This window comes from Elaeis guineensis, chromosome 1 (genome assembly GCF_000442705.2).
Source record: "Elaeis guineensis isolate ETL-2024a chromosome 1, EG11, whole genome shotgun sequence".
In the NCBI taxonomy this organism is placed as follows: domain Eukaryota; kingdom Viridiplantae; phylum Streptophyta; class Magnoliopsida; order Arecales; family Arecaceae; genus Elaeis; species Elaeis guineensis.
In genome coordinates, this window is record NC_025993.2 from 4018931 (window position 1) to 4091019 (window position 72089).

The following is a 72089-nucleotide window of genomic DNA, read 5'->3' on the forward strand; positions in this document are numbered from 1 at the left end:
AATGACTGATATTTTTTACTTATTGCATTAATATAGATTGTATAATTTTTTTTATTTTTAGATAAATTGTAAGTTCGGTCATTTTTATCCTACAATGGACAAAAATTGGATAAATAAATCAAGGAATAGTAAAGAATATTTAGATGGAGTTCATGACTTCATTAAATTTGGTATGAAGAAAAGTAGTTTGAATGGAAAGATTTTATGTCCATGTCGAAAATGTGTAAATAGTTCTTCTTTAGATCCACAAATTGTTGAAGAATATTTGGTATGGAATGGTTTTTTAAGAGGTTATACCGACTGAATTTTTCATGGAGAATCTATGTTGCCATCATCATGTAACCAACCCCTGACTCATTTTGGATCCACTAGCCTACAAGACAATTCTGCAAGAGATGATGATATAAGGAATTTGATCACAGATGCTTTTGGACTTGGTGTTCAAAATTTAGGAGAATCTAGTAGTATACAAGAAACAGTTGGGATGTTTGATGCATGTACGCATACGGAACGTATACATGTTGAGGAGTCTATACATACATCTAATGATGAGACAGCTCGTTATCACACCTTAATGAAAGATACAGATGAAGAATTATATCTGGGTTGTACGAAATTTTCTAAGATTTCTTTTCTTGTATATTTATTTCATTTAAAATATTTGAATGGATGGTCTGAAAAGAGTTTTACCATGCTGCTCAAGTTATTAAAGGATGTATTTTCAGAAAGCACTCGTTTACCACCATCGTATTATGAAGCCAAAAAAGTAGTAAAGGAATTGGATCTTGGATATGAAAAGATTCATAGTTGTCCGAAAGAATAGCGGTGTTATGGTGGAAGCGGATGAAAAATCCTATTATGATGCACTTAAAGATATCTATGAGTTGGATTATTATGAAAAATTTAAAGTAGTATTATTTAGATGTGATTGGATAGACATAAACTCACCAAGGGATTTGAAACAAGATGCAAATGGATTTACATTTATAAATTTTTCAAGGTTGATACACACTGGTGTGTTATTGAAGGATGACCCATTCATTTTTTCATCTCAAGCTCGTCAAGTATTTTATGTACAAGACGCAAAAGATAAAGATTGGTTTACTGTCATCAAAACAAAACCTAGAGACTTATATGATATGGGAAACCAAGTGGAGGATGATGACGATGACACTTATACACAATGTATGCCCGACAATTTTGTGCCAGCTGATGATTTAAATGCTACGACGACGTTGGTTAGGACAGAATTTGAAGGAAACACTACTACTTGATTGTTACTGGTAATAATTATTTATGATGTATATATTTTGCATTAATTATTGTGTTATTTTACTCCATATATTAACTGATTCTACCTTTTATTTATATAAATGCTAGGTGACATCATGCGTCGCAGGGGACGATATGCTGGTGTGTAGTTCCAGTTTTCACAGACAGAGGCCGGTACGTCTTCTTCAGCATAGCAGCCTGAGGCCAGTTCAGCTGCACAACATTCTGAGCCCTGTCTTTCATCATCAGCACAGCACGATCCTCCTGTTCATCAGTCAGATGATGAGATACACGTGCAGGGTATATATTGTCTTTCATGTAATTTTATTTTTATTTTATTTTATGTATATTTATGATATAGTTATTTTTATGTATTTTTTGCAGACGGATTCGGGAGAGTACGCCCCAGACGTGGATCCACAGTAGTACGAGATATGTGGCAGATGCGTGAGGGCGAGAGAATTATTGTGGAGTGCAATCAGCTAGGTCAGCCAATTAAGAAAGCTGCCTGCTTATTGACTTCATTTTTGGGGACTGTTGCTCGGAGGCCTCAGCTATGTCCGTTGGGCTATGCAAAATGGAATGACATGCTTCCAACGTACAAAGTTGAGCTCCTCCGAGTTATAGAGGTAATGAATTGATGTTCATACTGTATATTAATTGTTAATCACTTATATAATTTATTTTATTTAACTTTTTTTTTATAGAGCAAGTTTGTTCTCCCTCCATCCACTCATGATTTTGTAATGAAGTCTCTCAACCGCAAATGGAAAGAATATAGAGCACAATTAAAGAGGGACTATATGAGACGAGGTATGACAGAGGAGGAGGTTGCTAGGAATTGTCCTCCTGATGTACCCCCTCATCAGTGGATGGAGTTGGTTCATTATTGGTTCTCCGAGAGGGCATAGGTATATTATCTGCTTATTATCTTTTCTTTTAAATATTTTATAAAAATATTGATTTATATTATATATTATATATATAACAAGTTCTTTACTTTATTTTACAGACTTATTCTGCTATTGGTAGAGCTGCACGAGCAGCTCAGTCTGTTCCTCATACATCGGGGTCGAAGAGTTATGCACGACTCCGACAGGAGTTTGTATGTTCCTTAAACTTTCATAATTAATTTTTAATTTTTATGTTGAAATATTTATATAACTAATATCATTATATATCATGGACCATGTCTGTATCATGATACTCATATATTTTTTAAAATTATTATAACTATTTGCTTAAAATTAAAATTATTTGTGTAGGTGGATGAGCATGGGAGGGAACCCGGTAAAGTGGAGTTTTACCGGATGACTCATACTCATCAGGATGGTACTTTTGTTCGAGATGAGTCGAGAGATTTATATGTACGATATTATTAATATTCTATTTTTTACAATGATTTTAATTTAATTTTATTTGCTATTAATGTATAATTCTTGTTTTCAAAATAAATACAGGAGAGGGCTACATCTCTCATTGCGGAGTGTGACGACGAGTCCACAGCATCTACGCAGCAGAGCCGTATCGAGGCCGAGGTATTCACAGAGTTGATGGGACCAGAGCGCTACGGCCGAGTGAGGGGTTATGGAGTAGGAGTCACCCCCACTCAGTTATCTGAGATTAGTAGATATACGCAGCATGCTGCAGCAGATGCTCAGGATTCACGCGTCCGCAGAGTCGAGGTGGAGATACAGGAGATTAGACAGAGTCGTGCCACTGAGATGGAGGAGATGCGATAGAGCCGTGCCGAGATGCAGGCCATGAGGGGACAGATTGATCGGCTTACATCTTTATTAGAGATGTATGGCCCATCTCAGGTAAACACATATTATTAAATATATATTTTTATATTAATTTAATGATCTATATATTTTTATTTATAGATATGCAAATCATGCTTTTGATATGTTTTTTGTAGGCTCCTGGCACATCAGGCACCCGTCGAGACAGCGGCACGTCACGTGGAGACAGCGACGACCATCCGCCTGCAGATTGATATTATTTTATTTTTATTGTATTCTTATATTTATTTATATTACTCTTGATTGTAATGGACGATTAGTACTTTATTTTTATTTATATAAAATAATATCTTTTGGTTTGGTTAAATTTGCTATTGAAGTTTACTTTTGGTGTGAATGGTGGTGATTGTACGGTTTATGTTTGAATAATTGATATAATTTTGTACAGGAATGTATGTTTTTTTTTTTGTATATAAAATCTATATATATATTTTTTTTTTGTTACAAAATTTAACGACGCTTATAAGCGTCGTTAATACACTGTTTAACGATGCTTATAAGCATCGCTAATGACTTAACTGTCGACGCTTCGAAAAGCGTCTTGGTAGAGAGGAGGATGCGTTGTTTTTAACGACGCTAAAAAGTGCCGTTAGAAGATACTTTTACAACGCTTTAAAGCGTCGTGAAAAATTATTGCGATGCTTTTAAAAAGCGTCAGCGCTTTTTGTCTCCACTCTTGCATAGACGACGCTTTCGCGACGCTTTTTGAAGCATCGTAAAGCTTATTAACGACGCTTATTAACGTCGTAAAATGCCTTTTATAGTGTCGCCTTTCACCATTTTCACTGTAGTGAAACTCAATTTTGATAATAATAAAGCATTTCCAAATTTACTTATATTGTTGATTCTTCTTCTTTATTGTATATAAAATTAACACATTTGAATTTTAAGTCCTTGGAATATACATATAAGCATAGATATATTTATTACAAGCATGAAGGCAATAATAAGTAAAAAAATTATATTCAATCAAAAATCACTAAGAAGCCTTTTTCCAAGGCATAAAGAGATACACAAATATCAGAATTAGTATATTTTGATATTTATAAATTGAATAGAATTTTAACCACAGACAGTAAATGATACTTTATAACACTTCTAGATACATATATGTATACTAAATAAAAAGCAGATGAAGCTTTTGAATTCTTTAAATGTTAAAAGGCAGAAGTAAAAAATCAAAAGAAAATTAAAATTAAAATTACAAAAATTAAAATTAAAATTTTTTGTAATGATAAGGGTGGAGAATATTTTTCTCATGAATTTTCAACTCATTGCGGAGAATGTAATATTATATACAAAAAAAAAAACATGATATACATCTCAACAAAATAGTGATAGGGCTGAAAGGAAAAAAGGATTTTGGCCGACATGGTTAATACAATGATTTTAAATATTAAACTACTTTTAAATTCATAGGGTGAAGCACTTGTTACTGCATGCAATGTTTATAATAGAATTCATCTAGGAAAATGCACATTTCGTCTTAAGTATTATGGAAGTAAAGAACCAAATATTGATTATCTTAAAACATGGATGTGTTTGACCTTCTATAGATTCATGATCCAAAGGGAACTAAATTAGGACTTAGAGCAATAAAAAAAATATTTATGGGATACATTCAAAATTCTCAAAGACTTACAAATTACTAAAGTCTAACGTTATAGTAGAAGCAAGAGATGTAAACTTCATTGAAGATACATTTTGTTTTGATTGTGCTTGAGTCTATTCCCATAATTGATAATCCACAAAACCCACAATTTGAACTGCTAGTGCATCTAACAATACGAGAAATAAGAGGAAAAAAATAATATTTCTTCTTACTTTAGGAGAAGTCAAAATAGATAAGAAAGAAGAAAAATAGGCCATGATTTAATTTCTTCCTAATATATAGTCCTCCTTGTTGAAGGTAATGGAACCATTATACTCACCAAAATACTAATTTTATTAAATGAAGATGATCCTAAGACCTAGAGACAATGGCTTCAAGTGATGTAGCTTTTTGTAAAGAAACCATAAATAATGAAATAGACTCAATATTATATAACAATGCTTGGATTCTTGTAGATTTGCCTCCAGAATCAAAATGTATAAAAATGTGCATATTTAGATAAAAAAATATAATACAAAAGAATCCATACAAACTTTTAAGACTAGATTAATAGTTAAAGAGCATAGATTACTGATATTATATACATACACACATATACATACATACATAAATACATTCATACATACATACATACATATAGTTTTAGATTAGAAGATTATATTGTGTCATTTATACTCATTCAACCGCTATCAAAGCGGTTTGGAATCCCAAATTTGATGTGAGTGCAAACCACTATAGTCCTCCAGTTTGTCATTGACTGTTTAATTATAAATTTTGGATTTATTAGTAGGTTGATTATAGGTGTGGCCTAAGAAAGAGTTTCATGATATTAGAATAGAATATTCTTTAATGGTTCATGAACTAGTACGTGGGATTGAATGAAACAAGTATATATAAGAGAATATATTTGTGATGCTGCAAAAACATGTAATTATCTATCGGTAGATTAGATATTGTTGTGAAGACATGGGACTTTCATCTTAATGAAATTTTTGATAATTTAAATTATTATCTTTGAATCGAACTACTTGATTTTTTCAATATTTATTGGAGAATTGTTGGATATGTTATATTTCAAGCTAAAGTTTAGTTCTTGAGTATATCTAAGATATCTAGCTACTGTTGTCGAATTGAGGAAAGAAATTGATTTATTATGGAAGGGATAAAATTTGTCAATGTATGCAAAGGGTTATAGTGAAAGAAGCCTTATAAAAAATAATCGGATTAATTCTACTTATCGGGATCTTTTAATTTATTAGAGCTTGGAGTATATTCTTTTACAAAAAAAGAAGGTTAGTTTGGAATCGTTACATTAATTGTCAGAAAAATTCAGGATTAACTCACTTCAAATTAATTCTATATCTATTGAATTCTAGATGAAGGATGAAATTTATATAATAATTTTAAATATAAAAAATAATTTAAAATTTAATTTTAATGTATTATGATCAAGACATAGTAAAGATAAAAAAAGCTAAAGTTTTGCTCTAGTTAAAGCGGATCCAGTCTGTCCATTATCGGGTGATGAACGTGATGTCATTACTAGCGGACGGGAGTTGTGATCTCTGGACGTCCAACCAATTAAATTAACGGTTCGATGATTCCCCATCTTACTGCAGCGTCCTCCCGAGTTAAAACCTTCGAGCACCTCAAACAGCTCCATGCTCAGCTTATCCTCCACTCCCTCCATGGCGACAACCACTGGCTCACCCTCCTCCTCACCCGCTGCGCCCTTATCCACGCCCCTCTCCCCTATGCCCGCCTCCTGTTTGAGTCTATGCCACACCCGACCGCCCGCTCATTCGCCGCTATGTTCAAACTCTACTCCCAACTGGGGACATACCGAGACATGGCCGCCCTCTTCGCTCGTCTGTCTAGTCTTGCCGTGAGGCCTGACGCTTCCGTTTATTCCATTTTAATTAAATTGTTGGGTCGCGATGCGATTTCACTCCACGCCCATAGTTTGAAGCTGGGACATGCATCCGATCGCTACGTCCGGAATGCGATCATGAATCTCTATGCCCAACATGGTCCTATTGAGACTGCCGAAAGGTTGTTTGATGAAATGCCCGAGAGAATGGTCGTTGATTGGAATTCCATGCTGTCGGCATATTGGAAGTGGGATCGCAAAAAGGAGGCGTTGCGAATGTTTGATTCCATGCCAGACCGCAATGTAATTTCTTGGACCGTGATGGTCAGTGGGCTCTCAAGGGCTGGGGAATTCGAGGTGGCACGGAGGTTCTTTGATGAAATGCCTGAGAGGAGCATTGTCTCATGGAATGCGATGCTTTCGGGTTACGCACAGAATGGGCAGGCAGAGGAAGCATTGAGATTGTTCGATCGAATGATGGGTGTGGGAATTCAGCCCAACGAGACGACGTGGGTCACGGTCATCACAGCGTGCTCGATGAAGGGTGACCTTAGATGTGCCGAATCCTTGGTCGGCTCTCTCACAGAGAGAAATGTGAATATGAATTGTTTCATTAAGACGGCACTCATAGATATGTATGCAAACTGCCAGAGTCTGGCAAAGGCAAGGAAGATTTTTGAAGAGATGGAGGATCGGAATTTGGTGTCTTGGAATGCTATGATTGCTGCATACACAAGGGAAGGTGATCTCTCAGCAGCAAAGGAGCTCTTTGACATAATGCCTGCAAGGGATGTAGTCTCATGGAACTCCATGATCTCTGGGTATGCACAGAATGGACAGTGGATTCTGGCGATCGAGCTCTTTAAAGAGATGGCGATTGCGAAGGGCTTGAAACCGGATGAAGTCACAATGTCTAGCATCATTGCAGCTTGCGGGCATTTGGGGGCTCTTGAGTTTGGAAGATGGCTAGTTTGTTATATCAACGAAAACCAGATTAGATTAAACATCTCAGGGTATAATGCTCTTATCTTCATGCACTCGAGGTGTGGAAGCATAGAGGATGCTCGGAGAGTTTTTCGAGAAATGTCCAAGAGGGATGTATTTTCTTACAATTCATTGATTTCAGGCTTGGCATCCATTGGCAAATGTCTCGAGGTTCTTAAATTGCTGAAGAATATGGGGGAAGAAGGCATCAAACCGGATGATATAACGTATCTTGGTGTCTTAATTGGTTGTAGCCATGCAGGGCTACTAGTTGAAGGCTGCAGGGTGTTCGAGATGATCGAAAGCCCAACTGTGGATCACTATGCTTGTAAGGTGGATCTATTAGGTCGAGCTGGCCGATTAGATGAAGCAAAGAGAGTGATAGATGGCATGCCAGTAAAGCCACATGCAGGAGTCTATGGTGCTCTTCTCAATGCATGCCGAATCCATAAAAGGGTTGAACTGGCAGAGTTTGCAGCTCAAGAGCTCTTCAAGCTCGAACCAGAGAATTCAGGCAATTATGTATTGCTCTCTAATATCTATGCATCAGCAGGGAGATGGGGAGATGTGGAGAGTGTTAGGGGAATTATGCGAAAAAGAGGTGTTGATAAAATGATAGGGTGTAGCTGGGTAGAATTTGGTGGTAAAGTGCACCAGTTTGTAGCTGGTGATAGGTCACATTGTCGGTCGGAGGAGATACACAAGATGTTGAAAGAGGTAGGAAGGAAGATGAGGGCATCTGGGTACATAGCTGATAAGAGTTGTGCCCTGAGGGATGTTGAAGAGGAGGAGAAGGAAGAAATTGTGGGGACCCACAGTGAGAAGCTGGCACTTGGTTTTGCACTGCTTGTTTTTGATGCTAAGGCAGTGATCAGGATAGTGAAGAACCTAAGGATATGTGAGGACTGTCATGTTGCCATCAAGATGATTTCAAAGATTGAGGAGAGGGAGATTGTGGTTAGAGACAACAACAGGTTTCATGTCTTTGAGGATGGGAGGTGCTCTTGCGAGGACTACTGGTAAAGCCTCAGCGCGGGTTTTTCTCCCGCTCAGCAGTCGGTGGAGAATCGCCGCCGCCGCCGCCGGACATGCAAGCAGCTCATAAGGCTCTCATCGACAAAGTCTGAGCGGCCCTCCGACAATCCTTGGTGATGGGCGGAGGTGGGGTTCGTGCCAGCCCCACGGACGCTCGCCATCTCTGGACTTGCTCGAATGCATCTGAACGGTGCACGGCATCCTTATATTTGGGGCAGCCCTCAGTCGCCTCTTCTTAAATTCCCCTTGTTTTGGCTGCTCCATTCCATTAATGTTCCCACCATGCATGGTGAAGCCCTGCATGAGTGCACTGCATGCAGTGAGCCATTACAGAGATGGGCGCGTAATGAATGGAACCCATACTACTGCTTTTGCTGATTGGTGGCATATACCAGCACGATCTTGCATGCAGTATCCGGGATAATTTCTCGTTCTCAACCCATGTCCAATTTTTGCTTTGTATTGAGTCTACAAAAATCTTAAAGTAGATTGTATCATTGTGCATACACACTATGTTGATTAAAAAAAAAAAAAAACGAGGAACATGGATCCTCTGTAGTGCATACGCAGTATAAAAAAATGGACAACCATCAAAGAAGGCAGTCCATGAGCAAATACCATGTTATACGCGACATATGTTGTTTGATGGCCACCTATCTCTTGTTGGTACAACAGAGTTTTCTGCAGTGCATGGACAACACCGCTGGGAATCCTCTTTGAAGTATGCGACATGCCTCACTTCTACAAATAAATAAATAAAGAAATAAATAAATAACAAAATAAAAAAAAAGGACAAAAAAACAAGAAATAACAGTTGTCAATACGTGTTGATTAGGCAATCCCATCCATCCAAGGTTTCACGAAGCTCCTGAAAATGAATATCGCGTATTACAAACTTCCACCCTGTAAATAGAACATAATGATACTTCTGTGAGAGGCAAAAACATCAAGTGTGCAAAAACTCTTGTCCAGATGCGACAACCATCGTCTAGAGACCAGAAAGGCTGTCCAAACTTTGCCCAGACCTCTTTACCAAAAGAAAAAAAAAAAAAAAAAACTTTGCCCAGACCTAATAAAAAGATGCCGGTTGCTAGGACCCAATCTATACATATATACACACAGAGAGAGAGAGAGAGAGAGAGAACCGTTGTCCAGAAGAAATTATGCACATATTTCCAACCTTCGGATTTGACAAGACAGCATAATTCTTTGCACAACCAAAATCACCAGGATTGTTGAATTGCTTTCCTCAAAATACGGGGAAAACAAAAATTGAACCGCAAACCGCTGCTTCTTCACAACAGATCAAATACGCAGGTATTTGGCAAAACATTAACCACAATGGCGTTGGTACTCGGATCAGCTGCAGAGTAGAGAACTGAAATCAAATAGCTCGATGCAGGTGCGCCTGAGACCGGGAAGTAATGCGCCAAATTATGGCTGAGAACGATTTATCCAGCAGAAATAAGCAGAAGAAAAAGAGATTAATTAATACATCAAGTGCAATCAAATGCGCGAAAAGAAAACAAAAAAGACTTCAATTGCAAAGGTTCACTCCACAACTCACACCTAACTCTGTTTCTTCCAACAATGTAGTTTAGAACATTAGATATCACTCATGACACCCGAATTCTTACCCAAAGAGACGACAGTAACTAACAGTAACATACCGAACGAGAAATTAATTAAATTACGCCTGAAACCTAGAAAAGCCTGACTTGGGCATGCAGGTCCAATGATTGTTGCATCCCGAAATGGTTTTCCTATTCTAATGCATCTGCAATGATACTTGTCTATGCTTTCATGCTCTAGCCCTTTTGTTGCTGCATCCTGGGCATTTGTACTGCTTGATGTGCTCAGCCCTAGCAGGTGTGATCCTGACGCACTTACCATGGAACCATCGCTCGCACACATCACAGCATATCCAGAATTCATCATTTGCATAATTGTCCCCACATGCACCGCACAACGTGTTCCCATGCTCCTCATCATCCTCTTCCTCATCCTCTTCTCCACTCTCGTCGTCTTCTTTCGGGGGAGGTATCTTTAAGGTCTTTGACTCTGCCTGCCGTGACTGCTGGGAAGCGAAGATGAGGCGGTAGGGGCAGCAAAAATTAGACTCAAGGTGTCAGACGAGAAAGAAGAAAACAAGACATTCAATATAAGGAACTCATATATACCATCTTTGAGCTTGATTTGTTGCTCTTGCTACTGCTGTTAGGGGTTTTGTCTTTCGATTGCTTCTTAGCAGTTCCAGTCACAACCTCATATATGGTGGGGAGATTATTGATCATGTTGAAAAGCCGCCTCCTGTAAAGTTATGTGATAAGATAAACCATGCCAGGCATTAACAATTTTCATCTAGTAAGTCAGAAAAGACCAAATTTCAATAAAGAGATGTGGTTCCTCAGAGAAAGCTGCAAACTGGAATATCATATACATGAGTAATGACAGAAGATATCTTCAGCAGTCTACCAATTAAACAGGGAAAGTAAATACAAAGTAATAACTGTAAATACAACCACAACATAGGGCAAATATTTGTGCAAAGGTAAAAATCTTCAGGTTTGAAAGCTGCAGTTCACCACAAGAACATAGATCATAAGGTGCAAGCAGCTTTCAAGTTTGATCAACATTCAGCTATATATTAGCAGTTTCATCCATAAATAGGCGTTGTCTAAAATAAGCAGTCTAGACGACCACCACCCACCCCAAAACAACAAAAACAAAAAAACAAAAAAAAGGAAAAACAGAAAGCAGCAAAAAAAAGAAATGGGGAAAAGGCTATGCAAAGAATCTATTACCTGTACAAGCAGGTCAGACATCATTATAAAGGAAAAATACAAAATCAAAAAAAGCTTGCATATAGAAAATGAACTTAGTCTCTGATCCATGATCGAGAATTAAACCATCATGATATGAAGTAAACAAGGAGATAAATTAAGCTACCCAAATAACATGAGAATTAAAGACACAAGAATTAATGATGCCTGAATATCTAATTATTGAACTTGACTCATTTGTACGGAACTATGATCCTCTTCAGTGTATATCCATAAAATAAGTCTAAGTAATACCTTTGTCTGCAAGTCACTTTCAAACTAGGTCATTGCACACCAGCCGTTCCAAGAACCATTTTGTAGGCACACAAGGAGATCAAATTAGTATAGATTTTGCCCCAGGTATAGAACAATTTGTATTATTATAGTAAGAAATATAAAATTTGACACCATCACAAATATTAACCGTGCAATGTGTTCTCTTTCTTCGCAGTACTATCAAGTCATATTTGCAATTTATAATAGTGAATCTTCATGACCTAACCAAGTCACCTACGAACTACAACAGCCTCTCCAGAAGCCCAACAACACTATCTTACTCGAGAAAACATTGATATTGGTTCATGCATATGATTATTTAAGACAAGAAAGGAATAATCCTGGGAAATCATTGAGCATCTTTATGCAGCTAGGTCCACATTATGTTTAACTCTTTATCGGCATCGAGACATTCAAAATGCTTCAAATAATTAGTCTCTGGGTGCAAATTTTGCCTCTAGTGCTTTCTGCAAAAGCTACTTATCCACGTGTATCATGTGCTTTCAGATTTTAATAGTTTTCTAACAGTCAAATATGTTTGTATACAGAGAAGTTTGTTTCAAGTATATTTCCACCTAATCAACTGTGTTTTGATAACTACGTAACTGCACCCCTATTCCCTAATTCTCTATGGACGATGCTCCAAGTTCAAAACTAGTTAGTGCTCCTCAAGTATTTGGACCTAGGTAATTTGATCAGCTGGATCTTTCCTCCCTTTTTCTCAAACAAGAATTACTCTACAAGTGTTTGCTGCTAAATCCTTACATAATTTCAAATCCTATACTGGCATCAGTGAAAGGTTAAGGTGTCTTTTCATTGTAATTGAACAGAAAACAGTGACATGCATGGCAACCAAGTACAGTAATCATAACCATAACAAAACACATCATCATAATTGCGTGTCTTTTTTCTAAAACCAATCCCACTAAAGGAAACCACCTTTGTCAACAACAATTGCTTTAAAGAACTTTTCTCGCAAATGTCATCAAGATTTTTGTAGGTCCTCCCATCATATTTCCACATCCTTTTACCAAATTCCAATCCCAGTTCCTTACCCATCAGATCTTTAACACACATGACACTACCAGCTCTTTTTCCTTACTTGCATTACTTTAAGGCTTCGCCACTATCTAAAAGAAAGTTCCCCTCAATCTCAAAGGTATAAAGTAAGTACAGAACACCCCAGAACTATCAACCGCCACCCTTTCATCCACCTAAATATGTGAAAGATATTTTCTTCTAAATCTCCATTGTTTCATATAACAAATGTAGATAGCAAAATATAATATTCATGTATTTTTGGGCCATAACATCAGCCTTCCTTTGACTTTATTGCCGCTAAATTACATTCCACATGTTAAATTCTGGTTCACATGATTAAATTGACCATCATTCTCCAGAGTTTTCCTCCACCATTTTAAATTTCACACTCACCCCTATTAAATTTTTAATTGTCTCAACACATTTGCAGATAATATACAAATTGGCACATCTCTTCAATTAACCGCAACCAGTTGATCAACTATGGATTCACCATGCTTAAAAAACTCCCTCACCTCATCACACCAAATTCTAGTTCTTGGAAGGCATTCCTTCCTATGCCCTTAAAGATATCAACATAAATCTAGATTGGTTTCTTTCTTTAGCACCAACAAACCAGCTTATTCTACCATTCTCTCTTTTCTGAAAAAATCAAGTAACAACAAGGAGTACATTCATCCTTTTCATAACTCTTTCTATCAATGACCAAGAATAAATATAGCAACCCCCCAATTTACCTTCTTAGTGCAAAGTCAAATTAGATCAAATCATTCTACTCAACATGGTGTTATCATTCTTACTAGTTCCTTCCCAATGTGTATCTTAAATCTACGTCCACAGAAATTAATGCAATTCATCTCTATTTATTTTGACATCACCATGATCACTCATCTTCCATTATATGGGATTTGTCGTATCTTCATTAACCTGTATAAGATTGTCAATCGAATAAATCCACATCCTCAGATACCTTTATATACCACATTTGGTATTCTAAACAGTCCCATACTCAGCTCTCTTACTTTTTTTCTTTTCCAACCTTGTTACAAGCAATTATATAAATTATAATTTATGCTATGATAATCATGTATACTTCCACCTCATCTACAAGGCTTCCATCAACAAATATGGAAATAACTTCTTGATCACCATTTGCACGCTCAAAAGCACAGAGTTGCAAGGAGATGAGAGACCAGGCACAATTGAAAAAAAGTTGAAGTGGTATCATAAATATAAGTCATAACAGCTGTAATATCAAGATACAAAGAGATATACATTGACTAAAATGACATGAATTTACTAATTACAAATTAAGCTCCCCTCCATGATCAAATGAAATGGTGTATCAGACATGCATCTCATCACTAGTAGCATCAGGGGAAGAGGGTTGATGACTGTGCGGGTTGCATAGAATTTATGATACACAAGTTTTCTATACAAAGGAAAAGAGGGAAGTGGGGGCGTTGGGGTGTCGTACCGCCCAAGAAAAAAGAAATCTAAACAAGATTTCTTTTGGATAACATATTTTAAATGGGCTGTTTTGTTACATGGCTATTTACTTTACCACTATAAAGGTCTACATAATGTTCATTATTGATGCCCAATGACTCTACTGTTAGATGTATGTCCTAAAAGCCAGATTGGTTGAAACATGCACACACTCTAGCGACATAATTTTATAATTATAAATTTGAAATAAATAAAATCTGGATTATTTTTTCATTCATGTTGTGTTTAAATTGTGTCCATGAATCGTCCGAGGAATTAACGGATGATAACACGTATTCTCAAAAATTGAGAATTTGAGGCACGTGTCATTAGTGGTTAATTTCTAAATGCTCTCGTTCGATAGAACGTCATGGGGACGATGATTGATCCGGACAGATCGATGCATGGATCACTTCCCTTCGTGAATAGATGAGTCTCGAGTCAAGTGTGGGGATACTTGAGCGAAAGTCCAGGTGCTTAATAGAGATTAAGAGTACTGAGCGTGACCAACACGAGAAGTCACTAGAATGGCTGCCCACTCGTCGGTGACTTGCTCAAAGTTGCAGTGGTGTAGATAGTTCTTTAACCTGCGATGCCTCAGCTGCTTACAGCAAGGTTGCTATAGTTTGACTGCATAATAACTTGATCTTCTAGCCATTTGGAGCCTTGAGATGTATGTTGGCTACAGTAGATCCATTGTAGGAATAGGATGAGCATCAAAATGAAATTTGTCGACCCCGATAGATAGAGAGAGATCCAATGTAGTTCATAAAACTGAGTCCTAAAATCCATGGTCATGGTAGATGAATGATGAAAAAAAATTTCATAAGATTTCACATGGACTCGAGTCAATTGAATCTGACATATGACGAACGAACAAGTTTGACGAGTTATCCTTAACCAGCATCTTATCGGGACTCACGATAGAAGAATCGAACTGCACCTAGAGGTTCATTATTCAGTTCTAATGGATTGCCACTACATACTGCTAGGTGTCACTGGTGGATTGTGAGACTAATTAAGAATCGTTTTGATAATCAATGATTCTTAATTGATTGAATTGGAAAGAGTTCCAATCCTTCGAAAAGAGTTTCCATGATATTGTTGATAGAGATCACAATATATCTTACTATCGGATGGAATTAGACCTATGGGGTCACACAAACAAGAATTTTGATCTAAGATTGCACAATTGGGCTAAGTGTAGTCTGATTGAGTTAGAATTAATTAAAGTCCTAGCTTTGGGTTTAAGAAAACCCTGCTAGCATATGGTTAAACCCATTTTTTCCTACTTAATTTGGGTTCCCTATCGGATAAGACTCAACCAAATTGAAGCAAGCTCATTTAGACACCAAGAGTTGGAGTCCTTAAAGCAAGCCACCCATGTAAGAATTAAATGATGGGAGGGGGTGCCAACACATGTTTTCTTCGACTAGATAAGAGGCACACGCCGGCATGGATAAGATCCATGTGTGTGCCGCTTACTTGGAGATAAGGGAGGGAGAAAGAGGGATAAAACCCATCCTCTTGCAGATAAGGACAAGAATGAGGAGGTTACATCTGAATTCAAATTTGAATTTGAATATGGATTCGAATTTGAAATATTTGAATTCGAATCTGGGAGGATTGAGTTGAGCGACAACTAGCCTATCCTTGGTGTACGCCAATCTGAATTTTTCCTTGGTTTTGTGCAATAAAATGAGGTGAAAAATCAGGGTAGGCGGCAGCCTAGCAAAGTCCTGCTTTAAGGCATTTGATCCGATCAAATGTCTATAAAAGGGCCCCAATCAAATGGTTTGACAACTTTTCTCATTAGAAGAAAAATCCCAAAGCCCTTCTCTCATATCCACGCCTCCTCTCCCTCTTCTCTTTGATCTCTCATCCTCTCCCACGTCCAAAGGTGTTGGGCGGCCCATCTGGTGGTATCGAGGTGTCGAGTTCCATCGATATACGCGAAGGAACAAGAAGACAGCGATCAGGCCTTGATCAGAACCCTATCGAAGATCTGATTGAAGGCTAATCTAGGAGCTTGCAGATCCATCTAAGAGTAGACGGATCGAAAACGGAGAGAGTATCCTAATCCGAATCCAAACGGATACCTGTAGAGGCCGGACACGTGCACGGCTTAACAGCGAACCTCAAATCCACGATCATCGGTTTGCGGAGTTCATCTACCCGCACAAGGTGATGATATGATCATCATTAATCTCATTTAAAATTGTTTTAAATTTCTGATTTTCTTAATCTAGATGCATGATCGATCTTGCTACGATCGAGATCTGATCTTGATCGGATCGCATGTCGGATCGAAAAATTTTTGAATTCCACTGTACCCTAATCAAATCGATCGGACGTGCGATCATTCCTTCAACTGATATCAGAGCCAGGTTGTACAGATCATGCATCTTAAATTAAGATCAGATCTAAATCAAATTAGATCTGAGTTGTGTTTAGATTTGAATTAAAAACGATTAGATCTAATTTAGTACATGAATCTGAAATTGCATTAGATCTAGATTTCAGCTTTTCAAAATGATCAGCGTGTTTAAATTAGATCTGAATTTTTTGCTCTTATTAGGACTGATTTTTATGCTGAATCTAAAGGTTATGATTAAATCTGAAACTTAAGATTAGAGAATTAAAAATCAGAAACCTAATTAAGTGCATAAATCTTAACATAAGTGTTATGTTGCATGAGGTGTATTTTGCAAAGGATCATGTCTAGATCTATTTTGCATGAGATGTAATTAGATCTGAATTACATGTTTATAATCTGATTTTTATTTGATACATGAGATGTATGTTAAATCTATGTTGCATAAGATGTATGATTAAATCTAAAATCAAATTTAATAATTAGATTAAATCTAATTTAAAACATGTAATAATGATCCTATTTATACATGAGATGTATGATATCTTTATCCTTTATGCATATATGATATGTGTAGATGTAGTGTCATTTCTAAGTAGCTTAGTACTCCTCAAAGTCCATGGTAAAAGCCGTCCTGCCATAGAGGACTATGATGGAAGGGATGCCGCATGAATTGAAAGGAAGAACTGCGAAATGAAGAAACTTAATTTTCTACAAAACCCTAGATCCAAAAACCCTAGGATCTGTTTGTATATGTTGCATTTAAGTTGTTTAGAATTGAAAATTATTTCCACATCTAAACTAGAACTTTTAATGATGCACATATAATCCGAAACATTGAAACTTGTGGCTGACACGCCTGTCGAGTCAACTCAATTTTTGTTTGAGTCGACTCGATACTCTGATGAGTCGGCTCAATTGGCAAATGAGTCGACTCAGTTGTGCAGACAGAGGCTTACAGGATTTCTGTTCGTCACAGGTGAGTCGACTAAGTCTCAGAGTTGAGTCGATTTACTGTGATGAGTCGACTCAAATCCAGAGTGAGTCAACTCAATTCTGAGGACAAAAATTTGGTATGAGATACAATGTAATGTAGTTTAGAACTAAAATTATTTCGACATCTAAACTATATCCATGTTCATAATGCACTTAATTAAGAATTAAGACATGAATCTAAGAGATCTAAAATTGAGAATTTAAGATCTGAAGTCTGCATAAAACATGGGGTTTTGGGTATGTATAGCTCAATAAGATCTAGTTTTGAGCGATTGATCAAACCGAATCAAAAATTGATTAGGATTAAGTCAAGCGTGCTCATGACTAATCCAATAGTTGTAGATTGGTTAGATCGATTAATAGCCATATATCATCGATCAACTCAAAGACCTAATTTGGCTCAATGGTTCAAGCCCGAGTCTAGGCTGACCTATTCGATTCTAATTGATCAATTGATGTCTAAGGCAAGTCTCGATTGTGATTTTTAATTGAGATCATGCTTACCTGGCCATGCATAAATTGTGTCTAAGACAAGCATCTATATCCCTCCCAATGATCACACTTATCTGACCAACTTGATCGATTAAGTTTTGAATTAGGTTGCTTGATGATTCGAGCTAGTCCATGCCACTAGATTAATCATAACTGTTATGATTAATTAAGGATGAGACCTAAATCAAAATCTCCTCAATAATATTAAGTCGAGGGGTCTTCCACCATTATAGAGTGCCGTGCCCTCTTCCATGTTGACTGTTCTGGACTGGATACAGTGATTCAGTTGCATCAGAGGAGAAGCAACTACTTTATTTGTAGTAGGATGAAGATAGGGTTGGACCTAAGATCTGTCAGATGAAGATCCAATGACGGTTTCACTCGCGCTCAATGGTGGGTCTGACTTAACCAAAAAATGAAATCAAAATCTATCAGATGAGATCTCAGAACTTAGAGACCAAATCTGCTGCTGCAATTTACTTGAGAAGCATTGGCAAGAGTTGACCACCCATTGGTTGACATATTCACCAAGACCTGTCAGGTGAGGTGGTGTGCCAATTGGTGGGACCGCAGTACCCACTAGGAACCCTAACTTGCGAAGGAGTTTCCGCTTCCTAACCCGAGGAGTGTTAGAATCCAAAGAAATAGTGGGAGCTCCGCAGAAATAATGAGAACTAAGTTTGTTTCTAAAATAAATTCTCTAGAATAAACTAAAATTAATTACAAAAGTCTAACTAAAAATTTCCTCTCTGTAGAATTTTGTCTCCTTCTAATAGTCTAGCCTGCATCTTAAAAATCAACCAATTGTCAAGTTCCAACTATAAGGATTGGCTAAGGGACTTGAAAAGCATTTTGAGTTCCAAGAAGCTAGATTATGTCTTAAACCAAAAATGTTTATTGGGACCATGAAGTGTTCAAAAGACACCTTTAGAAGGTATGTCGGACTTGCTCGTGATTGAGACTAACCTAGCGATTTCTTCTACTACCAGTATACACTTGTGCACTTCAATGCAAGGTCTTAAGAAATGTAGAAGGTTGAAACAAGGAGAGATGACCCTATGAGTAAGCAACAGAGCAAAGATTACTGTTGTTGTCGTAGGGACCTATCTTCTTCGATTACCGTCTGATTTCTATCTAGAACTGAGAGATTGTTACTGTGTACCTAATACAAGCAAAAATTTGATTTTTATTTCATACTTAGCACAGAATGATTATGAAATTAGTTTCAATAAGGACCATTGTACTATTTATTTTGAAAATAAAATGATTGCACATGGTCACTTAATCAACAGTTTCTATCATTTGCATGTTGCTGCAGATGAATCAATTAATTTATCCGAGCAAACAGTGAGTGACGTTGGATCTAAAATATTCAGAGATGAAGTTAACCTAAAGTACATGTGGCACCTTAGGCTAACTCATATCGGAGAAGAAAAATTGACAGATCGGTGAAAAATGATCTTTTAGACTCGTTCTCGGATGAGTCGATTTCGGTCTGAGTCCTGCCTTCAGAGAAAGATGACCAGACTACCCTTTGTAGGACACGAAAAAAAGACCACTGAAGTACTAGGTCTGGTACATAGTGATACATGCGGCCTATTTGATGTGCCGGCCAGAGGAGGTTCTCTACTTCACCTTTACCGATGATTTTTCACGGTACGGATATGTGTTTCTTATGAGACACAAATCTGAAGCCTTTGAAAGGTTCAAGAAATTCAGATTTAAGGTAGAGAAGCAAACTGAGAAATCACTTAAGGTACTTCGATCAGATCGAGGGAAATACCTAAGTGAAAAATTTCTCAGTTATCTCAAAAAAAATGATAGTCTCTCAATGGACTCCACCTGGAACGCCTCAGCTCAACGGGATTTCAAAACAGAGAAATCAGACCCTATTAAATATAGTTCGATCCATGATGAGCTTCACCGACTTCCCTTTATTTCTTTGGGGACACACTCTAATGACAATCAATTATTTAATTAATAAGATTCTCTCTAAATCCATTCCTACCACACCATATGAAATGTCGCATGGTAAGAAGCCGAATTTTGGTTATCTCAAAATTTGAAAATATCCGACCAATGTCAAACGACAACGACGGATAAATTAGAGACTAGGTCTATGAGAGCTCGTTTTGTAGGATACCTGAAAAAATCTTTAGGATACTATTTTTACCTCCCGAAGGATCATAATGTGATTGTGAACCAGCATGCCAAATTCTTAAAAAAAGATTTTATCAAGATGGAGATAGTGGGAGGAAAATTTAGCTCGAAAAGAATGTCTCTGAAGAACGGCGAGTCATAAAACCTAAGGAACCCATTCCATCTCGTAGATCCAGTAGGATCACACGTCCTCCTGAAAGATACATGGATATACTGGAAAAGGATGTAGAGAAAATGTTCCTCATAGGTGATATGAACCATGCTGATGATCCTAAATCTATGACGAGACGATGTCAGACATTGACTCCAAAAAATGGTTGGAAGAGATGAAGTCAGAGATTGACTCAACACATAGCAACCAGATCTGGACCTTAGTAGATCCACCAGAAGGAATAGTTCCTATTGGGTGTAAATAGATCTTTAAGAGAAATTGGATCGGATGGAAAGGTGGAAACCTTTAAAACTAAGCTTGTGACTAAAGATAATAGTCAACGCGAAGGTGTTGACTATCAAGATATCTTTTTGTCAATAGCCATGCTGAAGTTCATTAATACACTGCTTGCTATTACAGTAACTCATGATTATGAGATTTGGCAAATGAATGTGAAAACTACCTTTCTGAATGGATATCTTGAGGAAGATATATATATGGAGCAGCTTTTGAATTTTACATCCAGTGATGGAGATCACAAGATCTGCAAGCTAAAAAGATCCATTTACGGACTAAAGCAAGTATTTCGGAGTTGGAATACTCGATTCAATGATGCGATCAAAAAGTTTGATTTCATCAAGAACGAGGAGAAATCGTGCATGTTCAACAAGATCAGTGGGAGGGCTGTCACATTCCTCACATTGTACGTGGATGACATCCTCCTAATTCAGAATGACATCCTCATGATGACTTCTATGAAACTTTGATTGTCCAAAGAGTTCTCCATGAAAGACCTTGGAGAAATATCCTATATTCTAGACATAAAGATTTATAGAGATAGATCTAAAAAAATGCTTGATCTTTCACAGCAACTGTACATAGAGAAAGTGCTGAAGCGGTTCAGCATGGAGAATTTCAAGAGAGGTATATTATCCTTCAGTCATGGAGTTCATCTCTCCAAGAAGATGTGCCCCAACACACCTAAGAAGATTTAGCTTATAAGCAAGATCCCTTATACTTCTGCTATAAGAAGCCTCATGCACGCTATGCTATGTACTCGACCTGATATTGCTCTTGCTGTAAGTATCACAAGCAGATATCAGTCGAATCCAGATGAGGAGCATTGGATTGCTGTGAAGAATATCCTTAAATACTTAAGAATGACTAAAGATCTCTTCTTAATTTTTAAAGATTTGCGGGTACAGAGATACACAAACTCAGACTTTATGTTTGATATTAATGATAGAAAGTCTACATCATGTTTTGTATTTCTGTGTAACGATGGTGCAGTTAGCTGGAAGAGTTTCAAGCAATTGATTATTGCAGATTCCACCATGAAGGCAGAATACATCGCCGCGTTGGAGGCTGCTAAGAAAAAATTCTGGTTCAAAAAATTTATTGCAGAGCTGGATGTGATGCCACCAGATGCCATTCCACTCTGCTACAACAACAATGATGCCATAACACTCACTAAGAAACTGAGGTCTCACCAGAAGTCCAAGCCCATCGAGCAACAATTTCATCTGATTCACAAATATCTCGAGAAAAAATTCGTCAAGATGCAGAGTCAACTCCACAGAGAATATGACTGATCCGCTGACCAAGCCGCTGAGCCAACAGAAGACTGAAGCTCACCTTGAGAAGATGAGGCTTAAGTTCATGGTCAATAGACTTTAGACCAAGTGAGAGTTTATTAGATGTATGTCCTAAAAGTCAGATTGACTGACATACGTACACACTCTAGAGACATAATTTTGTAATTGTAATTTTGAAATAAATAAAATCTGGATTATTTTTTCATTCATATTGTGTTTAAATTATCCATAAATCGTTCGAAAAATTAACGGATGATGACACGTATTTTCAAGAGTTGAAAATTTGAGGTACGTGTCATTAGTGATTAATTCCTAAATACTCCCATTCGATAGATCATCATGAGGACAATAATTGATCTGGACAGATCGATACACAGATCGCTTTCCTTCGTGGATGGACAAGTCTCGAATCGACAGTGTGGAGACACTGAAGCGAAAGTGTAGGTGCTTGATAGAGATCAAGGATACTAAACATGACTAACACGAAAAGTCACTAAGATGACTGCCCACTCGTCGGTGACTTGCTCAAAGTTACAGTGTAAATAGTTCTTTGACTTGCGGTGCCTCGGTTGTTCACAGTAGGATTGCTGTAGTTTGACTGCACCATAACTCGATCTCCTAACCATTCGGAGCCTTGAGGTGTATGTTGGCTATAGTAGATCCATTGTAGGAATAGGATGTGCATCAAAATAGGATCTGCCGACCCTGATAGATAGGAAGAGATCCTATATAGTTTATGAAACGGAGTCCTAAAATCCATGATCATGGTAGGTGAATGATGGAAAGAAATTTTCATAAGATTTCACATGGACTCGAGTCGATTGAATCTGACATATGACGGACGAACGGATTTGATGAGTTATATCCTTGACCTGCGTCTTGTCGGGACTCACAACGGAAGAATCGAACTGCACCTAAAAGTTCATTATTCAATTCTGATGGATTGCCACTACATACTGTTAGGTGTCACTGATGGATCATAAGACTAATTAAGAATCATTTTGATAAGCAATAATTCTTAATTGGCTGAATTAGAAAGAGTTCTGATCCTTCGAAAAGAGTTTCGATGATGTTGATAGAGATCACAATATATCTCACTACCAAACAGAATTGGACCTATGGGGTCACACAAATAAGATTTTGGTCTAGAATTGGACTAAGTGTAGTCTGATTGGGTTAGGATTAATTAAAGTCTAAGCTTTGGATTTAAGAAAACCATCCTAACACATGGTTAAACCCATTTTTTCATACTTGATTTGGGTTCTCTATTAGATAGAGCTCAACCAAATTGAAGCGAGCTCATTTAGGACACCAAGAGTTGGAGTTCCTAAAGAAAGCCACCCATGTAAGAATTAAATGATGGGTGTTTTCTTCGGCTAGATGAGAGGCGCACACCCACATGGATAAGATCCATGTGTGTGCCGCCTACTTGGAGATAAGGGAGGGAGAAAGGGGGATAAACCCCATTCTCTTGCAGATAAGGATAAGAATGAGGAGGTTACATCTAAATTCAAATTTGAATTTGAATTTGGATTCGAATTTGAAGTATTTGAATTCGAATCTGAAAGGACTGAGTTGGGCGACAACTACCCTATCCGTGGTGTACACCAATCTGAATTTCTCTTTGGTTTTGTGCGACAAAATAAGGTGAAAAATCAGGATGGGCGGGCAGCCTACCAGAGTCCTTTTGCTTTAAGGCATTTGATCCAATCAAATGTCTATAAAAGAGCCCCAATCAAACGGTTTGACAATTTTTCTCATTAGAAGAAAAATCCCAGAGCCCTCCAATCATATCCACGCATGTTCTCCCTCTTCTCTCTGATCTCTCATCCTCTCCCATGTCCAAGGGTGTTGGGCAGCCCATCTGATGGTATCGAGGTGTCGAGTTCCATCCGATATATGCGAAGGAACAAGAAAGCTACAATCAGGCTTTGATCGGAACCCTGTCGGAGATCTGATTGAAGGCTGATCCAGAAGCTTGTAGATCCATCTAGGAGTAGATGGATCGAAGATGGAGAGAGCATCCTAGTCCGAGCTCGAGTGAATACCTGTAGAGATCGAGCACGTTCGCGGCTCAACAGCGAACCTCAAATCTACGATCATCGGATTGCGGAGTTCATTTACCCATGCAAGATGATGATGTGATCATCATTAATCTCATTTAAAATTGTTTTAAATTTCTGATTTCTTTAATCTAGATGCATGATCGATCTAACTACGATCGAGATCTGATCTTGATCGAATCGCAAGTCGGATCGAAATATTTTTGAATTCCGCTGCACCCTGATCTGATCGATCGGATGTGCGATCATTCCTTCATAATGTTCATTATTGATACCCCACTGACTTTACATGCCTTGAACTAATTTGGATCTCACTTAAAGATCCATTTAATATTTATCAGATAGATTCCTAGGACCAGAGATATTTGTTTAAAAGGTTTCTATCATCAATTGGGCCATTGTAGCCGAAAGAAAAGATGATGCATTAGTCCAGTCAGGAACAATAACTTCTTAAGTCCCATGTATAACATTAATATCAACTTTTCTTTGCTTCCGTCTGTGTTGTTAATGGTTAGATGAATAGTAGCTGAAGTTTACCTAGCTGGGTGCTGCAGACGATCCCATTTCAAATCAACTTTTGTAAACAGAACCCACACATGTCCATTAACTTTCTTGCACCATCACCATCCATGTCAAGCATTGCTCCCTGAACCTCTTGCTTTATTCATCAACTCCTTTCCAAACACAGCTAGCTCCTTAATCTTTGCTAATGTGATGGAGCATTTGAGGTTGGATCACCACAGCTCCATACTCATGTCAAAACACGGGTAACAGTAGATTTTCTTTTTTTTTTTTTTCAACACTTGTATGCCTCAAACAGTTTTCCTTCAAAACACCAATTTTGTTACACATGGTCGCTCTTAACAACTTGATATAAGAATATAACATCGCACAAACACTTTTTATCAATGTTCGAAAAGACTATAAGCAGAAAACATGCAACTGCTAACCTCCGAGCCCATAGATGTCTGGTTACAACCTCCAACAACAGCCCCCCCCCCCCCCCCCCTCCCCCAAAACAAAAAAATAAAGGAACCCAAAAAGAAAAAAAAAAAATTTGGGGACAAAGTTTAGTACTAGCTGATAAATTGATCATCGTCATACCAAGAAACAAAATTTAAATAATGACCTAATAATAAAACATTACTCAGATACATATAATCTACATGCATGTTAAGACTTACGACTCCAAGTTCAAATCCTGAAAATAGAGTATTTGAGGTACACTTTCTACTAAATAGACCCCTCCTCCTTAATTTATCTCCCAGAAACCTCAATTAAAGGTCCTTTAAATCTACGAAACATTACCTTCCTTTTGGATTTCTTGACGTAAGTTCCTAAAATGATTCCAATTTTCTAGAATTCGCGAGAATCCATGCTTCCATTCAAGCAATTACTGATCATCGATTGCAGTCCATGAGCAAATATTCCCTCTTTAACTCAAGAAAGAAAGAAGACAGCCCAAAATTGACAATACAGACTATACACTTAAATAACTAACTAAACAATCCCAACAACATAATAAATCTTACAATAATGCTTAAAAATTTGTGCATAACTTTTGGGTAAAATTGGCTGAAACACCTGAAACCAGACTGGAATCTGTCAGTTTTGGTCAAACAAAATCAAGAAAGCCAAAACTAAAGGAAACAAGGGTCAATTTTGAATCAATATCAACCAGAATTTAAAATCTCGATGCCACTTGACCAAAACCTATAGTAAAGTCATTCCCAATTTTGAACACTGATACATACTAAATGCTAAGGATGGTAACTAACAGACTAAGTATGCAAGATTAAGTATCTCAGATACGCAACCAATAAAGAAAGAATCATGGTTTACAAATTTCCCTGAAACATTTGCTTCATAAAAACATTCTGTAATCTGTTACTTCAAGTGAAAGAAACAAAATTGTCCCAATCATTGAAAAATTGTTTCAGATGTTTCAATAAACCACATCAAATTCATCCAACCATCATTATTTTAAGCAAAACGAGCAACCCACAAAACAATTTCAATAATGACAGGACCATAATATTTGAGTTCAAAAACTTAAAGAAGCATAGGCTAAAACTGAGAGTTTAATATTGGAAGGAGAAAAACGAAACTTGGTTGTTTACCATGCTTAACAACATTACATAATGATTTGATCTAATCAGTTAAAGACAATAAAAAGAACAAAGCATTAGTAAAAATAGCATTCTCATGCGAGAACTATAGTTTGGAGGCCGCATGAATAACAGATAAGGAGAAAGATAAAACAGTACAGAAAGAAAAGAAGACCTATCTACTGTACACAAGAAGAAAATCTTGTTAGCGACCTTAGAAGAAAGGGAGATGTCTTTACTGTACATGTCCTGTAAAGGCTGCATGCTAGCCAAACTTGTCATGTTTCCAAACCCAGCAAAGTGCTAAAGTAAACTTCCTGATTCTATACGTTATTATATACTAACCATATCATGAAGATAACAAATTTTCTTCCTGACAAACATTTACAACAGAGTGAAGAAAAGTATGCCATAAGTATCTGTAATATCAAATTAAACACTGAAACCAACAATGAAATTTCAAAAAAAAAAAAAAGGTTTAAGAATTTAATTAGCCATGACTTTGGATGGCAAATGAAATATAATGGGCAAAAATGATAAATATGGTCCAAAAAATCTAACTAAGGTTAGCTTATATGTGGACTTGGTGCCAAATCAACAACCTTACCGTAGGTTGTGGCAAATAAATGATTTCCTATTCTACAAAGTAGTCATGCACAAATACATCTAATGTCAAGAGGACAACTTCCAACTACCAAGTTCTTGGGCACAGATTTCTGTGTCTCATTTCTTAAAAGCTTACTTGCTCAGAACAAGCAACGAGACCAATAATAACTAGCTGAAAAGACCAACACAACTCATAACTTTATGCTAAGGCAACTAAAAATCACCAGGCATGTGCACATAACCAAGCAGTCCATGACGTATGATTCAAAGTTTAGCCAATAAATAAAAAAAGAAGAAAAGAAAGTAAAGTTCAGAATAGAAGCCACAAGCCAAAAAAAGATGAGTTTGTTTATAAGCAGATAATACAGAACCATTAGGGTTCACATGTATGATCATAAATCCACCAATCTCTACAGTCATAAGCATACAAGCCTTTTCAACAAATAAGCCTATTATATGTCCTTTTCATAAACATTGCACTGTTTACATTCTTTAGTGTACTTAGAAGAGAGTAGTTCCTCAGCCTAATTTATACTCATCCTTTGAGTAGGTCCCATAAAAATGGGATCGTTCAGCACATGGTCCCCACCTGAGAGCACAATACATTTGCAACATTCAAATCCAAAAACCATTTTTTATTTCAGGTATGGTCTTCATCTCAAAGACAACCTTCACAAAATTACTTGGACATATTAGGATTTCCAAGGGCAGGCTTCATTCTTGATGGAATACCCTAGTAGATTACCAAGAAAAAGTGTTTGAAAGAAAAAAACAACAAACATGTCAGATCACTAATTAGAACACTTAAGCATTTGTTTCCAGTAATATTAAACTATCTACACTTGGTGATGAGCTTATTAATAGTCATATTATGTCAAATATTGAAAGGAGAATTCTCCTTGAGAGAGAGAGAGAGAGAGAGAGAGAGAGAATGCAAATAGAAACTCAATACAATGCAATTACAAACACAAGGTTCAAAAGAAGAAAAAAAAGACTTAGCATGCTTATGCCCCAATTGATTGTCCTATATAGATGAAGCAGCACTTGACATTTGTGGCAAGCAAAAGACTTTCTCTGATCTTAATGATTAGGGAGAGAAAGATGAAAGACAGAAGAAGCAACAGGCCTGAAAAAGCAAGCAGATAAAATAATAAATAATTCTCTTTTTGACCTGATGTTAGGCAAGGATAAGCTTCTACTTTGCCAAAGAAGAAGATACAGTTTTCAGAGAGTAATGTGAGGATACACGCACAAAGAAGCAGATCTTGTGACAAAAGAGGTCATGATAAGAATTAACGAATCCACAATGATGTGGAGCAGTTAATGCTCATCCAATTTATTTAACATAACTTCCAATCATATTCTTATAAAGGAATCAATGAAAGAGAAAAATAACCTTTAGTTACAAGCAGAACATTACAAATTTGTAGGTCATTTGGCAATGCAAGAATTACAAGGGTCATGCAGAAATTAAGTCAGACTTGTTCAAGGAAAACAGTCCTTTTTAACTTCTTTACATTCTCACCGATCACCATAATTTTTTTTCTTCGATAACTAAAAATCACATTAGTACAGCCCCATAAGTTTTCTGCCTTTCGATAATAAGGACTAAGATAGAGTTTAAAATTTCGCAAGAAATGTGGGAAAGGTCAATGTAACAGTACATCCAATTCCTAGAAGCGAAAAATAGAAGTGAACACATAGAATTGCACCTGGAAAATGACATGCCATGGTAAAAATGAAAAGAAAAAACCTAATAAGCTAAGTACCAGCTACAAGAGGACTTTCATAAGACCCACATTCTTGAGTTGTTGTTAAAATAAGCTTGCAATCAATTTGTTAGTAAGTCCAGAATTCTAAGTGAGATAACATTGTCAATGCATCAGATCTTTAAAGTTATCTACTGTATATTGTGGGGACTGCCGACATAATTGGTTCAAATGATTGTCCAACCTCACTTTGGCCTACCATTTGACAGAAGTAACTAATGTTATATACATCAATCAGGACACTTTCAATGTTACCATGCATAACTTGGATGTATCCTGTACCAAGCAGGGTTTTAAATCCCGTGGGACAGGGCAGTTCCAATTTTTTCATGGAACGGAATGCACTGCCGTCCTGTCCCGTCCCAATACTTGGGATAGAGGACGTCCCAATCGAAGCGCTGGAACACTAGTGGGACGGTCCTGTCCCAACACATGGGATGGTACCCCATCCAAGTGTCCCACTAGGACTTGAATCCTTCGTACCAATAACATATGGTAGGCCATCCAAGTCATTGGATCAACACTGTTCATCTAGTTCTGCATATCTTAAAACACATGAAGTGAAAATCAAAAAAAAAAGAACTAGATTTTTAGGAACTACCATTCCAGACAAACTTGAGTTTTATTACTTAATTCTTTTTTACTTAACAATCATCAGCCATTTAATCTCCAAAACATCTGAAATTTTGGACATTCATGATCAACAATGTGGATGATTGATTTCAATATCCCATCACATTGTTTTATGATACCCAAGATGAAGTAAGTAGATACAAATATATAAAAATGCATTAGAAAGGGGGGAAAAATCAAAAGAAAGGCTCAGCTATAATTTTTGCCATGCTATGGCCTACATCAGATGCAGAAGAGCAATGAGATGTCACCTTGCTTTTTACATTGCCAACGATATCAGTACAAATAAGTAGAAAAATACTTGCATGAAATCAATTGTGCTACCTTATACCTTCTCAATCAGCTAAGAAAAGATACTGCTGATGGACAAAAATACATAATATTATCATGTAATAGTACATATATACCATTTTCAAATGTTTAATAGGTTATAGTATGTCAAGCCACATATATGTGCCAAATGCTGTGTTATGCAACTTTTCATGCATTGCACTTTGTTTTGATTAAAACATGCATGACACCTTATAACCTTTAAAAGGATGACCAAAGTCCAAAATCACTAATCAAGAACATAGATCAGAATTGTGTGAAGAGATGCAATTCTTTCAACCATCAATCCATGAACAAAAGAAAGCACTAACAGCATAACCACATGCCTCACAAATCCATAAGTTCTCAATGTCATGAATAACGAAAGCACCTTACATTATTGTCTTTACATATATAAATCAGTTGCTGATGATAAATAGAAATAAAGAGAAGTTGCATAATGATATACTTTTCAAGGTGGAAAAGTATTTGAATGATGATCATAATTGCATCGATAACAGAAAAGGTAACTACATAAGAGGTCCTGCTCTTAAGCACAAGGAAGAGCACCAAGTATCACTAAGCCATCAATTTTTCTGTACTGTCATAGTCTCGATTCCAAAGAAAATTTTACCTGGCCTCCTTGTCAAACCCAAAGCGAGCCCCAAAATAGAATGCAACAGCCAACAACCACGCATCACTGTGAACTGCAACTAGTGACAGCCAATCCTTTTCATCCATCCCATCCCTGGCAAAATTAATTCCTAATGCTGGCTCAGGAAGCTCTGGAGGAACTTCCTCGGCAGGCAAATTTACTTCCCAGGTCTCATTGGGAAGTCCATAAAGACACAAGTTCTCCTTTTCTGCCAATACAATAAAATGTTCAGTATGAAATATCCTCAGCATGTAAGACTCAAACTGCTGATAGAGTAAAGGATTCTCCAGTTACATAAATCACATAGCATTCAATAATCTGTGGAGAAATATGTAGTCGATTGCATTGCACAAATAGTAATTACAGAAAAATGCATTAAGTAGCCATTGAAGTAACTGAAAGAATTGCTACTCGGTAAGCAGCAGAGATAATGTTTTTTTTAAAACGGTCATTACACAAAAATTGGATGAACAAATTATGACCTGCCTACTTCTAAATCTTGTACAGTGGAAGTTATACGGTTATCAATCACAAGAGAGGCCTTTTAATCAAATATCATATACCATAACCAACAATCCCTATACACAATATAAAGAATTGTCTTAAAGCACCTTCTTTACCACGCAAAACTCCATCCATGATCTCCGGAAATGCAAAGGCATTAAGTATAAAGACTGAGAAAGGGAAAAAATATTTCAGTCCCAAACAGCTACATTTGATTGGACGAAACACATGAAATATTATCCATAGCTTTCACAATATGACGTAACATCTAAAGGGGCCGAAACAACAAAATTTGATCTTTCAGCGTCAGATCATCTGAGAAAACAAAGAAATCAAAAGAAGACCTGTTAAAGGAGGTGAAAATGTTCTAATACCACCACCGGACCTAATCGAACAACAAAACCATAAATGGCGGAACCCTAACACCAACGGATCGAACCAAAAAAAAAAAAAAAAAGGGATGACTCACCGGGATCACATAGCTGGTAGAACTTGTCAACCTCTGCAACACCAGCAACAAAGACATAAAAAACATTTTTTTCAGAAACCAGCCACAACACAAACAAACCAAAAATGGAAAAAAAAAAAGCCTCAAAAGCTTCAAAAATTCGAGCTCAAGAGTGGGAAAAGGGGAGAGTGTATGAGAGAGAAGAAAGGAAGAGACCGGTGGTGAGAGCTTTGATCATTCCAGCTCGCCGGCCTCTAAAATCCCGGAAGACCTCCTCTGCCGTACGAGAATTGTACGTCCCCGCAGCCCCCTCCATTTCCCACGCGATAGTAGACCAGGCCGGTGGACCTTGCGAGCTTCAATGGCGGAAGCGAGCAGGGATTTCGCCCTGGAATCGCAGAACACCAATTAGACTTCAGAGAGCGAGAGAGCAATAAATTAGGGCTCCCAATCTCTGTCGAGAGATTAGGGTTTCCGAGAGCGTTTTCGGCCGAAAGGGTTCAAATCCCAGCTCGATGAGAGGAAGAAGTAAAGAAGCAAACTACAGAGAGAGAGGGGAAAATGGAAGGAGGGAAGGTAGCGCGATATGGAGGGTTTTGTGGGTTTTTATTTGGTCGGGAGGGTTCTCATTCGTTCTTCTTTTTCGTTTTCAGGCTTTTACTTGGTCCTGGTGGCGTCGGGCGATGTGCGGTCATCTTACCGGCCTCAAAATCGTAGCCTTGAACTATCGGAAATGACTTCCATGTCCCCGCCAAACGGAGGTGGCACACCTATCAATCCCTCCACGATTCCCATCCCATTTGGATGGGCATGTGGATGGCACGTGGCAAGCATTTTGTGGCATGATTTTATTTTTTTTGTTTTTTTTTTTTTTTGGGCATGATTGGTGCATGCTTTTGGAGCAAATTAGATGCAATTCAAGATTGAATTGGTGATTGCTCATAGTCCTTGGGAGCGGTCTTGATTTGTGGATAATTGCTTATGTTGGCAAATTGAACAATAAAGATAGGTTAATGTTGCATTAAGACCTACCACAGGATGATTATATAATAAAAAGTAATTTTATTGAAAATAATAAGAAAATAAAAGGGTAGCCATGTAACTTTATTCAGTGATGTGTGTGTTTTATCTAATATTTTTGAGATATTTTTTGTAATTTTTTATATCATTCTTATTCATCTACAATAACCATGAAGTTAAAAAGTAAAGATTTATCTTTAATTTTATATACATATATATTTATTATTATTATAATAATCTCTAGCACTGAAGCCAACAAAAAAATAACGAGAGATTTATTGTGTGACTAATGCCTCCACATTTCTATTGATAGTCTTGATTATTTATTTATTTTTTTATTAGATCGATGATATTAAAAAATTATATATACACACACGTATGTGTGTACATATATATTATGCCTCCAAAATTTTTTAATATTATTTTGAAACTTTTAGTTTTATGTTGCCAACAATTTGCCCTCTATATCTACTACCGTGTCAATCATATTATATATATTCTTTGATTTAGCAAAAATACATCATGTATGATTTTTGTTTGAATGATTCTGAAAAAAGATAAAGTCAATTTTATAGCGCACATATTAACATAAGCATAGCAGTTGAGATGAATATTTTGATCATTTACGAAATTTTAAATTTTAAAATATTTTAAAAAAATTAATATATTTAACAATGTATATATTATATCATGATAGTATATATTTTATTTTTTTAATTAATATGACAATGCAAGCTAGGAGAAATTATTAGACATGCATAAATACATAAGCAAAAAATCTCATGTACATATTGTGACTCGCAAAGATCCCTCTGATTATGGTCCTTGGATTCACGTCAAATCAGAATAATGAGAGAGGCAAGGGTTAGTTTATGTTATATTTTTGTGGTTGTTGCTTGCACATTATTGACTTGTTTATTTTTTTTTTTCAAGTTATAAAACATCAGCAACAAACCATGTCTACCTTATTTATGACAAGTGAAGCCTCTAGATAGGGGAGGGTGCCCCACTTCTACCATGTCTGTTTCCTCTTTCTCATTGCCTTCATCCCCTCGCTCCAGTGGCGTAAACATCTCTCCATTTTTTATTTTTTTTTTTTTCTTTGGGGTACAATAAACGAACATTAAAAAATAGGTGGACTTTGCGTTAATATTTAGTGTTTCTGTGGACTCAAATGGAATACTTGGCTGTCCCCGTCCTCTGTCCGTAAATAATCATTGCTGAAATATAAAATATTTTCCAAATCGGATCCTATTTTTTCATTAATAACAAACCCTTGGAGAGAGAAAAAATGCGAAGAGGTAGAATTTACAAATATAAAAAATAGACGAGGTTCTAGTTGTAATTAAAAAGATAATTCCAATCGAGTCCTCCAGGAAATTAAACGGTCTAACATTTCACACTTTCGTCCCTAGCCTCTCTCTATTTGTTTACCAATCGTTACCATACGCTTGGCTTTCCGCCACGAGGACTCGGGAAGTTTCTGCATTCGAGGAGGAAAAGGGGGCGGGATCGAAATCCAAACGAGACTATAAAATGGACAACGATCCGTTCTTGTTCCCTTCGATTAGAGAGAGAAGGAAGAGAAGAGGGGAGAGAGAGAGAGGAGCGGCGAAGGGGAGGGCGGCGATGGCTCCGCTGCCGGTGCCGGCGAGCGTCGCAAAGCAGGCGGAGCAACTGAAGCAAGATGGGAACAGCTACTTCAAGAAGGAACGCCTGGGGGCCGCCATCGACGCCTACACCGAGGTATCGTTTCCGGTTTCCATTTATTTGAAGGCGAAAAACGATTTCGTTTACCCTTATAGATTCTTTTTTTCTTTTAATCTATTCTTGCATCCGGTTTTGTTCTTTTGATTCCGTTCTCGTGGTTCTTGAAGCCAACATTGGCTGTTTGATCAAGTGTCTTGGTAAAATTATGGATTTTTCTCCCTCAAAACTATCTGTTTTTGATCAAAAGAAGAAACTTTCTCTAACCCCAAGTCCGAAGTTCATGTCTTGGCGCTGTCCTCCTGCTCTAATCGGCTTCCTTGTGGTGATCGATATGGATGTTTGATTGGATGAATTGGGTTTTCAGGCAATTACGTTGTGCCCGGATGTGGCGATTTATTGGACGAACCGAGCCTTGTGCTATCGGAAGCGGAAGTATGTATGAGCCACCGTTTTCACTTCTTGTTCTTTCTTGATTTGTTGGATTGGTTGTCTCAATGGATGTTGGGCTGTTGTACTTGTCGAGTTTGATAGTGAATGGAAAAAAGTCGAAGAGGATTGTAGGAGAGCACTTCAGCTCGACAGCAATTCTGTGAAGGTAAGCTTGCATCTTTCGTTTCCTCCTTCATCCGTTCTCTTTCTTTGCAATGTTTTTCCTATTTTTTGGTATCTGCTGTTGAAATTCTGTGAACTACATACCTTTTTTGACAATTTCTGGTTATCAATTATTGTTTTGTGGTTTCACTGTTGCTTTCCGTCTGCTGATTACTCGTCATGTCATTGCCTGTTTTTCTTGAATTCTGTGTTTGTTTGATCTATTGTCACTTGAACTCTGAGCATAGGCAGTTCTGGAGCAACGTGGTCAAAGATTTTAGGTACAAATTATCTAAAAATGGATTTTTGGTCTTATTGGTCCTTTTGGCCAACTAAGTATGATGCTGCTACTAATTGGCAGTTTCTGCAGTGTATCATCTCATGGTAATTTAATCTAGCTTTTGCCTTTAATCACTGCTGATCATGTTAATCTGGCAGGCTAAGACTTTTTCATGTGGGATGTCTCCGATTTCTTACTTTTCTAAGCTGGCTGCTGTGTTGTTTTGAGAAATTATGCATGAATATGCTTTAATACACTTATCAATGAGACATGCTGAGTGTCACATCCACCATGCACAGTTGATTCACTGGATGCACATAGACTCTTGCCATTGGATTGGCTTTCGTTAGTAACATATTCCATTGTGGTGGTTCTGTCATGCATTTTTGAATTCTAAAGCAATAACAGTCCAGTTAAGGAAACTAAATGAACTAGCTCTAGGTTCTCATTCTAGGGAATCATTGATGTGTTTAGCGTTGGGGATAGGTGGAGAAATAAAAAAAGTAGGATAAAGAAATAATGAGGGATGATCAAGGAAAGGTTTACTAATTAAAGTTCTTTTTTCAAAAGAGTGATTTCCCATGGTTGATGCATACAAGCTTGGGGAAATCCCATCTCTAGGATACAATGCCTTGCATGCTCGAAATCTCCAAGGGCTCCTCTCTAGGGACGTTGCTGATGAAAAAACCCATTCTGGAAGGAGAGAAAAGAAAATAACTTTAAATCATAGAGGCACTTGATTTTTTATTTTGAGGGGGAGAGAGAAGGTTCAACGTTGTAATGCAGCCATCCACCTCCCTTAAGAAGAAAAGTGTAGTTCTTCATTTTTATCTTTGTTTATAAATAAAAAGGACCATTCTAAATGTTAACCCTTTTCCCAGATTCTGTGCACCTGAATGACATTCCACTTGGCCAAATCAAAATGTCAATCCAAACCTGCTTCAAGATTTAAACTGCTGAAGACCATTTGGCAGTAACTTGACCCCTTCGTCACCTGTTTTGGAGCTTGGATTGGAAAAAGTGAGAGCCTCCCAGATAGGCAAAGCTCTGCCACCTCTCTCCATACCATCTCAAGTGAAACTAATACAAAACTCTTACCATGGAAGCAAAACCAAAACCATGTGAAAACATCTTTCCTTTATCATCTTATTCTTATGATGCAGTAACTCTACTATGGAAACATCTAGTGGATGTTTTTTACTTGTTGCTTGTTGGTATTTCATTGTGATTGCATGCATGTATCTTTTGTTCAAGGAATAATAATTGGAGTTTCCTGATTTAATCAAAACAACATCATGTTTTTGTTAAAGGGAGTCATTCTTATCTCGTGCTTGTGATGAGAGCCATATAAGGATCCTGTTATGTAGAACTAGCTGATTTTAGTTGGTTTCAAACAACCTCTAGGTCCTCTATTGAATGGCTGAAACTCGAGGAGTAGGTCTTTGAGTCGAATTGTGCTTGGCATCAATTGCATGACTAACATTTTGAGTGCACCATATGCATGGTACACATGTATGGACTCTTTGTATGCAGAAGCTTCCATAGTAAAAAGGTGAATAAAAATGCATGATGGACAGCATATGTGGCTGCAATATATGTACAATGAAGTTAACTGGTTAAAATGCACAGGTCCAAGAGGAAATTAATGAACTCTTGCTTTATAGATGTCAGAAATTATGAGTGTTAATATGACTTTGAGAAGCTTGTAGGCAGAATATATCTTATGAGTCTGCAAAAGAAAAAGGAGGCTTCAACCACATTGGATGCTTAAAGGTTGAAGGTGTAAGAAAATTTGGATAGATTACTTTTATGAAAGTTTTGGATGGGGATTTGCCTATATAGCAGAGTAAAAGGGTAGCCTAATATACAGGAGCCATTGCAGGGTTTGGGGAGGGTTAGATGTCAGCAGCCTCTCCAACCATGTGTTGAGAGGCCTTTTTTGTGTTTTGAACATGCGACATGTAGATCACAATGGAGCAACTTTACCATGGTGCCAAGGCTCTCTTGCTTGTAGAGTGAGATGGAGAAATCACATATAGTATTGTTGGCATTGGAAGAGACTTTAACAATCTATTTAGTAGGATTCAAGGGTTCTGGCAATCTTTAGGACCATATGAAATGTGGGTAAAAATAGGGGGACTATGGGAGATATTGCTTCACTATAGAGAAACTAAACAAAACATTGTTCATTTGGATTTTGGGCATAAGCAGTTCATTTTTCAAGACCTCAGTTCATTTGTGTCTTAGGAAAAGGTTTTCATGGTTCCACTATGCATTTCACTGCAAGGAATCGTTCTTATGAGTTAGATTAATCTCAAGAAGATTTTAAAACAATAACGATTCCCTTAATAGCAGTTGATCTTTCAATGAGTAAGTGCTATCTGACCTTGAAAAGTTGTTTTCAGTAGTTCTATTGCATTTTCTTTATTCTCAGTAAGCAGCACTATGCTACTTAAGCATCCAACTCTGGTTCTCTTTTATGTTCTGCTATTGGGAGTTGCAAATAATCCTGTTCCTGGTTATAATTTTACTGGTTAGAATTTTGTGATATCTGTTTCCTAGGGTAAGGGCCCTTTTTATGATTCTATTGAAGCAGTAACATTGTACTGGAAGACATTGCTAGATGCCTCAATTGTTTATCGGCTTTTTCCTATGTGCATGCTGTGTTATGGTTCTATTGTACCCTGACACGTTGCAGCTTGCCAAAAATATTATTCTCATAACCTGTATGTTAATAGAATTCTTTTCACTGTAATTGTGGTATGCATCTATCTAGTATTCTAGTTAATATGGTATCTGTTGTTTCGATGACTGAGTCGATTTCTTTCATGGCATCCATATACGCACTTACGTTGGGGCTTGCATGCTATAATATTGTTCTGTTGTACCCTGATAATATGGAATTTGTCATTTCCATGGCTGAGTGGATTTCTTTCATGGCATCCACAGGCACACTATATGTTGGGGCTTGCATTGCTAGAGAAACATGATTACTCTGGGGGAATCAAGGAATTGGAGAAGGTTAGTAATTCTATCTAATACCACGGCACTCTAAAATACACGAGGATGACAGTGCATTGCCTTATGTTTGGTTAAACTGCTATTATCTTGCAATGCGAATTCTGTTAACCAACTGAAAGCAAAAGAATACTAATCAATTTGTTTGCCAACATCATTCCCATGCAGCAAACTCAGGGAGCTTAAAGATAGACTACATATTTGGTACTTGATCATCAGCCAGTTACACTTCTGTGGAGTTGCCACAGAAACATGTAACTTAAAAAAAATTGCACAATGTGGAAATCATGGTGCACAATTTCTACAAACATATAATAAAGCTGTTGAAAAGCAAAGTTAGATCTACTTACTATAGGAACTTTATGCAAGTTACTTTGCATTGCGGAACATATGGCTTATTCTGTCAGAATGGAAATATATCTATCTATCTATCTATTATGTGTGTGTGTGCGTGATTATATATATATATATATATTATTTATTTATTTTGGGTTGATATTATTCCTACTAGTGTTGGGCATGTGCAATGCATGTGAATGGAAATGGATGGTTGTGTTAACTTTATTTGATTAGATATCCTCTATTATTTATGTAATTATGTTACTTTAAGAATGCACCACTTTTGGCTGGTGCACTTTTCTTGTTTTTCTCTCATAGTGATAGTGAGAACCAAAAGAAGAGGGATGTATTTATTAATTTCAGGATCACTGTTAAACATGTTGGAATTGGAGATGGTTGAACATCCAGTCCAACATCTATGTGGGAGGGAGTTTGCTTTATATTATGTCTAATGCAGCAAAATGACATCAACTGGTGTATTTTGCCAGGTGAATGTGCAGGAACCAATTTAATTATTGATAATTATAATAGGCTTAGAAGTTCATCAATTGATAGAAAAATCATATTTGACTTGGTGAATCTGAGCAATGGTGAGTCAGTAATTTTAACTTACCAACCAAACTACCACTCACCTTGTTTGGCCAGTGCATGACATTTGCCCCCCCCCCCGCAAATCCCAACAGAAAAAAAAAAAGAAAAAAGAAAAAAAAGATTTCATCTTGCATGTTTGAAGCAGTTTTAATTGTATCTTTTCATATGGTTTCTGTCCTTTGAGCCAATCAAACTTATACAGTGGAATACATGTCAAGTCTCGGCAAGAATTGCCAAATCATGAAAATGGATTGATATGGCTGAGACTTCTCCAATGTCTCAGCTCAAGTGGTGTCTTATTCGCAACTTTGTAATTCTTATTAACAACTTGAATGTTGTTTAACGGTGCCATGATCTTGTATCATAAAGTTGTGATGGCTGTCATTAGAAGGTGGTGTTTGTTACTCAACAGTTCTGGTTGATGTCATTAAGCAATCAGAGTTGCTAATGAGATATCATGGTTCTGTGGGACCCGGAATCTATTGAACCAGACCTCCCCAAGGTACCACCGGAATGAGTTATTAGTTCCTTGCTTCTGTATTCATTCATGCAGACTCGCCCCTCCTTCCCCACTTTCACTAGAGAGAAAAAAGGTTCCACTTTCTCCATGATGAGTACCAAGGTTTTTGCTATAATCTAGCCAGCTTAGATAAGTGATGTGATGCCTTGTGATAATGGTGAAACTGAAACTGCTGGTAAAATCGGTTAAGTTAGTTACGGATTTGCATGCAGATATGGAGGTATCTCTGACTCTTTGAAGGTCAACAGCTATAGAACTCAAGGGTCATGCTCGTCAACACTGTGAAATCCTTGCCTTAATTTTCTGCTTTTTCATTAGCAACAGAATCTTCTGATTACCAATCTTGTTCTACCTGTCATGCATATAATGTTTAATGAGCTTTATCTTTCTTCTTGTTTTAGCAAGTCATGCAGATTTATGTTTATCATTCACGTCTCTCATTTTTTGTATCGTTTAAACATCGCTTGGGTATCTTTGTCAATTTCCTATAACTAAAGTCTGTAGAACTTATATGAGATAGGCTTTGGAACTTGGGAGAGGTGCTAACCCAGCAAGCTACATGGTCGAGGAGATTTGGCAGGTTCTTTCCAGAGCAAAGTACATGGAATGGGAAGATTCATCTAGCAAGCGGGCATCTAGGCTGCAGAATTTGAGGTATGTATATTTTTTTATAAGTTGCTGAAAAAGGTCCATATATTGATCTCTTTTACTCAATATATTAAAGAATGCAAGCATTTGCATCTATTAGACATGACAAAAACTTGTATCGTATTTCAGGGAAGTATGTGAAAAAGCTCTTATAGATTATTATTTCATCGATGCATCTGAAGCTGAAGATAGCTCTAAAGAAAGTGACCATTCCCAATCCCAGCAGTTGGAATACCTCCGTGAGGTGTTCAACAAAGCCGCACAAGCTGATACACCATCAGAGGTGAGCCAACTTCTTATTTTACTCAGGACGACCTTTTTTCCCCTTTCCTTTCTAGCAATAACGGTTATCATAATCGTTGATATTCAGGTGCCGGACCACTTGTGTTGTAAAATTACACTCGATATCTTTCGTGACCCTGTGATTACTCCAAGTGGCATTACTTATGAACGGGCAGTGCTTCTTGATCATCTTCAGAAGGTGATTCCTAGTCTCTACCACTACTCAGACTCCTTGCTTTTTCTTTATGTCTATGCTTTAAGTTCTGACATATAATTTCTCAAAATTAGGTGGGCAAGTTCGATCCTGTCACAAGAGAGCTGCTTGAACCGCACCAATTGGTACCAAACCTTGCTATCAAGGAAGCTGTTCAAGCATTCCTCAGAGACCATGGTTGGGCATACAAGATGTCCTAAATGTTCTGATTCCTGGACCCTATGATCGAGGAGGTTTTACATGGCTATGGTTGCGTGCAGTTGCAGCTTTTAAATCAGGATTTTGTGTTGTATTCATGTTGTTACATTTTCTTCAGTGTTTCTCAGCCTTTTCACTAACCTGTGAAAAACTTTGTTGAGTGTCCGTGTACAGAGAGCCGATTTTATGCTTTGCAGTACAGTCTGATGGTTCTTTATGTAAAGCCCATCCTTTTGGGTACCATTTATACAGATGGATAGAAAGCTTTGGATTGGCAATGAGCATATATAGTCTCGGGTGCCTTTCTGTTTTCATTCGCCACGGATTTTGCAAAGCTGCCAACACTTCTTGAAAGTTTGCACCACTACTGCCGTTTTCTATGATGCTTGCGTTGGTTCTCCTCTGCTCTGAATCATTCCATACCCAATGGTGGATTGTGGGGGCTCTCGTGTGGGTGATGAATGGAACTATGTGCTGTTGAGGGAAAACTGAGGCTCAAGGAACGTAAGGCAGACAAGCCATTGTAAAGCCTCTGATAATATGATAATATAACAACATAGCATAATATAATATCATATATTATTATTATATATATTATTATAATATATATAATAATAATATAATAATATAGTAATATAATATATCATATAATAATAATAGTTATATAATAAAGGGTATTAAGAAAAATATGGATAAATTTTGATAATTTATTCAAAAAATTAGTAATGAAAAGAGTCATGTTCAATGTAAAAGAACGTAAATATATTATTTTTTTATGTAAATATTATCTGTAAAATATTTATTCAAAAAAATATAAATTTTTGGATAAATTTTTTTTATCCATAGAAGAATGGTCTTGAGGGATCTTGAATCTTTGTTCAACTTCTCTTACAGCACAAAGGAAAGACACAATCAAAAGAATAAATGTGCTTGGAGAGTCCAAGACGACGAAGTGGAGTGCATATCCAATACCTCCCATGCTGCTACTTTGCCGGGAAAAAAAAAAAAAAAAAAAAAAAGGAAGAACCAGATGTATTGGAGTTTTAATCTGGCTACCCTGATAGGGATTTTTTGTTTTTGAGCGCTCATGTAGAGCTAGGATCAATTCCTATTTTTATCGGTGCAAGGGTCTGTTTGGGAAATATAGTAGCTAGACTTCCCGTAGGAAATGCTTGTTGGTTTGTCCAGCTTATATGTGTAACCGTTGGCACGTAAAAAGAAAATCCATGGGATCTCTTTTGCCCTATAAGATTTGGGTTGAGAAGGTATGGGGTTGATACTAGCCTATCTAAATAAGCTGCTCGTTATGTGAATCCAAAGGAAAATCCACTCCAATCCAACTACATTTTTCCAGGGGCGTACCAACCATTATGTGGCCCAAGGATCACCAATCAAGTTCATCAACGTAATGGGGAGGATTTAGAGGAATTAAAGGATACCAACTTTTTACCAAAAAAAAAAAAAGATACTGGAAAGAAGTTCCGGGAAAAAAAAGGGAAAAAGGAGAAGAGATGGAGTGCCTTGTTGTCGCTCGTGCATGGGTGACAGTGATGCCGCGGCTCGTGTCTTGCCTGGAAAACACCAAAAACTCCCCATTTATATCTGGGATATCATGTGGCGTTGGAAACCCTTCGCATGTAGGCGCCCGCATACTGCTTTCCCTAAATCTCATCACTGCATCCATGAGAAAGAGACGAAGGAGCTATCGGCCGTTGCGGTAACCGGCGCGAGGAGGCAAGCGAGACGAGTCGCGATCGCCGATGAGAGGGGTGGAGACGCGTCCATGAGAACTGCCTTCGCCTCTCCCTCCATCCCTTCTTCTTCTTATTCTCCCGTCGTCATGGTCAGAAGCAAGAAGTCCCAGCCCCAGAAGGTCTCTCTTTTAATCTCTTCTTTTTTAAATTCTCGGGATTTCTCACAGAAGATATCAAAGTTTCTTTTTTTTTTCCTGAAAAATGCTTAGTATATGGTGAATTCCTGATGTGCTAACTTGAAAGAGGATAGCATGAGTTTAGTTATCAAATATGGGTTTGAATCGTCTCCAAATAAATGGAATTCGGGTAAATTTCGCCCCTGTTATACCTGTTGACATGACCGAACTGGTTCTGGATTCTAATGTAACCTGGAAATGGGCCCAATTTCACGTTTGGAGTTGGTGCTGGTACTTGGACAACTCCATTGTCCCCTTATTCATCGAGTTGATCTAAAATTACTGCTTGCCCTTCCTCATATCGCCCATACATTCTTGTAACCTTTCGCCTAGAAGAGATATCTTCATGTCTTTAGATTATTTTGTGTCCATGATAACCAACCTCCATTTATTTTAATAGTTTCAAGTTTTGCAATTGCATATGCTCGTGTGCTGCTATGGAGGCATGCCTTTGTGACCTTCCCTGGTTCTGAGGCTCAAGGGAGACCATTAGTTTTTCTCCCTAGTATCAGGTGAAGAAAGGCAAAGTGAATTTTAGACATCTCGAGGAATCTGTCAACATGCACATTTGTCCAACAGAACTCATGTAATCCCTAATTAGTATGGTTTGAGTATTTACTTGAATTGCTGATGCATTGACTGAATATCAAGATTCCAGTGCTGTATTATTAATGTTCTGGGGCATTGCTGTTGTTGTTCTTAGCTGATGATGTCAAAAGAGTTCTCTTTCAGATTTTTTTTGTTAGAGATTGCCTTGTCATAGTAGATGATCTTCTTCTTCTTCTTTTTGTTAATTATTCTTTTTTTTTTTTCACATGACATCAGAATCTGGCATTCCATGCTTTCAGGGTCCTGATCCAGCTCCTCCAAGGATTACATCAAATGTTAAACATAATTTGCAGTTTCTAAGGTTATGGAGGGTAAGCATTTTAACTGTCACATTTCTCGTTTACAATTCAATTGGAGGGGCATCTCACAGCAGCGATGGTCTCCAACTTCCCCTTTTGGTGTGGATATCCTTAGTACATTGTTGTTTTTTCACACCATCCATAGACGGGTTATTCATGGGCGGGGTAGGTATTATTAACCATTGGCTTCTAGGATAGGTTCCATCAATTTTCTTTGTCATTTGAAATTCCTTCTTGATTAGATGGAATGTCTGATCAAAGATTAGCTTGTTTAGATTAAATTTCATCATAAATGAATTTTTTGTTCACATCTCTTGTGCTGGATTGCAGGAGTTTCAAAAGCAGAAATCTAATACGCCTAAGCCTGCTACTAGTTACCGCAAAAAGAAGGCAGTGAAAGAAGTGCTTCCAGAAGATACAGATTTCTATAAAGACCCGACTACAAACCTTTATTAGTCAGCACTTAATCTTCTTATCTAATTTTCTGTTTGTTCATTTTGAATTCATCGGTGCTTTGTGATGATATGCTACAAAGTAATTGCTGAAGAATTTGGATTCAAATGTTCATTGGTTTTTGTCTAGTACAAACCAGGGCTTGGACACTGCCGTTCCAGTTCTGCTTGTTGATGGGTACAATGTCTGTGGCTACTGGGCAAAATTAAAGAAGCATTTCATGAAGGGAAGGCTTGATATTGCTCGCCAAAAACTTATTGATGAGTTGATGGAATTCAGTGTGCTGAAAGGTTTATCCTATTGTTATCTTTGAGTATTTGTTATCTTCTCTTCTTTGTTGTGCAAGCTGTTCTTTGTTATGCACCACCCTAGTGATTATTTCTTGCTTAATTGAAGGTGATAAGGTTGTCTTCCATCACCTGTAAAAAAAACCTAGCTATTCCTGCTTTGGCCATCTGAAATTTTAAATTTGTAAAAGAAGCTGGTCTAGTAGTCCTTAACACTCTAGCTCATATAACCCTAGAGATTTTTCCAGAAAGACTGTTGAGTGAACTTATGTTTGAACCCTTTGAGCTAAGAACCAATCTTGCAAACTAATGGAGAAATTTTCACCAAGGGGAACCAAGGGTCATGAGTCAAATCTAGATCTCCACATATCATGGTTGTGCTTCAACCACCTCTAGCTTTTTCAATCACACATGCTCGTATGTGTGTCCTCACATGCGCATGCGCACACACATGCACAGAGAGATCCAACTATTTGTATCAATTTTATGAGCTTAGTTAGATCCTATTACACTTAGCAGGTACTGCTGGTCCACTGCAGCAATTTTAGGGGTTGACTAACTGATGCTGAATAGCGGCTATTGCCAGTTTTGTAGCTTGGCTTATAGTTTTAATTGGTTTGGTCTAAACATTGTCATGTGAGTTACGCTCTGGGGATGACATTAGGGCCTGAGTTAGGCCTAAGCTTGGTTTATGATTCGCAATATGTTCTTGGTTTGTCTTATCTATATTAAACCATGCTTAATCAGCTGATATCACTTGATTTTATGTCCCTTAAGCTATGTTTAATGTGGTGGCAAATCGAAACTTCAGAATGTGCATGCACTGCTTGCTTTCTCAATCAACTCTATATTACCTAGGCCAGCAGTTACTTCTAAGCATAATGGATTGCAGAAGTCCAAATTCAAGAGGTCATATAGTTTCAGACCATTGGTCATGAATTATCAGAATGAATTTCTAATCTTTGTATACATTTTTCAAATATTTACATGTGTATACTTTGCCAATTTATGCTGTTGCCTTTACAAGCTGTACAGAGGTAAAAGTTGTGGTGGTATTTGATGCTAGGATGTCTGGACTCCAAAGTCACAAGGAAAGTTTTGCTGGGTATGGCTATTCCTTTCATCAATCATTAACATTTTTACTATTTTGAGAACTAGGACAGGAGATATTTTGGCTAAGATCAGGGTGAGGTTGGGCTCTTACCAAGGTCCCTAGTACAAACCCCCCAAATACTTACCAATTTCTCTACTCGGCATCCTCCATTACCATTTTGCTATTATCCTATCAATATTTTCTTTGTAATTTTGGAACCAAGGTGTAGGGTGGATGTTGTTATAAAATATTGCCGAGCTTTTTGTTGCTTTAATTAATTTTCCTTTATTTAATTGTCCTTATGCATATTGATGCTATCTTACTGTATGTAGCCTCATCATCTAATGAAATTGTGAATTTGCTTCAATACTTGCTGAACCTGTCCTAGAACATCATGTGTAGAATGATGGAGGATTGGTATGGCCAACATATCATAGCGGGGATAAGGCTTTTTGGTTGTACTCAAGGGCTGAACTGGTACTGGCCAGTATGGTGTGGTACGGTACAGGATCGTACCATACCAGCATTAAAAAGCCCAAAAAAAAAGAGGAAAACCTCCCACCCACCGACACTGAAAAAAAAAAGAAACAATGTGGAACCAATCGGTTCAGCCTTGAACTGTACCGAACCGGATGGTTCAGCCCGGTTCGGGCCTTGATTTGAAAATCAGGCTGAACCGGACCATTTCCATGCCGTTTGGCTCGGTACGGGACGAACTGGGCAGTTCGGTCCGGTTCAATGAACCATGGTTATACTTGCTAAAAGTTAACTGATTTAGCACTTAACTGAAAGTATGGGACTTAAAATGCAGTAGCTATGCTAGGCTCACGAAGATGTTAATCAAATTCTGTTCAAAATTCATCACTTATCTGTGGGACATCTAGTTGGACACTTGAAGTGCCAGAAAACTATGATCAGGTCTCCTAAACATGAAACTCCAAGTCATGATGCTAGATGCCAATGTTTTAAGCTGACAACATCCTGGTTTCACATTTTGGGTTGCGATCTCTGTATTGATTTTGGTGTCTACAAATGGTGGAACTTAAAAGGTTCTTAAAAGCTCACCATCCATTTTACATGACCAAATTTATGATGTGTAATTCTGTTTTAGGATGTTACCAACTTATGTCTATCCACAATAGAATTCTCCCCATGAGGCTGATAGTTGAGTACCTTTATTATAATGGCAGATTCCTCTAAAAAGTTCCTGTCTTCTCTTCTTTTTCTGTAGATTCATGGGAGCCAAGAGTGTCTCTACATGGTTACGTGACTTTAAACCCAGCAATTGAAGAAGTAACCCTATTTGTGAATTGATCTATAGACTTAATGGTGGTGTCTGCACTTGCCAAAATTTTCTTCTTGGCTAACCAATTTAGCAATAAGCGCTGATTCCTGGAGGGAAGACTTTAGGCTGAATAGGAACCGACCTATCAAATCCGACCTTCATCATTTTTTTTTCTGAGTACTGTTTATTTTGGGGTCGAGTGGGGGTTTAGCTACTGGAGGAGGGCTACCTTCTTCAGCATGATACACATTAGGCTTAAGATTTTGGGTTAACGGTTAATTATTATGGTATCAGAAAGTTTGATGAAGGTCATGGCTTCAATTTCCCTCTACATTAATTATTTATTTAGCTAATCTGATTCTATTTGACTCGTCTCGCTTATTGTCTTGATTCACTTATATGTCAGTGTGAATTGTCAACTTGATTATAATGGCAAGCTCTCAAAGATCACATTAGGTTTATTTCATGGGTTGAATACATCACAATGCATATATTATGTATATGTCAGAGTAATGTGGCTGCTATGTTGATATCAACTTTAGAATTATGTTGAAGCAAGAACTTTTAATGCAACTAGGTCCATCACTACGAGATGTAAAACCAAAAGGAGTTTGACTAATTGAAAAGTGAGCATAGGCCCATAGCTTTACCTTGCTTGTGTTTACAGCTATTGGTGTAATTTTGTGAAGTGGAAATTGGACATTGGTGGACAATTTTGATCATTATCTGCTCCATGGTGGCTATCCTTGTTGCCAAAATTGTCTTTAAAGTTTTTTTTTTTCTTTTTCTAATGGGACAGGATTGATGTAATTTTCTCAAGCAACACATGTGCTGATGCTTGGATTGAAAAAGAGGTATTTAACTTGTTCCAAATATAAAGTAAAATCTTACACTTTTCTTTCTTTCTTTTTTTTTTTTTTTTTTTGGTGTATTGCTGCAGGTTAGGTTGATGCTTACTAGTAGGCATGACACATAACAACTATGATTTCACCCTCTTTCATGACTGGTTAATACATGGCGCAAGGAAATATACTACATGCATGCATGTTTCTCTCATCAGTACTGCATGGAGTAATAATTTTTGTAAATTCTTTCTAATTCCACCATGCCTATGTTGAGATGTATCTCTCGATTCATGGCAAAGGCACATTACATGTCATAGAAATGAATGAGGGTATTTTTATTAATGTTGTCTACAGTATACATAAAATGTTGTACCCCAAATCAAGAAATTAGAATGTGACTGGTAGATTGCAATTAAAGTTGTTTTCTCCACCTTCAACCATTAACTTGCAAACTGTTTACATTTCTGTATTTGATTTTTACTGTACCTCTTTATTTTACATAAAAAATGCAGGTCAGATGATATCAGAGTATTGGATAGGAATAGAGGTCCATGCAGAGTAAGGAATATGCCCCAAAAGCCATTTATATGTAATTATAAATATTTTTTAGTATAATACATGGATTTTTCCTTTTCATGATCACTTAAACATTATAAGATATGTGTCATACATTGGTCGTAGAGTTCAAAAAGAGTCCATGAGTACTCCAGTGGAATTATGCAATGGTTAGAGAAAGGTCTGCAATCTCAATACTAGGTACCATATTGGTATGTGACCAATTCGGTATAGTATGATTGATTTCATATGGTTTCTGACCCTTTTTTCTCACCTTTTGTCATGGTACTGCTTGAAATCAAGTGGAATAGATCGGTATTGTATGGTATGCACTCTGATTTCGAGCGATTCATGATAGAATGTGGGGATGTCAATGGGGCGGATTCGTTGCGGCTAATGAAAAACCAAAACTGAACCCAAAATCCACTACCACTTCTTGAAAACTGAAACCAAAACCGAATATTTTTTGAAATAAACAAAATATAACCACCACCTAAAAAAACTGCAAAACTGAAACCGAAAAACCAAAAACCTTTTAATTTTTTTATTCATTTCAAATTTTAATGTACAAATAACTAAATTAAAGACATCGTCCATAATTTTATCATATAATTCATACCAACTCAACCAATAAATTTATATAAAACTAATAACACCACCATCGAACAAACTCAGTACTCCAAAAATAATAATACAACCATCCAACAAACATAATAATTCCAACTTAAAAATAAGTCCAACTACATCAAAGGAAATATAGTGATAAATTTTCGAATGCAATAGAATTTTGGTGAACAATCCTATCCTCCATTTTGCTTTCACCAATCCACTAACATATTGTGCCTAAGAGAAGGGGAAAAATACAAGAAAACAAGCTCAGCTAATAAGATAATTTATAATAGAATTTAAAACCATTTATTCAAAGTCTACAATTTTATTAAAATGAAAAATGTTCTATAGATTACCTCATCAATATAAGAGTCATCTTCACAACTATCTCATAGAGTTCCTAATTTGGATTTACACTAAGTGCAAAAGTTATTAAGGGTATTAATTATCTGGTATGTTGGGTTTTAGGTTAGATGTTGGGTTTGTTTCGTGCTTCTTAACTATTTCCCAACCTTGGCTCCCTTTACCTTTACAATTGCCTTTAGTTCTATTTTTGCTTTCTGCAGTATGAATGCTGTGTGAGAAATTTCCATGCGGGCATGTGGCCTACCTTGTTTAATACCATTGATCATGCCTCAGTCAAATTCATCTCATGATCCAGGAAACTGTTTTCTTCAGATCTTTAAAAAAATAAATAAACCTCACTTTTCATCCTTCTAACCTTTTTCATCATTTAGGTTTCAGCAGCCAGAATTATCTACTTGGATCCATACTTGCTTTACAATTTTGCTTCTGCAATTGTACTTGCTCTGTAATGCTTCCAACCTACCTATGGAATAAAGTCATGGTTTCCCATTATACTTGGCTAGTTTTGTTGTACACCTATTATGTCAGCAAAGTGCAGAAGCACTTTCATTAAAGATATCTTTTTGAAAGTGCATATTTTGATCATGTTATTACTGTGGCTTATATGTCTAAAACGTTTTATGACTAATAAGTTCATTGTGGTTTGTTTGTGGTCATGTTGCATGCGCTTTAATTTGCTCTTTGTTGCTTTCTTCTGTCTTCTGCTTAAGGCATACAAATTGGTTTTTCTAGCATACATTGTTTGATCTATGTTATGTCATGCAAACTATAAAGATTCTGTATATGGTTATATTCTTCTTATCTTGTTGATGGTCGATAGCAACTTGTTGATACATCCATACAGGTTGTAGCTTTGAGGGAGGATGGCTGTCCAAAAGTTTGGGTTGTCACATCTGATGCATGCCAGCAGCAAGCAGCATATGGAGCAGTATTCACTTGATCAACTTTTTTTTGTCTGTTTTTGCTTATATTGTTGCCATGCCTAGAACCGGTGACTGATCTATTTAATTTTCTATACTTCCATTTATGGCATCTGAGTTCTGTCATCATTTATACTTATTTATTTAATATTCTATACTTCCATTTATGCCACTGTTCTCAAATGCATGCATGCTGATGCATTACACTTTTTCCTTTAGAATACTAGTATGTTTAGTGACATCACATAGCATACACACAATTCTTCTAAGATACAGGCAAGGCCTGCATGCACAGTGTCATTTTTTTATCAGGATATTCTATTAGATGCAATATATGCAAAATAAAGTGTTTATGTGTTTAACATGAACATTTCTCAGGCCTTCCAAGTATGTGATGTTTCGTAACGGATACCCCTTCCATTTTGCCCTCTCTCTCAATCTCACCATTCATGCTTCCTGCGAAGAAATGCTGATTACATAGGTAGCAAAACTTAAACTGAGGCCCGAAGGAAAAATGATTGAACAGAAAACCTCCTCAATCCGAAGAATGGAGGGGCACACTTGGGAACAATCAAACTTGACTTTGCTGAGAATATCTTAACTGCAAATATTGGTGGCATCTACATCAAAATTTGAAATAGGGCTATCACAAAAATTGCAACAGGCGCAAGCCAACTTTTATTTTTCTCTAGTTTAGTGGAGCACAGTTTTACTGATCGTAAATGAGAAACAGCACCTGCGGGTAAAGAAGGCACTGCCATAGGATCTCATTCCTCCATATCAGTTTAGATGCTTGACCACCTTAATATATAAGGACCCGATAGATTTGCCAAAATTGCATCTTATTACAAAAAGTAATGTTCTAATAAAGAAAGACCATATATGAGGAGGATGTAAATGAAGTGTGAATTTGAGTGCCTGCCAGATTTTGGATCAGTCCCTTAAGTAACAAGAAAAGAAGTTTAAGCCTGAGGCCAGGATGCCATAAATGAATGTCATAACCACAGCTGGTTTATATTTTTCCTTCAAACCAGCTGCAGTTATGACTGATATAGCATACTAAACAATTCAGTAACTTACAACAACTCAGCGCATAGTTTCTGGAAACAAGACATCTCCAGCATTAATATTTGACACACATAGAAAGATCTAAAGACTAATGAGGATGACTCCCTAGCAGTTGTTCACTCATCAACATTTACAGCTAACATCTTCACTGGCCAAAACTTTGCCTAACAGTTTGGTCAGCATCAACCTTTTCTATATTTTAAAAATTGCAGATATAGTTATTTATTTTGGTCCTGATATCTTTAACTTCATTATGAATCAGTCCTACAATAACACTATCTCTATTTTGAGTCCACTACCTTGGTATTCTGGCATCTAGGTATGTAATATCTACTACTTTGAGTAGGTGTAGTGACAAACTTAAAGTTTCTGTTTTCAAAGCTAATGTAGGATCACCATATAACCAGAGTCAGAAAGAAAATCCATGAATATAATTTCAGTGCAACAAGTTTTTGCCAGATAATCCTATGATCACACTTCAATATGGAACAGTACACTTTGATTCAGGCTGGTAGAACATACTTCCTTGTATCATGCTGATACTCTTGCAAAGTTCTATTGTAAGGACAGCTCTTATATACTTGGGTTCACCTTCCATAGACTGTTGCCTAATTCTGATCCCGTAGTTTTCAGAAACTGGTCAGATTTGGCTAAATTAGAGGGTTTGGGAAGGATTAAAAAACTGCATTTGTGCCACTGCTGGTCACTGGCTTGCACAATGTGTATTGTGGCAGTCATGTGTCCAGCCATGAGCAAAGGCTTTAGTCAAACAAAATTGGGGCATGCCAAGCATCAATCTATGCCTGCCACAGACAAAAAACACGATAAGAGGATACATACCCCTGTACCTTGCCCTTATCTTGCCAGCATGATACATGCAATATGGCATGTGCTGGAATGGAAGACGATCTAACCCACACTGACAAATATGTCTGGCAGAACCCCATTTGAAGTAGAATCTCCTAAATCGTGCTCCTCCACCCTCTCTATATCCATGACTAGTAAGACCTAATAATTTCAGCATCCTTAATCACTGGTATCTACTAAGATTTGCGATTTTTATATGAAGTTTTACTGTCTTATTCTTTAGATTGACTATCCTATAGCTTTTTGCTAGCGTCTCGTGGAGTACTGCTTTGGTCTTTGAAGTTTGAAGTGCTTGTGCAAAGCAGCTTCCCTGCTCATGTGAAGCTGCTTTGGTAGCGTCTCGTGCATAAATGATGCTGAAGAGACAAGCATTAAATATTCATTAGACTATTTAACAAATCAGCTTCCCTGCTCATGTGAGGCTGGCTCGGCATTATTTTCATCAACTTATCTTGTACAGGGTAATCTAAAAAGAACAAGGTTTTCCCTGAGCTTTGATAACTATCCTTGTTTAATTTGGGACATTTTGTGAACTTGAAATTCCAGGTGTTCTTCATTTCAGTCTTTGAGATTCCACTAAAAACTCAGGTTAAAGCTTTCTTTTGTTCACTCTTCATAGTCTCGGTGTTTGACTCAAAAATTTTAATTTCCTATGAAGCATTGTACTTATTACCTTCATATAAGGATTGCTTCATGGGATGCATGAATCATAGTCAGTGGATTTTAAAATCTTTCCTTTCTTTGATCAAGGTACTAACATTATTATATTTAGTGATGAATAGATTATGCTTGGTGATGCTGTTTGCTTTGCATTTACATTGTTAGGGTGCTTTTGTTTGGAGCTGCAAAGCATTAGTGTCGGAGGTGAGACATGCTTGCTATGTCTTCCATTTATAGTCAATGATAAAGTAATTCATGAAATTTTTAACTCACTGCCCTTTATTTAGTCTGTTTGATGGTTTATGAATGTCAACTTCATTAATGGTAATAGCAGATTTAGGGTTCAATAGGATAACTGCAGATTGTGCTTCTTTTAGCTTATTATGATGCTGTAGATAGTGCTCACTATTTGAACATTCATGATTGTGAGTTTGCTTTAACAAAATCTGGTATATGCTATGGTACATTGTGGTAGAAGAAAATTTTGTATAATGCTGCAATGCTTGTGATTTCAAGTTATACAATCTGAGCTTGTTTTTAAAAATATAGCATATGTGGTAAACTCCTTTTTCCCTTGACTTGCTTTCTGCTTTATTCATCATAATTCTTTGTCGCTCTTCTTTGATTGATGCTGAAGGAATGTGAAGTTATAAAATAATATGATTGTAAGTTTGATTAAATAACCACTTATTTCTTTTTTCTCTCTTTTTTCCTGCCAACATACATATAATGGTGGTAGAATTTATAGAGAATAATATTAAATGACTTACATTAAGAGATCCCGACACTTGTCTTTAACCAGTTATTTATCTTTCATTCTAGATGAAGCATAGATAACATATAGGTAGAGGTGGCATTTTATGACTCAACCTGCCAACTTGAGATGCAAGGGTTTTGGTTTGGCATAAATATGTTCAGGTTGTAAACAAGTCAACTTGACCCGCAATTTGGTTTAGGTTTAGAGTCGTGATTCGTCTAACCCATTTCGACTGTTTAATAATTAGGTTGGATTGCAATAGTTGCAACCTATCCTATTTAGCCCATTTAAACTGTTTAATACATATTTAACCCATTTAAGCTCGTTTAACCTATTATCGTAGACCTGATTCTATATGACCTATTTATTAAATGGGTTATATGGGTCGGGTCGAGCTTTGTTGTTTGATAAACAGGTTAGGTGACTGACCTACTTGTTCTATTTGACATGTTTTCCTAATGCCTTTGTCTGAACCTGACTCATATCTATCCCGACTTGATCTGTTGCCACCCCTACATATTAGAATTTTTTGCTTTTTGAGATTGAATTTCAATTTCATCTTTTGGCTTATAACATCTGCCTCATATATGGATACAATTTCTTATCAAAACTCACATGCTTCCCTTATCTCTTCTCTACTCTAGGATAATACTGGAGTCTCACACCTTGATCTCACGAGTTCTATGCTTTCTAAAATTCTATTGTGGATTTTTTTTTTAAATTATGTTTCTTCACTATTTGCTTCTATCAAATAAAATTATTTTTTATTAAATTGCCCATCCAACATCTGGATCACAACGTTCAAGATTACTGATTCATTCATTAAAAGATACAAGCCCTTCAAAATGTAATAGAAGAAACCAGTACCATTGTGAAGGTGATGCATGAATGTCATTGTGAAATCATAAGTATTGAATGTAAGCTTCATAATGAACATAAAACCTTGGGTTATATTATCCATAGAACTCAAAGTAAATGATCTTAGACTTGAGATGTTCTCTAAAGGAATTTTCTGTTGGGTGATATATGTGCCCGGACACCTCGGGGGAGACGAGGGCAGCCAAATAAGTTTAACTTTCCTTTTTTTTTAATGAGAGGGATGCATCAATTCCTAAAGTAGCCTTCTTTTATTATATGACAACAATGTTCATTGTTTGGTTTTCAAAATTGTCTCAAATCGGACAGTTCGGGTATGCCGAATTGGACCGACGGAAAATTGAGATGGTTCTGATAGAGAAAATGGCACACGCCGGTGTCGGAGAAGAAAGAGGGAAACAGAGGAAGAGAGAGAGGAGGAGAGGAAGTGGCCGGCGGAGGCGACGGTGGCCCTCTGTGGCCGTCGGAGGGCCGCAGAAGCCTCCGTGGCTCGTTTTGCCCATAAGGCTGCTACAACGAGCGAGAAAGAGAGAGGGGGGGAGGCCACTAGAGGTGAGAGGATGGGATGGTGGAGGGGCCATTAGAGGTCTCTGGGTGGTAGTCATGGCCACCAGGCTGCGGAAGCAGCGCGGACGGAGTCGCAGTCGCGAAATAGGGGCGACTATCTTGTTCATGCGTCGGTCTTTTTTTCAAAAAGGGAGATGAACAGTGAAGCTGGCATTTCGTTTGTCGACTTCACTTTTTAAGAATTTTTTTAAAAAAATTAAAAACAGCGAAGTTGGCAATCGGTTTGCCGGCTTCACTATTTCAATGCTTTTTTAAAAAAGCTCAGAAATAGTAAAGTCGGCAAACCCACTGCCGGCTTCACTTTATCGGACTTTTTTAAAAAAGTTTCTGAAACAGGGGGCTTAAAAAAGTCTCCTATTTTATGGCTGCGGAGCCGGAGGTGGCATGGGTTTGCTGGCTTCACTTTTGTCAAGCTTTTTTAAAAAAATCCTTGAAACAGGGGGCTTAAAAAAGCCTCCAGTTTCACGACTGCGGAGCCGGAGGTGGGTTTACGCCACCCGACGGCCATTGTGGCCAATCGGAGACCCTTCGGTAGTCTCTTCATCGGACCCCCCTCGGTTCTCTTTTCTTCTTTTTTTCTCATCCCCCGGTTCATCTCTTCGTCGGTTCATGCCAGTTCGGTCCGGTACAGGGCCGTGCCGCCAGCCGGCCGGAACGGCCATCGATATCGGTATTCAAAATCTTGATTCATTGTCTTGATATCGAACCGGTACTATGCTATTACAGTGTCGGTATATTGTTTGTTCTGGTATGAAATAGGGTACCAAGTGTCAGTATGGTACAAGATGGGGTACTAGTAGGAGATTGGGATGGTACGATACACTTTGTACTGAAGGTGTGGGTCGGTAAAGCAGACCATGCAATTTGACGATTCCTAACAGTATCTTTGGTTGTCTCGCCATGTTAGATACTATGTTAGGCTTCATGGATGATTTCTTGCCTTTTGTCTCATGAATTTTTTCTCATCTGATTATTTTGTAGATAAAAGCTTGCAAAGGGAGTTTGAACAGCTGCTTAATGAACATAGGTTTGATACTTCTCTCATTGTTTGAGCTAATTGATGCATGAGAAGAGAATTGCATGCTAGAGAAAATTTGTACCATTTGATGTGCTGCAGGTTACTTGGCTTGACTGGTGCATCCCATGCATGGTCAATGTAAAATTCAAAACATGGATTTTGGGTTTATACTTGATCATAAGCTAAAAGAATTGCCTTAGATATAACCATCTTTTCATAGTCATGTATCATACAAGGGGCTAATTCTCAGTGACTGTAATTTCAATAAATTATTTTCTGCTACTTTGTTCATGTTCATGTTTCTCTCTATATTGACCTTTATTATGGTCACCCTTGATCTCTGTTTCACATGACTATGCCATCTTAATTTATTTACATAAACATTTTTGATGTAGCTCTTTATCTTCCACATAATTTTATCTAGAGAAAATTCTAGTGACCTATTATTTTATGTGTGCACTGGTTTTGTATCATCTTTCTTGTTCTTTATATAGGATATTTTGTTGACCACATAAGTGGCTTTTGTACAAGAATCTACAGTCTTGTCTTCTTCATGGTATTCACAACCTTAGTAAACATGTTTTTTTTGGTTTATGTCTATTTGGCGCAAAAGGGCCAAAACTTGCTTGAGTTTCACATGTCAAAGGTAATATTCACCATCTGGATCCTGTTGATAATCTCCACCATGGAATTCAAATGTAGACCCTATCTTCAAAATGTTGCCGAATTACTGCAACGACCAATGCCAAAATTAGGTGCTAGATAACAATCAAGAAGGTTGCCTGAATGTGAACTTATCTTAATTGTTTGATAATGCCACTGCAAAGTTTTATATGGGTAAAAGTAGTTGGTAAACCTCCATGTGAAAAATTTTGATAGCCATGTGGGGCTTCTATTCAACTTGGTGTGCAGTGGTGAGGTTTATGTTGTTGGGGAGTTGATCTGACTAGTGTTTGACTTCAGGCACATGCTGAGTATATCACTAGCTAACTTCAAATTTGAGACCCTGCCCCAAGTTGATCTCTTTAAAAAAAATATATCATGTGTCTGCAGAAGAGAGTTGTAAAGAATATGGCATGACCTGCCCAAAATTCCAGTGATAATGGAGTTTATTGATTACATTTGACAGAATACTGGGCACTGAGCATGGCTATCTGGAGTGACAAATAAAGTACACCTTAGTGAAAGCAATGGAATTTTGGTTTTCAAACGATTGCATGTGCTAAATGTACTAACCTATTTTTGATATTTTAATCAACACTTTTCTTTGTCCTTTGCTACTTTTAATATTAACAAAACATAACATATATGTGAACTTTTTAGTAAAAGATATATAGTTGACTAAGTAAAGATTGTTCAATCGTACAAGTATGTTTTATAGCTTTGTTTTGTGCAGAAGTGTTTATTGTTGGAGGTTAAAGTGTTGGTGATTTTAGGACACCTGCACACTTAGGACCCATGCCAATCCTCCGATAATATTTTTCAGACAAGGTTTTTCAAAATAAGAAGCTTAATGGACCTATTGTTGGGTACATAATGAAAGACCTTTTGTCCCTATAGCATCATGAGGGACAGAATGGAAGAAATTTTGCATTCCAGGGGAATATGGTTTAGTCATGGTTATCTAATTTGCTAGAACATAAGCAAGTTGAGGACTGGTAGACATATAACCAATGTGCAATATGGTTTGATCCGGCATGAAAAGGAGAGTGAATTAGATAGTCAATGCGAAGGTTATTCATTTAATTCCTAAACATTCTAATTTTATTACCTACACCAAGCAAATCCACTCACTAGAAAATAACAAATTGCAAGTTGCTGGCCAAAACCAAGTAAAGCAAGCAACTGGTGATGATGGTCTTGGAAAGAACAACTAATTATGCCCATCAAACATCAACTCTAGAAAATGGATTAGGAAAGGGTTTTACTTTTGTCATGAATAAGCAGTGCATGACATAATTTTCCACCAATTTGCTTATCATCACGTATGGTATGTTGCCTACATCTATTGTGATCCTCACAAATTGATGAGAATGGACCAGAAACCAACTAATACATCAATATAGGTGGTTTTTTTTTTAAAAAAAAAAGAATTCATATTTTTGTTTGTAAAATGCAATTTCAATGGCATTTCATTCATAGCGTATCAAATAGCACCCTTTTCAAACTTAGAAGTCAGAAACCTCGCTGTGTTTTTTTGATTACATGTAACAAAAAAAAAGGAAAAAAATTGCCAAAATCTATCAAAATAGTTGTCATATATCCTAATTTTATTCTACATGATTTTTTTTCCAAGTTCCCTGGATTTTTTCTCTTATAAGTTTTGGACCAACTTTTAGCATTTTAATTCTTCCCACTGACTGAAATATGCTCTGATCTTGACTTTTCAAACCTTGATGCTGGATTAAAAAAATGACCTTGCCGGTCAAACCACGTGAAGCAAGACTCTTCTCTCAATTAAATATCAGCCTTGTAAGTAATCTTGTTAGCTTCAACATTAAAGTTCTCAGACATGACTTAAATCATTAAATATTATAGCTTGTTATTCTTTCCAGTATGGTTACAGAAATCATTAACTGGCATGTGACTGCTATAGCTTTTTTGATGGTTTTGTGTGATATAATAAGCTGTTATTGTACGCTTCTGGTTACCTATGTGAACAAGCAACCTAACATCTTGCACATCTAGAACATATGCTGTGAAATATAAAAATAATTGATCCGTGGGCTATTAGTTTTGTATCTTGCAGTCGAACTTTTATGCAGAAATTGTCCTTTTCGGCAGTTTTTCTGATTCAACTTTTTCATCAAACTGGCAGGTCAACTTCCATGCAAGGAAAACTGCTCCAGCATAATCTAGGCCCTGAAGTAGTTCATGCACTCAAGGATCTTAAGAAAAAGCTGTCTGAAGAAGAATCCATGTAATTAACTTTCCCAGTGGGCTCCATCGCATACGAAGCTGGTTAATACTGCCAATAATCACATGCAAATGCAAATTGGAAGCTCAAACGTCAAGTGATGGATCAATGACAGGGGGGATGTAACTAATGAGGGCCTGTTTCAATAATCCTGTTCAGGCTTCCATTTATTAATCAGTATTAGGATATTGGGATGCTTTTGTTGATTGTTTTCAGTTTCGGCAGATTAAGAGCTTACAAGGCTGGGAATGTGGCTCTCAAACCATGAATTTATTTGGCTTTTCCATTATTTGTTGTTTGTATTATTGAACAAAGAAAGAAAGCAGTTTTCTTTTTTTTTTCCTGTGGCGAATATTTTGCGACTGTTGATGTTTCCTCATTTTGGTTGCCTGCATCATGACGATCTTATTATCTCTCTCCCTCTCAAAGAGATCGCGATAATGATATTTTTGTATAAATGCAAAATTTTGTCCCTGCAAAACCTTGAATAAAGCTTAAAAGTTATTCAGGGCAGCTGTTCATCAATTATGATGAGGAAAAACCAGCAATGCAAACAGTTCTAATGATCTCTTGGAAGCCCGCTGTTTTGGATCTCACCAAAGTCCAAAAGTTTTAGGTTGCGGCCTGTCTTGAATCAGCATCAGCACCTTTCAAGCGGTTCCATGCATATCATGTTTCATGTGGACTGGAGCGTTCTCCGTAACTAGCCTTAATTTGGTTGCTTGTGTGAAAGTGATTGATGTATCAGATGAAAGCAGCCTTGGAGGCCAGATTCTCGGTACATGGATTAATCTGATGGCAGACATTTGTGTAACAATGAGACTATGGCAAACAAGGCTTGGCTTTTTGTATGAGCAAATCCAGGTTTGAATCACCACCAACGTTGTTTCATTATCCTCCACAATTATTGCAAACTATGGGTGAAATATTTTTCCATATCTCCACCTTTTCTTTGAGTAAGCCTATTAAACTATGTGTCAGATTCCTTCCAGATATCAAAATGTCACCTACATGCAGGCAAAATAGAACTGAACTTTTTGCTGGTTTTGCTATGAATAGTGGCTACTGCTAAGCTTCCATTTGTGATTAGGAGTTTTAATACAACCACTGCTTTACTAATTTGCAGGAGATCAACGTCTCCAAGATTCGAACCTCCTCACCAGGCATCCTGAGCTTGTCTTAAAGATCAGCTTGACATGAGCCCAATTCAGGTTTGGTAGGAAGACAAATGAGCCGAGGTTGAACACAGTTCACAGGCTTAAAAAAAAAAAAAAAAAAAAAAAAAAACCACTCAACAAGGCTTGAAATAGACGTATTTTGTTATAATATATACTACATGTAGCTTAAGTAAATAATCAACAGCTCAATCTAATGCTGCGACCGAAACTACCAATTTTGGTTCATTTAAGAAATAAGAATTTGTGGATCATCTAAATTGTTTGCATCAGTTAGTGGTAAACAAGTTTGACCTAAGCTCAAAGCAATCTCGAATTAAGTTTTCAATAAACCTGACCTAAACTTGATTCGCACTTGATATGAGTTTGACTTCGTTTCAACTCAAATTTAAAGTCATCAACTCCATCAAAAAGAGCCATATGGAGCTCAGTCAAAAATCACAAACTTGATTAGATAGCAGCGAGCCAAATTTGACCTTAAATTCAAGTTCAAGAACAATCTTGAACATCCTGGTCAAGTTCAAACAAACAAAAAGCAGCATGCTCCATCTTTTCAGCTAATCATGCCATGTGCGATTTCTATCTTATCAAAGTTGTCAAAACCAATCTTGCTCGTGCCACTAGATTGCTCCAAGTTGATGTTCTGGGTCACATCTAGACAATCTAAAACCATGAGATCTTTCAAATGGAGAGGAAAAAAAGGCACATATGGCCAAGTTCTGATCAGTTAATAGCTGTCAAAGAAATCTTTTTTGTTTTTCTTTTCCTTGTTTTTTTTTTTTCCATTGTGACCCTCGCATCATCAAGAAAGCCTCAAACAAACTTAGAAAATCCTCCTAAGATTTCAAGGGAAAACAGTGGGGAAGAAACACACACTAGAGTGATGTTTTTCTGTATGCCAGCGAGTGAGAAAGAGACTTTTACCATAAACCAAGTACAAAAGATGGTGAAAGCCTAAGATGCGAGAGAGAGAGCCCACCCACCGGGTGTTCACGAGATCCCTGCCCAGGTCCACGGCACCGGGACCGTCCCAGCCCCTGCCCGGCACGTGCCTTCTCGCGCCTCTCACGTGACATCCAGCATCGACCGAAGAGACAGGCAGGCAGGCGAGCGACTGGGCCAGCGTCTGCCCCCAGTCAAGAGGAGTCAACGGTCAACCGTCGCGGTCAAAGTCAAAGTTTCCGACCGTCCTGGTCCGAATTGAATGGATCCAACGGTCCTTGCGGCCCCATCTCGATCGAATCTTCCCTTGTATGATCTCCCACCATTAAAGCGGGCGGCGGGTGCACCAACCGGACCGCCCACTGTAACTGCCGTCGCTGTGCTGTCTCCACATGCACTCTCGGAGGGCAATAACAGTACAAGGAGAGATATATGCATACATCCCACCGCAGGAATTGAATGCTTTCGATCGCCACCTCTTTGAGTTGAATGTTCTTCTTGACTCACACCAGGGTGTTGTTATGAATGGTGTCCTTCTTGTATCATTCCTATGGGCACCCATCTCACCGAAGCTATAAAGAAGCGTTGCATTAATGTTCGTGCACATGTAGTCATGCAGTAGTTGCACATGTACGTAATATGCAAAATGAGTGCACATAAGCCACTGAGTTCACCGTTTTTTTTAAAAAAATATTTGCATTATCTTCTAGTGTTTCTTTTTTTGGTAAACCATTTTTGGATGGAGAATTCTAAGAAGTTGAACACAAGGAAAGGTGGTCTTGCATGAAGGTCGAGAAAGTTTATGGGCATTACCTCTTTTATCCGAATAATACAATTCATATTAATTGTTAGGGGGATGTTACTGTGATGTCTGGCATGGCCACAGTAATCATATAAACCCTGTAATTCTTTGATCCAACCATGCATGCATGCATTTCAGATAAAGAAATTATAAAAAAAAAAAGGTGGATAATTAAAGTAATCTTTTTCTTTGTAAAAATATTATTGTACCATTTTTTTGTTCTTGAGCAGGTAAATATTGTGGTTACTGACTTCTCATTTAGTTTGGTGTTAAGTCGGAAGAGACACGAGCAGATTTGAGAGTGGTTTTTCTGGTACATTGCCATATTGTCTTTATAGGGCAACCTCATTTGACCAGATTAATGAAAATTTCTCTCCACAATACTTTTCTTTGTACATTTAGATATTTATGAATTCAATAAATTTATAAATATGAACATCAGTAGAAAAGCATGGTTAATATTGGAGTGACATTCTAGGTAAAAAATCGTATGGTTCTAAGTGGTAAGAGATAATAATGAAAATTTAGATTATTATTCCTATAAGATTTTTAATTGTCTGCATGTACACATCCATCTCTATATAAAATATGAAATCATTAACATGAATATATTTTAATACACCAATTCGACACTACTCTTTTTCTTTGATAAGAAGCAATTCTATGCTATATGACATCATATCAGACTAACACATATTGCCGGTTCTAATAGCATGTGGGCCATGCATGCACATGCGTAGTAGAAAAAATTGGATGAAACGTGCCGTATCGAGAACCTACTAATGCTGTGATAGGAATCAATTTATTGATGATGGCTATTGGTCATGCAATAAACACTCTCTTTATTTTTCTACGGTTGATGCTGCATAAATTAAATATGTTTGCTTGTTAAAAAGGAGAGGGGGTGGGGGTTAGAATAAAAGCATAGATAGCATGATTTTAGACTAATATGTGACTAAGACGATAAATTTATTGTTAAATTTCTAACATTTTGCCTATTTGCGATTCATGCCTTGATGGGTAAAAGAAAATTGTGATTTTTTTGCGTGTAAAATGTAGGTTAAAATCATACAAGTAGTGAAACCGGTCCTATAATTAGACTTACTTGATCTGCAAACGGTCTGTCTCTTTTTGATTGAATAGGAGGCTGAGGAATTAAAGCTCAGCCACCTGAAGTTTTATTAAAAGGACAGGAGAGACATTTACAGCACAAAAAGGCCAACTCGGCTGAGGGCCTTCTCTTCTTATTACCTTTTACCTTTAGCTACTAACTGGCTGGGCCTGTTGCAAGAGCTTCAGATGGAGAGAGAGAGACCATAGTTCCTTGTGACAAACGGTCAGAACTTAAGAAATACTTTGCGCGTTTTCTAGAGACATATAGTTCAAATGGCGTCATTGACCTGACAGTCAATGATATTACCCACTTTTGTGCTCTTATCCCAGTATTGTGTGAAGTGCGGGATGAGACAGAGAGCACCGAGATAGAGGCATGGTAAGGTTTCTTGCGTGGAATCACACTTTGTCCAGGGTTTCTTGTAATAAACTTGGATTTTCAGAAAGGGGGTCCAGCCTTCAGAACTCTATTAATTATAGTAAAAATACTTCACTCCTGACGTTGTACCGCTAGAAAAGTTTCTCTTATTATTTTTTTCTACCTTTCGTTTTTGACTCTCAGGAGGGAGAGAGACAAAGCCCCACCAGCTTTTATTAAGGTGGAGGTGAATTAAAAAAGATAGCATCATGAAACACCGTATGGGATTTGGCTCCGTAGGATTTTACGAATGAGATCTGTCCAAGGTAACAGGTAATAGTTGTGAAGTTATTGAAAAGTTCTTGAAATACATCATTTTTTTTTGCTCAGCCCACTGATTCTCTGAATTTTACTCTAACAACAACTTAGCCGATGGTTATTTAACAATTCATAGAAGCTATAATTTACTCATGTCTGGTGCAAGAACAACTTAGCCGATGGTTATTTGACAATTCATAGAAGCTATAATTTACTCATGTCTGGTGCAAGAAAGGTACTTAAGAACCATACCTTATTTATATTGTGTGTCCCAGCTGATGATGGTGTTTTACATGAAGAAATAAATAATTAATTGTTCAATATGATACATCAATTAATTAGCTAGCTTACATTATTCATATATTTAATAGTTTTTTCCTAAGTTTTAGCTTTTTGAGTTGGTGCTGACTTTTAGAAGGTCACAGCATTTTTTTTCCAAATTGTGGATCTTTAGATTAGTCAAGTTGTTCTCAAATTAATGCCAAATTTGTGACTCTAAACCCATTTGATTAGGTGGAGAGTATAAAAAAAAAAAAAAAAATCTGGACCAATGTTCTGTTAAGTAGCGACATAGCATCTGCACTTTTAGAAACTTGCAATATATATATATATGAAGATTAATATCCTACTTTTATGATTACCAAATGATTTTGAATTTGACAACTTACAAACTATGGCTTTGGATAACGGGGAAGAGGAAGTGAAACGAGGAGCATATGCTTTACACTCCACTCACAAGAATCCTATTAGACGGGAACAGAGGAAGCAAAAAAAAAAAAAAAAAAAAGAGTATAGGTTCTATATTCGATCCACTAGAACACGAATAAAGAGAGTGAAAGCAAAGATCATTTTGAATATTTTTTTCTTTTATATATAGAAAAACGAACAAGACCAAAAACAATATATACCTAATGTACTATATTATTTTGGTGAAAAGGAAAATATTATTATAAACTGCACATTGATGAGTTCCTATGGTGATATAATAACGTTATAAATATATATTATTTATGAATAATACAAAATATAGATAGCCTTATATATTGCTATTTATCATAATGATACAGTTATGTATGATGCATGTCCTAACTACCAGTTAATTTTCTTGTACTCATGACACTATACCAAGACTCCGAGATCACTGCACCATGGAAGACCATACCTAGAAGAAAGCACATGCATGTATATATATGTATATATAATAACATTGACTTTGGACCATAGGTAGTGCACATGTTGTTCAAGAGTTTATTTTTAATATAAAATAGATAAGTAAGATAGTGTGGTGATGATTGATGCCGGAGCATCTAGGGTTGATCTGGTGGATGAGTGGGTTTGGGTCCCATGATGGGTGCTACCCTACATTAGGCACCAATTAGCTATTTAGGAAACTTTATATTAGTGAACTTTAGGAAATTTTGATTTTAAGATTTTTGTTTTTGAGAACTTGTGATGTCATTTGGAAGGTTAAAGACTAGAGTTATTTGAGTTATAATAAGATCAGGAACCTATATTAGCAAGGAGAAGAAAAGGGTTAATTCTCTTATACGACTTATAAATATCTCATTGAGGATCCTATTGCGATCATCTTTGAGTAATTGCGTCATGAAATTCTGCTTTGAAAATTATTCTTTTTGTGCTCTTTTTTCTATTCCCTCTCTCCTCTCTTTTGGTTGATTCTTAAGGTTTGCGAGTAATGGTGTGAAAGCTGTATCTTTGGAGTGCTTGGACAAGATGGTAATTTGGCTGTGGAAGAGAGAGACCTGCTATGCCTCCTCCAACAATCAATTTTGTCGATATCCTTTTTGTCTCTCTTATTTCAAAACCAAGTTCAACTATAATGATTTTGGATCCACTAATTAACTCGGTGCCATCATATTTACTGTTACCAACTTGACAAGTGGGATGAAGCGAATCGGCTTTTTTTTCAGCCAGCCTCAAAGGTTGGATTTTCTAGTTCAGACATCCTTCGTACCATTATCTAACATGTGGTTCCCTTGTCTTGTGCCAAGGGAGAACGGAGAAGCTCAAAAAGTTATTGTGGTCCTTGAAGGAGAGAGTTCAAAATGCCTGCGTCTCACAAGGCAAATAGTCTGGCTTAACCCGCAACATTTTGATGATGTTCATGTCTTTCCATATATATCTGCTTGATCTTGCAAATGGAGATTCATTTACCAGTACCAGGATGAAGATAAAGATGCCAGTTCAAGAACATTCATTGTCATTACAATATTCTGACCTAGTTCTCCATCATCATATAATAGAGTCAACTCCAAAGGCCATAGGTTCTGCTGAATTATGGAAGGTGCATCTATGCAAGGACCATAGCATTGGTGTTGGCTACTACTGTACTACAATAATTTAGAAATCACAAAATTTTCTTTTTAGTCATTAATTTCTTACCAAATCATCATTTTTAAATTTTTGAACAATAATTTTTCAATCTTTTATTACGAAAAAGATTGTAATGTTTCGTCACAAAATGTATTTGTTTTTTTGAAAACCTTTTTTCGGTCATTAAAATTTTTAGCCATAAGGTCGTCAAAATTTTTGGTCAATATAAACTTCTAATGACAAAACTAAAAGTTTCTGTGATGGAATTTTCATCATTAAAAATCTAAATTTCAATAGTGTTGTTCATGGTCTATCTAGTACTGGTCGGCTAGCTATCAGAACCATATGCAGTCCTCTGGGAACTACCTTGATGGCCCCGAGGATTCTCTGCTAGCAGCTTGCCCCCGGGATCCAAGAGATAAGGTAGCCTTTCCTCCATTAAATTGCCTTCAGTATTCGATTGTACACAAAGTTATAGACTTCACCCTTGACGTCCAGAAGATCCAGGACTTGGTGCCAGAAGGCACTTTGCGGCGCCGAAATTTATGATGGCGTCGTGAAAAGTTTCCACGGCTTACATGGGCGGAGAAGAAGATGCATGGAATTTTGACGATAAAGTCATGATCCTATGACGCCAAGGTTTTACGAAGATGTGCTTTGAAGAGATTGAACAGATGGCACTCGTCAAATATGGAGCTAGGGCTCCCAAAATGAAGGAAGAATCTGATGAATATTAATATTGTATTCCATGGCGTTATAAACGGGTGTACCAAGAAGGATTAATTATTTTTTTAAGGATGAGAAATCTTTAGTTATGACCCACAGGCTGGTGAGGTGCTGATAGATGGTGTCAAGCTGAAGACTCTCAAGGGAAGATTGGAATGGTTAACACGCATTCCCTCTGGTCTGATGCTACTATCTAGGAGAACATTGCGTACGGGAAGGAAGGTGCAACACTGGAAATATTAGGAGACCTCTCTTGAGCTTGCAAATGCTGACTGCCCGGTTCATTGACGTGATGCCGGAAGGCCTTGATACGGTGGTTGGTCATGAGCACGGAGTGTAGCTCCCTCGTGGACAGAAACAGAGGATTCCAATTCCGAGAGCTATTTTAAAGGATCCAAGATCATAGTTATCTTAGGACCTATTTTTTTATGAATAAATATTATAAAAAAATTATTTAATTTTTTTATTGATCAACTTATTCATAAATTATTTTTTTATAGATCGATAGCATTTATCCATAAAATGAAAAAAAATCTTATCCATCTAGATGGTGGCTAAATTATTTTTCCATCAATCAGATAAATATCCTTTTTGATTAATTTCCAATATACCCTTAAACTTATAATTATAATATAATATAATATATTATAATAAATATAAAATATTATTATATATAATAATATTTATATGTTATTGTTGTGGGGGTTATCACACCTCAACTCATAAGAAAGCCGATCTGAATTGAAGGTTGAGTTCATATAAAACCGATCTAAATTGGAGGCTGAGTTCATAAGAAAGTCGATCTGAATTGGAAGTTGAGTTCATAAGAAAGCCGATCTAAATTGAAAATTGAGTTCATATAAAACCGACCTGAATTGGAGGCTGAATATTGATCTGAATTGGAGGCTGAATGCTGACCTGACTCAACTCAGCTTATCTAAATACCGACCTTAGCTACCTGAATTGACTTCTGATGAAGTATCATCATCTGTTTATATATATACCGACCTGATTCATCTCAACTCATATAAATACTGACTTGACTCATTTTAGCTCATATAAATACCGACATGAAGCAGAGTATTACATATATCCGAGATGTTCAGGGTCCCATATGATACTTGATTTCATCCCAGTATTTTACCGAGGTGAACTACTATATTGACGGCCACAGTCATCTTGTTAAAGTCCGCTATGATCTCTACAACTAAGCTACAACTGGCTACGATCTCACGTACAACTGTGCTATAACTCATCCCCAACTGGCATATACAGCTAAGTATGATCTCATTTCTAGCTAATATATGCAGTAATACTCTAGCTTACTTACAGCTGGCCTCCAACGGCCTAACAAACTCTATAGCTGGCCTCTAACGGCCTAACAAACTCTTCCAACGTCTCATCAGTCCCTCTATAAATAAAGGGCAAAGGGATCCTTCAGGTAAGTTTTTATTTCCAAGTCCAAAGCTCAAACTAGAGGGACACTTTGCTGCTGAGACTCTAGCTCCCACAAAGTCATAAACCCTCTAGTTCTATACAAATCCTCCTGCTCTCTATTCTACTTTTTCTATCTTCTATTCTCGAGGCTCAAATTGACTTAAGCATCAGAGGGTCAAAGATCGGAGAATCCCCACTAATTTTTGTCTTATTTTGTAGGATTCTTCGAAGGAGACTCATATTGGATCACCACAGCCTCTCCAACATGACTTCATCCAATCTCTTCATCTGAGATTTTGAGCCTCACAACAATAGATTGGTGCTAGAGGAAGAGTGATCTAAAAATTTTATGAAAAAATGGTGAATCAAAAAGCACAAAGCAACTCTATACTTTGACCGTCTCCCTCTGAAGATATGCTGGAAGCTGTCTCACCTCCATTTGAAAGGAGATTGGGGGGTAGGTGAAAATTTTTTTTTTAAAAGACAGCGCACTAACGATAAACTTTCAATAATTTTTTTTTTAATTTTTTAATTCCTATCCATAGGAGCTCAAATCCTTTTGTCTAGTCTTATCAGGTTAAATCACTTTACTACACCACTCTCAGAGCCTTAAGCTGTCAACTCATGGTATTAATGGGGACGGCCCCCACATCCTGTGAGGTGACAATACTCATCAATTCAGAAAATCAAAGGGCCAGACTCGGTGCTCAAGAATATTATGAGGGGCAAAAATATCCTTTCCGACCATCTTTTTTTTCAAAGCTCTTAAACAAAACTCATAACCTCTCCGATAATAAATTCTCAAGCTCTATCTACTATTTTATTCTTTTGTTGCAGGTCAACAGGTTCTTGAGTACACGAACTAAAGAAAAAATCAAAACAAGAATAAAAAAATTTATCCAAACGAGATATCTATTTGAGGAAACTCAAGATGCGATTTGAGATTTTAAGACAATATACCTTTGAAAAGAAAAAGAGGAGAAAATCCCCGGACATAGCCGAAGTCATCTTACAGGTGACAACAACAAAAAAAAAGGGGGAGAGAGAAAGAAAATGAAAGAGAGGAAAGAAGGCAGAGGAGGGTCGGTTCCCTCCACCCAAGGTCATTCGCACACCCCATCGGATCGGCATCTTCGACACTCCCGTGCGCCTCCTGGAGCCAAGAATAGCCGATCGGCCACGTCTCCTGGAGCCATGAATGGCGGACCAGCCTTTCCCGATGTCTCCCACACTCCTGTGCGGCTCCAAGTGCCAAAACATCGTCAGATCAGTGACTTCCCTCCGATCGAGACCATCCGCATGCTCGTGTACGTTTGCAGCACCAGGCCCTACCAAATTGGTAACTACGGTGGTCTCCACTTCCTTTCTTGCGCTCCGATGCTCCACACGAGGCCCAGCACTGGCAAATCGATCTCCAATCCTGCATCCTGATGGTGGGCTCCACTGGATTGACGGCCCCCGATGATCTCCAGCTCTCCTCCCTGTGTCACGCATATTTTTGATCGACAGTCCCACTATCTCTGGCTCTCCTTCCTACATCTGTGGGTATTTTCGGTGCCGAATCCAGTCAGATCGATTGCCCTCCGGCATCAAACATCGCAAGATCGGCACTCTCTCGAGTTGCCGTGCTCCTCCGGCATCAAGCACCATTGGATCGGTGCAATCTCGAGCTGCCACGCACCTGCCACATCAAATCGTGTCAGACTGGTAGTTTTCCAAACTCCCATGCACCTCCTGACGTCAAACTTGCTCGACCGAGATCTCTCGGACAATCATGGAATGTCATTCCAACTCCATTTGCAGTAGTCAATAAAAGAATATGAGAGTGCCATCCAGAACCTGCAATGGGGCCAAATAGAAGATTTACTTCATGAATTGATGAATTTTTGTAATGACATACGCGTGCAGTCTACCCTCCGCTCGAAGTCTGCACATGTATGCAATCTTGGACAATGCCGAAGAGACCCATGGGTGTCCCCAAAGCCCAGGCCAAAATTGATTCCAAAAAAAAAAAAAAAGAAAAAAAAAAGAGAGGAGAGAGCTTGATCTCCAGCCAAAGTTAAAGTGATCCAAAGTACTGATCAAGCTTGAACCAAACAACAAGCAGTCAAGTAGAACTCGCAAGTTCTCAAACAACAACTCCTGGTAAAAGATTCTTAAGCTTCCATTTGTTATTCTTTCTCTTTTCCTTCTTGCAGGATCAAAGGAGAAAAATAGAGCCAAGCCAAAATCAAAATCATGAGCGAATCAAGGTCAAAATCAGTCTAACATAAAGCAAAAATAAGCTCGAATTGAGATAAAACTTAAGTCCAAGCTGCGGCAAAGAATAGGAAGGAGTCAAATATAACTCAGAAGCTCTCAAGTAGAACTTATAACTTTCATGGTAATAAACTCTCAAGCCCCATCTACTATTCTATTTTTTTTTACAGGACAACAGGTTCTTGAATACATGAGGCAAAATAAAAATAAACAAAGTCATAATGAATGTCAAGCCCAAAGATAAGGTGAAGACTAAGTTAAGGTAAAGACAGCTTGATATCTGACCTCATCAAAAGGCCGATCTCAATTGAAGTCAGATATCTGATCTCATCAAAATGCCGACCTCAACTAAAGGCAGAGTAAATCTGAGCTCATCAAAAAGCCGACCTCATTAGAATGATGAAGGCTGAGCTCATGAAAAAGCTGGCCTCAACAGAAAGATTAATAGTGGCTCATCAGAAAGTCTAGCTTATGAAAAAGCCGACCTCAACAGAAAGGCTTAACAGATATTTATCAGAAAGTGAGACACCCAATCTCCAGATTAGATCTCCTCAAAATTCAATATTCGGATTGGTAGAGCCTCGAGAGGTACAAATGGAGATAAGATCTCCTCAAAATTCAAACTCTAGATTGGTAGAGCTCCGAGAGGCATAAATGGAGATAAGATCTCCTCAAAATCTAATCTCCGAATTGGTAGAGTCTCGAAGGGCCAAAATGATAATAAGATCTCCTCAAATCCAATCTTCGGATTGGTGGAGTCCCGAAAAGCACAAGTAGAGATAAGATCTCCCAAATATCGATCTACAGATCGAGATTATCTTCAGTTCTATAAAAGTCTAATCTAAAGGTCAAGATTATTTTGGATTTCTATCAAATACCGACTTCAAGTCAAAGTTATATCAAAATTCTATAAAATACCAACTTGAGGGTCGAAGTTATCTTTCAGTTCTATAAAATAAAGACCTAAAGGTCGAGATTATCTTAAATTTTTATCAAATACCGATCTCAAATCGAAGTTAACTTGAAATTCTATAAAATACCGATCTGAGGGTCGAGGTTATCTTTAAGTTCTGTAAAATAAAAACTTGAAAGTCAAAGTTATCATTCAGTTCTATCAAGTACCGATCTGAGGATCAAGGTTATCTTTCAGTTCTATAAAATATTGATATGAAGTCGAGATTATTTTTTAGTTCTATAAAATACTGACCTGAAGGTCGAAGTTATCTTTTAGTTCTGTAAAATACCGACTTGAAGGTCGAGATTATCTTTCAGTTCTATCAAATACCGATCTGAAGGTCGAGATTATATTTCAGTTCTATAAAATATCGATCTAAAGATCTAGATTATCTTTCATTTCTATGAAATACCGATCTGAAGGTCGATGTTAACATACAGTTCTATGAAATACTAATCTGAAGATCAAGGTTATCTTTCATTTCTATAAAATATCGATCTGAAGGTCGATGTTATATTTTAATTCTATAAAATACTGATCTAAAGATCGAGGTTATCATTCAGTTCTTTCAAATACTGATATGAGGGTCGAGGTTCTCTTTTAATTCTATAAAATATCGATCTGAAGGTTTAGATTATCATTTAATTCTATAAAATACTAATATGAGGGTCAAGATTATCTTTCAGTTCTATAAAATATTAATATGAATGTCGAGGTTATCATTTAGTTCTATCAAATACTAACCTGAAGGTTGTGATTGTCTTTTAGTTCTATAAAATATCAATCTGAAGATCAAGATTATATTTCAGTTCTATCAAATACAGAATCTGAAAATCGATGTTATCATTCAGTTCTATCAAATACCGATCCGAAAGTTGAGGTTATCTTTTATTTTATAAAATACCGATCTGAAGATCGAGGTTATATTTTAGTTCTATAAAATATCGATCTGAAGGTGGAGATTGTCATTCAGTTCTATCAAATATGGATTTGAGGGTCGAGGTTATATTTCAATTTTATAAAATACCAACTTAAAGATCGAGGTTATCTTTCAATTCTATAAAATATCACTTGAAGGTCGAGATTATCTTTCAGTTCTGTAAAATATCGATCTGAAGGTTGAGATTATCATTCAGTTCTATCAAATACCGATATGAGTATTGAGGTTATCTTTCAATTCTATAAAATATCGATCTGAAGGTCGAGGTTA

At 37.2% G+C, this 72089-nt stretch overlaps 5 protein-coding genes across 32 annotated transcripts; 4 read left to right on the forward strand and 1 right to left on the reverse strand.

Annotated features, from left to right (window-relative positions):
* The first annotated feature begins 2286 nt into the window (after positions 1-2286).
* Positions 2287-3384, forward strand: LOC140858197 (uncharacterized). The gene is made up of 4 exons (XM_073258514.1): positions 2287-2377; positions 2538-2639; positions 2733-3092; positions 3194-3384. The coding sequence occupies exons 2-3, from the start codon at positions 2583-2585 to the stop codon at positions 3012-3014; spliced, it is 339 nt and encodes a 112-aa protein (XP_073114615.1). The 5' UTR covers positions 2287-2377; positions 2538-2582; the 3' UTR covers positions 3015-3092; positions 3194-3384.
* A 2792-nt stretch (positions 3385-6176) lies between these two features.
* On the forward strand, positions 6177-9155 carry LOC105034636 (pentatricopeptide repeat-containing protein At3g62890). Its single transcript, XM_010909858.4, has one exon. The coding sequence runs from the start codon at positions 6287-6289 to the stop codon at positions 8564-8566; it is 2280 nt and encodes a 759-aa protein (XP_010908160.3). The 5' UTR covers positions 6177-6286; the 3' UTR covers positions 8567-9155.
* A 934-nt stretch (positions 9156-10089) lies between these two features.
* LOC105034646 (PHD finger protein ALFIN-LIKE 8) lies at positions 10090-31725 on the reverse strand. Of its 9 annotated transcripts, none has more exons than XM_073258293.1 (7): positions 31285-31725; positions 31090-31122; positions 30728-30790; positions 30096-30324; positions 11656-11679; positions 10759-10888; positions 10090-10655 (listed from the first exon to the last, which is right to left on the reverse strand). In XM_073258293.1, exons 1-7 carry the CDS (start codon positions 31382-31384, stop codon positions 10380-10382), a joined length of 855 nt encoding a protein of 284 aa, XP_073114394.1. In that variant the 5' UTR covers positions 31385-31725; the 3' UTR covers positions 10090-10379. The 9 variants fall into 9 exon arrangements, with proteins under 9 accessions (XP_073114394.1, XP_073114413.1, XP_073114492.1 ...); XM_073258312.1 differs by having other exon boundaries at positions 10090-10652; positions 31285-31720; XM_073258391.1 differs by lacking the exon at positions 30728-30790 and having other exon boundaries at positions 31285-31716.
* A 1811-nt stretch (positions 31726-33536) lies between these two features.
* On the forward strand, positions 33537-40793 carry LOC105034660 (E3 ubiquitin-protein ligase CHIP). Of its 2 annotated transcripts, none has more exons than XM_010909910.3 (8): positions 33537-33834; positions 34163-34230; positions 34330-34393; positions 37619-37690; positions 39718-39791; positions 39915-40068; positions 40156-40266; positions 40356-40730. In XM_010909910.3, exons 1-8 carry the CDS (start codon positions 33625-33627, stop codon positions 40479-40481), a joined length of 879 nt encoding a protein of 292 aa, XP_010908212.1. In that variant the 5' UTR covers positions 33537-33624; the 3' UTR covers positions 40482-40730. The 2 variants fall into 2 exon arrangements, with proteins under 2 accessions (XP_010908212.1, XP_010908204.1); XM_010909902.3 differs by having other exon boundaries at positions 33539-33834; positions 39658-39791; positions 40356-40793.
* A 1186-nt stretch (positions 40794-41979) lies between these two features.
* LOC105034677 (uncharacterized) lies at positions 41980-58803 on the forward strand. Of its 19 annotated transcripts, none has more exons than XR_012141889.1 (11): positions 42002-42352; positions 43258-43482; positions 43648-43772; positions 43900-44060; positions 44835-44966; positions 45093-45162; positions 47235-47289; positions 49655-49738; positions 51905-52126; positions 52212-52253; positions 52438-52529. XR_012141889.1 is itself a non-coding variant. In XM_073258616.1 (11 exons), the coding sequence occupies exons 1-11, from the start codon at positions 42017-42019 to the stop codon at positions 58400-58402; spliced, it is 1353 nt and encodes a 450-aa protein (XP_073114717.1). In that variant the 5' UTR covers positions 42002-42016; the 3' UTR covers positions 58403-58803. The 19 variants fall into 19 exon arrangements, 12 of the variants coding, with proteins under 12 accessions (XP_073115042.1, XP_073114717.1, XP_073114799.1 ...); XR_012141922.1 differs by having other exon boundaries at positions 52448-52529; XR_012141927.1 differs by having other exon boundaries at positions 52491-52529.
* Positions 58804-72089: the final 13286 nt, after the last annotated feature.

Excerpts from the sequence above, each read along its gene's own strand:
- LOC140858197 (XM_073258514.1), top strand. The coding sequence starts at position 2,583 with ATGACTCATACTCATCAGGATGGTACTTTTGTTCGAGATGAGTCGAGA. Across the intron at positions 2,640-2,732 it reads ATGAGTCGAGAGATTTATAT|GAGAGGGCTACATCTCTCAT; the intron begins GTACGATATTAT and ends AAATAAATACAG.
- LOC105034636 (XM_010909858.4), top strand. The coding sequence starts at position 6,287 with ATGATTCCCCATCTTACTGCAGCGTCCTCCCGAGTTAAAACCTTCGAG.
- LOC105034646 (XM_073258293.1), bottom strand. The coding sequence starts at position 31,384 with ATGGAGGGGGCTGCGGGGACGTACAATTCTCGTACGGCAGAGGAGGTC. Across the intron at positions 30,325-30,727 it reads AGTTTTGCGTGGTAAAGAAG|AAAAGGAGAACTTGTGTCTT; the intron begins GTGCTTTAAGAC and ends TTGTATTGGCAG. Across the intron at positions 11,680-30,095 it reads GGGTTTGACAAGGAGGCCAG|TTTGAAAGTGACTTGCAGAC; the intron begins GTAAAATTTTCT and ends GCAATGACCTAG.
- LOC105034660 (XM_010909902.3), top strand. The coding sequence starts at position 33,625 with ATGGACAACGATCCGTTCTTGTTCCCTTCGATTAGAGAGAGAAGGAAG. Across the intron at positions 33,835-34,162 it reads CCATCGACGCCTACACCGAG|GCAATTACGTTGTGCCCGGA; the intron begins GTATCGTTTCCG and ends TTGGGTTTTCAG. Across the intron at positions 34,394-37,618 it reads TCGACAGCAATTCTGTGAAG|GCACACTATATGTTGGGGCT; the intron begins GTAAGCTTGCAT and ends TGGCATCCACAG.
- LOC105034677 (XM_073258616.1), top strand. The coding sequence starts at position 42,017 with ATGGGTGACAGTGATGCCGCGGCTCGTGTCTTGCCTGGAAAACACCAA. Across the intron at positions 43,773-43,899 it reads CCGACTACAAACCTTTATTA|TACAAACCAGGGCTTGGACA; the intron begins GTCAGCACTTAA and ends GTTTTTGTCTAG. Across the intron at positions 49,739-52,211 it reads AGCAAGCAGCATATGGAGCA|GTGTTCTTCATTTCAGTCTT; the intron begins GTATTCACTTGA and ends TTGAAATTCCAG.